Source organism: Epargyreus clarus, unplaced genomic scaffold (genome assembly GCF_041222505.1).
Source record: "Epargyreus clarus isolate Ecla_fem2 unplaced genomic scaffold, WU_Ecla_fem_2.2 ptg000025l, whole genome shotgun sequence".
Classification (NCBI taxonomy): Eukaryota; Metazoa; Arthropoda; class Insecta; order Lepidoptera; family Hesperiidae; genus Epargyreus; species Epargyreus clarus.
In genome coordinates this window covers 3,545,449-3,616,766 of record NW_027332232.1, presented here as the reverse complement: position 1 = coordinate 3,616,766, position 71,318 = coordinate 3,545,449, and the positions used below count along the sequence as shown (strand labels likewise).

The 71,318-nt window shown below is 45.3% G+C and overlaps 5 protein-coding genes and 1 pseudogene across 6 annotated transcripts in view; all 6 read left to right on the top strand.

The window, feature by feature from the left end:
- Window positions 1-23,347: 23,347 nt before the first annotated feature.
- LOC140752704 (uncharacterized) lies at window positions 23,348-25,042 on the top strand (annotated as a pseudogene).
- Window positions 25,043-49,280: 24,238 nt separating this feature from the next.
- On the top strand, window positions 49,281-51,645 carry LOC140752728 (uncharacterized). The gene is made up of 2 exons (XM_073087061.1): window positions 49,281-49,906; window positions 50,837-51,645. Exons 1-2 carry the CDS (start codon window positions 49,529-49,531, stop codon window positions 51,575-51,577), a joined length of 1,119 nt encoding a protein of 372 aa, XP_072943162.1. The 5' UTR covers window positions 49,281-49,528; the 3' UTR covers window positions 51,578-51,645.
- A 7,769-nt stretch (window positions 51,646-59,414) lies between these two features.
- LOC140752822 (uncharacterized) lies at window positions 59,415-61,919 on the top strand. 2 transcript variants are annotated; one of them, XM_073087177.1, is made up of 4 exons: window positions 59,448-59,871; window positions 60,037-60,137; window positions 61,044-61,665; window positions 61,805-61,919. In XM_073087177.1, the coding sequence occupies exons 1-3, from the start codon at window positions 59,463-59,465 to the stop codon at window positions 61,659-61,661; spliced, it is 1,128 nt and encodes a 375-aa protein (XP_072943278.1). In that variant the 5' UTR covers window positions 59,448-59,462; the 3' UTR covers window positions 61,662-61,665; window positions 61,805-61,919. The 2 variants fall into 2 exon arrangements, with proteins under 2 accessions (XP_072943277.1, XP_072943278.1); XM_073087176.1 differs by lacking the exon at window positions 61,805-61,919 and having other exon boundaries at window positions 59,415-59,871; window positions 61,044-61,782.
- Window positions 61,920-62,531: 612 nt separating this feature from the next.
- On the top strand, window positions 62,532-65,725 carry LOC140752824 (uncharacterized). Its single transcript, XM_073087179.1, has 2 exons — window positions 62,532-62,758; window positions 64,209-65,725. The coding sequence occupies exons 1-2, from the start codon at window positions 62,626-62,628 to the stop codon at window positions 65,078-65,080; spliced, it is 1,005 nt and encodes a 334-aa protein (XP_072943280.1). The 5' UTR covers window positions 62,532-62,625; the 3' UTR covers window positions 65,081-65,725.
- A 29-nt stretch (window positions 65,726-65,754) lies between these two features.
- Window positions 65,755-68,387, top strand: LOC140752823 (uncharacterized). The gene is made up of 2 exons (XM_073087178.1): window positions 65,755-66,172; window positions 67,669-68,387. Exons 1-2 carry the CDS (start codon window positions 65,770-65,772, stop codon window positions 68,361-68,363), a joined length of 1,098 nt encoding a protein of 365 aa, XP_072943279.1. The 5' UTR covers window positions 65,755-65,769; the 3' UTR covers window positions 68,364-68,387.
- Window positions 68,388-69,353: 966 nt separating this feature from the next.
- LOC140752827 (uncharacterized) overlaps window positions 69,354-71,318 on the top strand; it is a 2,416-nt gene continuing 451 nt past the window's right edge. Inside the window, exons 1-2 of the mRNA XM_073087183.1 lie at window positions 69,354-69,835; window positions 70,873-71,318. The exon at window positions 70,873-71,318 is cut by the window's right edge and continues 451 nt beyond it. Coding sequence (XP_072943284.1) covers window positions 69,661-69,835; window positions 70,873-71,318 — 621 coding nt within the window. The 5' untranslated portion in view covers window positions 69,354-69,660. The remainder of the gene's footprint in view (window positions 69,836-70,872) is intronic.

The following is a 71,318-nucleotide window of genomic DNA, read 5'->3' as shown; positions in this document are numbered from 1 at the left end:
TATTGGAGATAATCCTACAACTAATAAACCATTGTTCTTAAAATTTTGCCAACATTTCGGCATCAGAAAATATCAATTGCGAACTTTTCGGACGAATGTATGCTTCGCTTGGAAAAAAAATCGGGATGATATGGTTGGTAAAGTGAAACGAGAATTGCTGAAAAAAAAAATGCTACAGAAAATAAAACAAATAATATAACTCGATCTTTAAGCGGTTTGTCAGTGACGTTGGAGCAGAATGAGCCTGAAGTAAAGTTGGAAGTTCAAAAAAGGAAGAAATATGAATACCATCTGAGAGGGTCACTTAAAATACCGTCTGATGAAGTTCTATTTAAGGCTCATCTCTCATCCGATTTACTTCATCATCATCTTCGAGAAGTGTTGCCTAAAGAAGTTAATATTAAATGTATTTTGATCTTCGATGGATTAAAGCATGGTAAAGATAATAAATTTTATGATTATGGTTACTGTCGTCAATCTTCTTGCCACGTCAGAATAAAATTTAATGGCCAGGTGAATGGAGTATCAACCAACGTTGATGTTTATTCTACAGATGATACTCCAATTCACACTGAATCGTATGCTTATGAACTTCGCGGGGCACAAAGAACAATTTTACAAAAACGGTTACAAAATACTTGCCCTCGCGAAGTTCATAATGAGCTAGTGAATGAAATAGATGAACTATTAGCAAAAGATGAAGGCAATCATCAATTTTGTTTTTCTGAACAAAGTTTACAAAAAGCAAAATCTGAATTTCAGTCCAAAAACGACCGGCATACTGATGACATCCAAGACATTATGATTAGATTGTCAGAAAGCAATTTTAAACACCCGTATATTAAACAATTTAAGACAGAATTCACGATTTATCTGGGCATCGAAGATCAATTTCAGCTCCTGAAAGATTCAAATGACTTAATAATTCATTTTGACGCCACCGGATCTATAATTAAGAAACCTTTTGCTGATTCAAAAAGAATTTATTACTACGCTGGAATTGTCAATATCAATCACAAAATTTACCCAATTTTAGAAATGATTACGAATAGCCATACATCACAATCAATAGCCCAGTTTTTAACATTTTTTAAAAATTCTTACGCTGAAAATAAAATAAAATGGCCCATTTTTAATGGCATAGTCACTGATTGGTCTTGGGCGTCGATAAATGCTATTATGGAAGGTTGGAATAATTGTCGCGTTAGTGAATATCTCCAAAAATCCTATCAATATATGCATACACCGAATTCGAAATTTGAACTGCTTCCTCTTTACACTTGTTATCCACATTTAATGAAAATGGTTTCGCGACATTTAAAATTAAAACAAATTAGAAAACAAACCGCTTCCATAATTTTGGAAGCTTTTGCTGTGCTAGTGCACTGTAAAAGTATTACAAATTTAATGCAAATGATCGAATCATTTTTAATAATATTGATATTTCCAAGACAGTGTCAAAAATTTGAATCAGCCTTGAAACGTTTGACCGGAAAAAATTTATTTAAATATGAACTTTTTAATGAGAAAGATGATTTTACTGAAGTTCCAGATTCAACCAGCAGTGATTCAGCTTCAACTATATTCGAATCTAGTCCATTTTATCAAGATTCTGTAACAATATTAAAAAGGGTTCAAACAATGGCAGAAAAGTGCAGTGAATCAGCAATAATAAATGATTTACTAATTAATTCAGAAGTGGTTGATTATTTTATGCAGAAAATTTTTCCGTACATACCTTTTTGGTCAATAATAATGACTCCAGAAGAAAAACACCTAACAAACAGTTCCGTGGAAAATTTTTTCAAGCAACGTAAAACCATCATCGACGACAACACTAAAGTCGGCCGAGCAATCGACACGTTGTACTCAGCAATCACTGCTGATTACAAACGTTTGAATCTGGTACCACCCAAGGTCCAAACTAGAAAACGTTCTCAAAAAATAAATGAGCCAGATAATTTGAACTCCGTTGAAAGTTGGAACAGGCCTAAACAACAGAAGACATCAGCTGACTATCAAGAAGGAAAAAGATTGAAGAGATTTTATGAAACAAACGAGAAGATTAAAACTTTGCAAATTAATGATGAGAATGGGACAATAAATAATGAAGATTATTATTATTTTCCAGATGCTCCTCGGCAGTATTTGGTTGGGTTGGTAAAAAATGTGAATGATGACAATCGTTTTGAATATTTGTGGGGCGAAGACTACATTAGATTGTATGATTGTAAATGGCTGTTTAATTTTACCATCGATTATTGTGTAAATTTTTTAATTAATAATTCTCAATATTATAAAAAATTTGCATACACATTGTGTGAGCTAAGTTCAACAATACTTTTAGATCCTCATGCTGTTGTTGGATCCGACTTTATACCTGCACGAAGGAAGGAGTGGACAAATAAGTCGGCGATATTTTTTCCACTGAATTTAAAAAATATACATTGGGTTTTATTCTTCGTTAATTTGATAAACTATGAGGTGTACTATTTTGACCCGCTAGTATCCAGTGATGAGGAAAAATGTGATAAGCTGTTGAATAACTTTAGTTTTTACTTTAGTAAAATTTTTCCAAAAAGAAGGCAAACTTGGATCGTAAAGGAAGTAAAATACCCTCTTCAAGAAGATGACTTCAACTGTGGTATTTTTATTATACATTATATCAAACAAATTCTGCTGGGTAATTTAAATAATATTGATGGACTAAACCCTGATGAATTAAGGAAAGAACTTCAGAAAGAGTGCGTAACTAATTCTTTAAATGTATTTAATCTATGTACAGTTTGTGGACGGGGTGATGATAAAAAAAAAAACAAGGTGGTTTGAGTGCGGGATGTGTAAGAGATGGACACATTTTGTATGTTTAAAATATTTAAACAAAACTGTTAAAGAAATGAAAGACTATTTTTACAAATGCGACCTATGTCGCAATTGGAGCAAACTCTGAAAATATTTTTGTTGTTCTTTTATTGATTAAAATTTTTTCATTGTTCTTTTATTGATTTTGAATTGATAACTTTGTTATTTTATAGATTAAATAAAAATAATTAACGAGAAATGTAAAATGTTAATATGTAACGAGAGAAATAAAGAGAAATATCGTTAAAAATAGTAAAAATAAAATATATATTACTCAATTTTATAAAAATAATTTGATTTATAGTGTTTTTATAATTAACGTGTCATATTAATAAACTAATAAAAAATAAAGAAGAAATAAAAATGATCACATGTAGATAATTAAAAAAAGCAAAGTATGACATTTTAGTATTTGTTAATAAATTGATTTTTTAAGTTAATATGACAATGTAAATAAATGAAATAATTAATTTATTTAATTATTTAAACAAAAAATTCAAAAATTGAAAAAAAATAAAAATAGGCACCATTAGATGGTTCAAATTTGAAGAAATGCTTTTTTTTTATTTTTTAAAATAACTATTTCTTTAAGAGATATGATAAGGTAAATTTTTTTTTCGAAAATTGAAAAAAAAAAAGTAGGCACCAGCAGATAATATCGCAATCAAGAAAAGCATACTCCGAAATATTCCTAAGATAATTTAAATTATCAGAATCTCATGGTGAAAAAGTTTTTTGAATATAATTTTTGAATGGTAAGTCAAAAAAAAAATATACTTGAAGGCATATCTAGTTCATTTCCTTAAAATTTGGTTTCCTTTTTTTTTATTTTAAATCACGCTACATTTCGAATCTATATGACATGTTGAACATTTTTACTTTCGAATTTCGGCTAACTTCAGACTCACGATTTTTCAGGAAAACTGAAAACCCTAGATTTTTTAAACTATTTTTCTAGGCATAGGCTCTACACATTCCTATTTTATTATTTGTTTCAATTCAAAATGTTATTTTTTGCCAAATAAAGGGTTAAAATAAATAAATGCGGCCTAAAATTATACGCTTGTCAGAAGTATGGGAGATTCGGTAAATAAAAATACGTCTTTGCTCAGAGGCTGTCAGTACCGAACTCTTTTATTCAACAAATCTTACTATTCAGACCTTAATCTATACGCTCCCTACGAGTATATCAATACGAAAATTTGTTTAAAAAGTCGCCTGGCTCGCCGTTGGGCTAACACGGTCCTCCTGCCCATGCTTCGCTCTCGAAGCATTCCATATACCTGAAATTTAACTGAAATTAGCAAGTTATCTTTTAATTTATTTTTAATTTTTAGAAATTCAGTATCCGCTTATTTATTTTATGAGATGCTCGTGACGTCCAAGGTTTTTTAATTTTATTTTATATCTGTGGTTCACCGCAACTGGGTGTTTAAATGCATCAACTTTAAAGGAGATGTTTCATTTTCGGCCATCTTATGTACATTATATCTAAAAAACACGAATAATTTGTACAATTGAAGAAAAATACACATATATTTTGATAATCTAAAGTATTCCTGTTTAAAAATATTTAAAATAAACATTCCTCATTGAAATATTAAATATAGCGGAATACTGTCATTGACAAGTTTTCAAAACTGTCGATGTCGATCAGGGAACCTATGTGTACCCCACACATAGGTTACTATACTCTTTCGATGTCGGTAATTCTGTATTTCGCTGTTTTTGTCGTAAAGTTATTGTTACCTTAGTACTTTACAACCTAGCTTTTGTTTTGGGTATCCCGTCATTATTTCTGAATTTAATTAATTATTTATAATTATTATAACAAAACCACCTTTTAAATAGTATCTGGTTTTATAGATGTAAGTGACATGTCAAATTAAAAAAGAAGAAGTTGTCAATTTGATATGTGTAAAAGTGGATATATACATATTAAATAATAGTGGAATCCAATGTAAACGTTGAATAAATATGTACTGATGAGAAGATTCCATTTCAATCCTGAATATGTTTCTGCTCTGTGCTGCTTACGATTTTGGACTGATTCTACCTTACTTGTTTACCCAGCTTATGTTTTATGGACTCTTGTGATTTTCGTGCGATCACTATGGATTGTGTTGACAAGGATTTAATATCATCAGGTAAAATATACATCAGTTAGTTGTATTAATCGTGAAATAATCGTTAATAATTTTAAACTAAAGGAGCTAATCTTTTTACATTTCTCTTTTTTAGATAATTGCAATAGCAAGACAAGGACATTCTTGGGATGACAAAATAATCAGTTATTATTGCAACTTCCTTTTATTTATTTTATTTATTTATTATTGCAACTGCATCGCCGGGCAACGAACCGTACTCGTAGGTAGCTGCGCTCACATTATGGCCATTGTTTTATGTTGGGCTGAGCTCGTCACAGGATATTACAGAACCTACTACATGATTGGATGAAAATATTGAGAACGGAAGATATTGAAAATGAATAAAAAATGTATCTAAATGGAGAATAAATAAAATATTACCTAAATGTGTTCTTAAAGTTGTTTTATTTACACACTTAAATGTTTTAACTAAAATAAATTGGTATAGAAGTATATATTTTGTTATGTTTGTTTTAAGTCAAGATTTATGAAAGTAAATATAATTAATGTTTATCAAATATAGGTATTGTTTCTCAATACATACAATACAATATTTATATATCTATATACGCCCATTCGCGTAAATATATATTAAAAAGTATATGTATATAGTAAGTTAAAATAGAATGACAGATGACATTATTACGGTAATCACTACCGCCATGATGTTTTTCCACTGTTGTGTTGCAAGTTTAAGCGTAAATTATTGTTTTTTAACAATTACACAAACATGATTTGAAGAAAATGAACCCCTACGAATTGTTCTTTGCATGTTTTCTTAGTTTTTAGTATAGTGTACAAAAGGTGGCCGGGAGCCCATACATTTTGAAACATCTCCTTTACTCTTCTTTTGTAGTCCTTAGTTATATTTCCGTTTGTTGTTTTTGGTAACTTACCCCTACATTAAACTTCCCTTTTTTTAGTTTCTTCTATACTTTTACCTGTGCGGTCTAAGCACACCCATCTTTAGGCGGCGGGAGTAACTATGACTCTCTTAACGGTCCTAGTGGCCGGGCTTACCGGTCGGAGCACGATCAGTTGCTCACAGTTTCTGGTACCTGTATTATACACGAACAATGCGTACTCTGGCATAAAAGAGTGAGAAATTTTGCCAAACACTCGACCAAAAATTGTCAACACGTTTCCGTTGCGGTCGCGTTGGCGGACCTGAGTGGTCTGCTGCGGCGAACGCAATCAGGCTTGTCCCTAGGTCCCCTTGTGGTGTGCAGCGTCCTTACGATCTGGGACGTGACCTAGGTGAAACTCAAGGGGGGGGGGTTCTTGAGTAGCCCCGTAGGGTATCGTTTACGATACTAAGCCTATTTGCTATTTTCGGATGGGGCGTATGGAATGCGAATGGAAGCAGAGGGCGAACCTCTGCGGGGGGTTTGCAGCCCTCCGCAAAGAGGACGAGAATTGAACCGAATCGATTAAAGAAGATAAGGCGATCTCTCCGGACTTCTCCCGGACCCTCCGGAATTTTCTTCCGGACGTTCAGCCCGGGGTCTCTGAAGCCCTGGAACGTCATCTGGTTATGGATGTGACGGTTGTGGGCGATCCTTCGCCACTAAGACGGGGTTGGGAGTTCACGTTCGACGTGCCCACCCCGAAATGGCTAACGCAAAATCCACGTTTCCGCAGGTTAAGCGAAGGTGGCGCGACGAGGAGCTGAAGCTCTTGGCGGGCAATGAGGCCCACCTCACTCGGGAGGGATCCGGCAACATCAACATTGACCTAGCAAAAGCCTTGCCCAATTTGGGACGCACTTTCGAGCCAATTAAAGGTGTGAGGAGGAAGGAGATATATAAAGAAATGGTCGCGAAACTCCTTATGGGTTCACCTCCCTCACCAGAAAGCACTATTACAGAACAGGTTGATGAAGGTGTAGCTGAGGGACCTCCGGAAGGGGTGGTTGCCGAAGTCCGGCCAATGAGCGGCCCCAAAGATGCGCTGCTAGTAGGTGACCAGCGGCTAGATGTCCGATCTGCCTGTGTTTCCATCGTCGAAGACCTCCTTGCGAGGGCGACAGAGCAAATGACACGGCAAAAGACGGAAGTCAAGATGACATCCAAACGGAGGAGGAGAATTAAGTACGCCAGGGTGCAGGAGCTGTTCCGGAAGTATCCAGGTCGCGCAGCAGCTGAAGTCCTGGATGGACAGTGTCGGGGTGTTGACTCGACGAGTTGGAAGCCTTTTGGCGACCGATTCTAGAGAAGGTGTCGGTCGCCTCGGGGCCCACACCGGAAGCCCTGAGGGCCGTGAGGCGCAACGGGCAGCACGGGGGCATACTGGATCGTCTGGCGATGAAGAAGCTGTGGTCGCCTTTTACGGAAGAGGAGCTGAAGGAGGCCAAAGTCGACCTGAGATCGGCGCCAGGGCCGGACGGTATACAGCCGGAGGACTGGCGTACAGTTCCAGCAAAGACTCAGGCGGAAATTTTCAACTCCTGGATGAATAGAGGCGAGATTTCTCTGCCACTGCGGCAATGCCGAACGGTATTTGTGCCGAAAAGGGATGAGCCGGCTGGGCCGGGTGACTACCGTCCAATTTCCATCGCGTCGGTACCACTTCGGCATATGCATGCTCTCCTGGCGCGACGGCTGGAGGCTTGTTGCCCCCTGGATGCACGAAAGCGCGGATTCGTTCGCGCCGACGGCACACTCGAGAATTCGGCTGTGCTGGACGCTGTGCTGGGGGACTGCAGGAAGCAGTTGCGGGAGTGTCACATCGCAGTGCTCGACTTCGCGAAGGCGTGCGACACAGTGTCGCATGCGGCGCTGGTCAGCGTCCTGAGGGAGAAGGGCCTGCCTGGGGCCTTCTGCGATTATATCGCGCGTTTGTACGACAAGGCACAGACCACTTTAGCCGTGGGTATGGAGCAGCAGCGTGCCTGTAGTGGTAAGCAGAGGGGTCCGTCAAGGGGATCCGTTGTCCCCCTTGCTCTTCAACTTGGCGCTCGACGTCCTTCTGGCATCACTGCCGAAGGAAGTTCGTTATAGGCTGGAAGGGGAGCGGAGTCTGGAGGATGCTGACGACCTAGTCCTGCTTGCAGGCTCGAAGGTGGGGATGCAGGAGGCGATCGACGCTGTGGCGAGGACGGGGGAGATGATGGGACTCCAACTCAACTGGGAGAAGACCTCCGTGCTCTCAATGGTGCCGGATGGGAAACGAAAGAAGCCGCACTATGTCACGACAAGGAGCTTCAAGCTCGGCCGTCGTTGGCTTAGGCAGGTGGAAAGCGAGGAACACTGGCGCTATTTGGGACTTGTGGATCAGTCACAATTGAGCAAGACGTAAAACAGGCCCTCGAAAACATCAAGAAGGCCCCCCTTAAACCGCAACAGCGACTAGAGGTTGTCAGAACTTACCTCATTCCGAGGTTTTTGCACGGCCTGGTGCTGGGCAACATCTCGGATGATAGGCTCAAAATGCTCGATGTGCAGATCCGGCACTCCGTGCGACAGTGGCTGAGGCTTCCAGAGGATGTGCCAATCGGCTACTTCCATGCTTCGACCAGAGACGGTGGCTTGGCGATCCCGTCGTTGAGGACGGGATCGCGTGCTCCGGACCTAATTGTACGTAGGTTCGGGAAGCTGGACTCGTCACGCTGGCCAGTGGCTAGAGCCGCGTCCAAATCTGACAAGATACGTCAGAAGCTGAAGTGGGCCGTGAGGCAGCTCTGGAAATTCTCTGCCGATGCCCCGAGGACCGGTGAGAGGACGGTGGCGCAGTATTGGCGAGACACATTACACCAATCAGTCGACGGATTTGAGCTCAGAGAGTCGACGAAAGTCCCAGCATCTAATAAATGGATAACAAAACGAATGGGGGACCTAAACGGCCGCGACTACATCCAGTGCGTTCAGACCCACATTAACATTAACACTACCTTCAAGGGTGCGAAACACAAGGGGTCGTAGGACGGGACGTGAGTCGGAGTTGAACTGCCGTGCTGGCTGCATGGTTAGGGAGACGACGGCGCACACCATCGAACAATGCCATAGAACGCACGGCGGCCGTATATTACGTCATGACTGTGTCGCTAGTTATCTCAGCGAAGAATTGGGAAGGGCAGGATGGTCCGTTGAGCAGGAGCCTCGAATCGAAACCGCTGTCGGCCTCCGGAAGCCCGACATAATCGCCTCTCGGGGTGGCGAGGCGGTGGTCATTGTCGACGTGCAGGTGGTCTCGGATCAGCGGCTGCTTGACGATGCGCACCGGGCTAAACGTTCTAAATGCGGGGGGCACGGTGAGCTAGTCGAGAAGGTCGCCGATAGACTAGGACTCACCAAGGACCGCGTCGAGGTGACTTCCTGCACAGTCTCCTGGAGAGGAGTTTGGAGTCTCGGATCCTACCGGGAAATGAAGATACTCCTAGGGTTGAAGGAGCCCGTGTACGAGCGGATTAGCGTTCTTGTTTTAAAAGGTTCGCACATGAATTGGTCACGCTTTAACCGGATGACGACCATGTGGTCGGATGAAGTTCGGGGCTGAGCGTGCGGTGTCCTGTGGACTCGCTGGGCTCAAGTCTGGCCCTTGTGGTTCCGCTTCGAACGCTATACAGCTGCATTCGGTCCCCACACAACATCTGTGGAGCCACGCCTACACCAACGGGCCAAATGTAGCTAGCGACAATTCCTGATGGGGACAGTCGCCTCGTTATCCGTGATGATTACAACTGTTGTCACTAATAGCGAGTAGCGCTGCATAAATAGGTTGCTCGCGCCATTTTGTTTTTGTCTCTTTTTTTTATATTATTTATTCTCTTTATCTGTTATTGCATTATTTACTTTACCCGGCAATCACGGTTTCAGCGTTTTCGCCGGCCTCTCTGTTCCATAGTCTTATTTTGTCTTTAGGAACGATTTGAATTGTTTTCTTTTGTACATTTTTTACTTTGTATCTGTCGTTCGGTAAGCATTTTTCAATAGTAAATGGTCCTGTATAACGTGGATCTAGTTTACTTAGTCGGGTTCCTTGTTGTTGAACATAAACAATGTCACCTTCTTTTAATAACATTGTATTTCTTCGCAATTTATTGAATCTTAACTTTGATTTTATTGCATTATTTCTCAACCGCGCCTCTGCAGTAGTTCGTAATTGATGTATATCATTCCGAGGTTCTCAAGAGTTCTTCAAGATTTGTATCAATTGTTGGGAGTCTTCTATTTATATGACCTATAACAGGTACTTCGGACCGTATACCGGTAAGCAATTCTATAGGTGTACAGCCAGTCGTTTTTTGCACACTTGTATTAAGTGTTAGTTGTAATTTGCAAAGTGCGTTCGACCATCCTGATCCCTTATTCACTTCACAAGCTAAGAGGTTTAAAACTGTCGCAACGTAGCGTTCAGCCTGACCATTAGCTCTACTTGCACCTGTAGCAATGTAATGGATGTCAATATGCATCCTCTTCAATAGATCTTTAGTTTCTTTACTTGAAAAATTTGTTCCTTTGTCTGTAATAATTCTTTTCGTCGTTCCAAATAAATTTAATTGTGGCTCTAATGCTTTGACGAGCTGTAAGCTTGTAAGGTTTTCTATTGGTACTAACGTAAATTTTGTAAAAGCATCTACCAATAGTATATAATAAATATATATCTGTATTGGTCATTTGCTGTTCCAAAGGGTCCTGTACACTCCGCATGTATGTACAGTGTGAAATGGGATTGGTAATTTCTCAATAGGATGTAATAATCCTTGTTTGGGTCCACTCGGGCGTTTTGTTGATAAACAGATAATACAATGACCTATATATTTTCGTACAAATGATGCCATTTTAGGAAACCAATACTTTTGTTTCAAAGACTTTAATGTTTTATCTAGTCCAATGTGACATTGTTCATCGTGACACAATCTAACAAGGTTAAATCTAACTGCTGCTGGTATTTTTTATGCTGGTACATAATAGCGAGTTTGGTTACCTATTACTCTCATTAAAAATTTTTTTTTTATGATATATTATTTAAGGACTTGTGGATTTTCCTTTGTCCGAGTAATTAAATCCATTGCTTCGTTATCTTGCTTCTGTGTCGCTTCCAACCAAGTTATTTAGTCATTCACTTGGATGTCTTTGGTATATATGTAGTTGCGGCGGGTTTCGACTTAAGAAGTCGACATGCTTGATACCTTTTCGGTTTTCTCTTTCAAAGTTAAAATCTTGAATATAGGACCACCATCTCGCTACTCGTGGCAGTAAGTCTCGTTTAGTAGACGTAGCTTTTATAGCATTGCAATCTGTGATTAATTTGAATTTAATACCTAATAAATATACTCGAAAGCATTTTAATGCGTTTACTATAGCGAGAGTCTCCAATTCGTAACTATGGTACTTGGATTATTCTAATGAAGCTTTACTGCTGTAATATGATACTACTCGCAAGTCTTTATCGTGTCTTTGAAATAAAATTGCACCAAATGCAATGCTGCTTGCGTCAGTATGTAGTTCAGAGTCACATTCTGGGTCAAAAATTACCAATAATGGCTGATTTTACAATATTTTAATTATGTATTTTCTTGCTTCTTCACAATCACTTGTCCAAGTAAACAGACTGTCTTTTCTTAAAAGATTTCTTAGGACTCTTAGACTGGATGTCTTAGTTGCGAATTCTGGTATGTATTTACGAAAATACCCAGCTAGCCCCATCAACTATCTAACTTGTTTTATTGATTTTGGGACTGGGGAATTTTATAAAGCTTGTATTTTTGCCAAACCAGGTCGAATTCCTTCTTCAGACACGACTCTTCCTAAGTATTCGATTTCAGTTTGTAAAAAATTACATTTTTTTAGGTTTAAGGTAAATCTAGCAACATCTAGAGCATGTAATACCTGATTTAATTGTTCTAAACCTGTTTCTATAGAAGTTGAAGGTACAATCACATCATCAATATATACTAGAGCTATATTGTATCTTAAAGCTCCTAGCGCAGTATTTCTTTGTATACACGAACTCATATGACTTTTATTGTGTTAGTTTAGGTTTAGAATAGGTTAAATTAGTTTAATTATTAAATAAGTGGACAATTTATAGTTTCTTTTTATGTTAATAAATAGTTTTTAGGTTAGCACGTGGGCGCACGTGGTCGGTGACGCTGTCAGTGACAGCCGCCACTTGGCAGCTGTCATCCGTCACTGCGCTCGGGTGAGGGCACACGCCCGACGCGCGCTAGTGTTGCCGCACACGACAGGCAAGACTGTTCTGTCTATAGACACTTTAATTCTTAGACATTTTTGTTTGAGTGTATTTTTGACTTTGTTTTTTCTTTGACTTTTTGTTTATTTGGTGAATTAATATCGGCTAGTTTTTATTTTATTTCTCTTTTAATTTTATTTTCTATTTTTGTTTTCTAATTTCATTTCATCATTTCTTTATTTTCTAATTTTGAAAATGTCCAAAAATAATAAAAAATACTCTATAGAGTAGATTACATTAGGGGATGGAGTACCGTCAGCTCACTCCAGAGTTGGTGGAGGAATTCCGACGCCGCAGCGAAAATAGAGCAGAAGCGCGAATTCCTGCGGCAGATGGAGCGTGGCGCCGAGGCGTTCATGCCGCGCCAATCTTTGGCTCGGACCCCGCCGCACTCGTTCAGCCAGGTCCAGGTTCAGGAGTCCATGGAGATGCTGGATCAGCCGGCACCGTCGGGCTCAAGCAAGCGGCCCCTACCATCACCGGAAGACATCCTGGAACCGGCTCGCCGACGCCTGGTAAGGAGCGCCGCTAGGGACGAGGTACCGCCGCTAGGGGGACTATGGAACCATGGCCACAGCAGCAGCGTGCAGCCAGCGAGGGACCAGGAGAAGGACCCTATCTTTAGTGAATCTAGTGAGGAGCTACTGAACTCCGTGCACCTGGCTATCAAGGGTATCATGACAGTAGCATCGGCCTCAAACAAATTAAATATTGCCGACAACCGGAGTATCAGCGGGCATGGCCAGGATATCCTAGCCGTTATTGGTGTGCTAGAACTGCGGCTGGCCGACGCAGAGAAGGCGCTCGTGGAACCTGAGCTTGCGGCTACGAAAAAGATAGTGGTCATGCAGCAGTCGGCACTGAGCCGCCAGGTGCAAGCACCGACGCCGGCTGAGGTTGCGAAGCCGGACTACGCAAGGGCGCTGAAATTAAATAAGCGCGCGGCACCCATCCCCATCCCGCAAGGAGAGTCAGCAGTGGTGGCTTTCTACCCCACCGAGGCCGAAGCTGAGAAGCTGAAGACGGCAGACGAGACTAAGGCTGCGCTGAAGACGGCCATCAACCCCAAGGATCTGGGTATCCAGGTCCAACAGGTGCGGAAGATGTGGAACGCCGGCGTCGTCGTGCAGACCTCTACGGCCGAGGACGCCCGGAATTTGAAGGAGGCTGCTCCCAAGACCCTGCGGGTCACAGAGCCTGCAAGAAGGCAGCCCTACGTCGCGCTCCGTAACGTGGAGAACGACACCAAGCCTGAGGAGCTGGTCAGCAGCATTGTGGAGCAGGCAAGTCGCGGTGGTCACGCCGAGTGGACAGCGGAGCGAGTCGGAAAGGACATGCGGGTGGCCTTCAAGAAAGGAAGGCCAACAGGCAGGACTGCCACATACGTGCTGCAGTGCTCCCCTAGCCTCCGCCGCTTCCTTCTAAGCGAGGAAGTGGTATATATCGGATGGCAGGTGGCAGAGGCGTCCGACTATGTGGCGGTCACCTGTTGCAACAAATGCCAGCAGTTCGGCCACCCGGAGAAGTATTGTAAGGCCGCCCAACCTACGTGTAGCAAGTGCGGCGAGACAGGGCACCACGGCACGGAGTGCGACCCATCGCAGGTATGCTGCGCCACCTGCAAAAAGTTCGGGCGCAAAGAGGCAGGCGGCCATAAAACGATGGCGAAGGAGTGCCCTGCACGCCAATACGCGGAGGCCCGGAGTGTAGAGATAACCAAGTATGGATAAGCTCCGGGTAGGCCAAATCAACTTGGCAGGCTCCGCGGCGGCCACCAAGGAATTACCCGCGGTGGCCGCAGAACACAACCTAGACATTGTGCTGGTGCAGGAGCCGTACGACGCAGACCACATTATAAAACATCTACGCACGGGGAAAGCGGGATTTTTCATCCCCAACGCCCGACTCCCGTGCGCGGTCCTGCACCAGCACCGCACGGAACACCTGATGGTGTGCCACGTCCCGTCCCTGGACCTATATTTGGTGTCGGCGTACTTCCAATATAAGGACGACATCGACGTTCACCTGGGACCACGAGCTGCTACTGGACCAACTGCGAGGACATAAGGCCCTCATAGCAGTGGACACCAACGCCCACTCTCCCCTCTGGTTTTGCAGGCCGGAGCAAACGACCGGAAGTGGACCGGAAGCCAGCCACAGAAGGTCAAGAATGGAAGACTTCATCCTTTGTAAAAGGCCCGACATCCTTTGCACACCTAAGAACTGTACAAGGTGTTGTTTACAATACTTATCAAGCAGCATGCAAAGTTATAGGGCTCTTCGAAGACGATTCTCAAGATGAGCCAAGATTAAACATCGATCAGAAAACAGTATTCAATAACAATTTGCTGTCAAAAAAAGTGAGATCTACCGGAAAAATTGCGTTAACTGTTGCGTCATCCGGCATTGCCGCTATGCTTTTGGAAGGAGGCCGAACCGCACACCCTTCATTCAAGCTCCCGCTGAAAATCGCCATATCGAGGATAATAACAGCGTCTGTAGTGTTTCTAAACAGATCAATACAGGAAAATTGATGCGTGACTGCTCATTAATAGTCTTGGACGATGCTACCATGTCAAACAAGATGTCTGTGGAAGCACTGGATAGGACAATGCGCGATTTGCGCAATAAAAAATTATTTTAGCAAACTACAATGATAACGACACCCGTATAATAGCATACTGCTCAGAATCTGCGCGACTTTATCTAAAAAGTTAAAATCATTCCTTGGGGATGGAACGTTCTGGATCTGTACAAAGCCCTTCCATCAATTATACACAATTCATGGAGATTTGGGCACTACACAAAAACACATAAATATTATACCACTTGTTTATGTTCTTATGAACCATAAACACCAACAAGCGTATGAAATTATGTTTCATATGGTTCAATCTCACAGTTTCTGGTAGCTTGTGGTTCCGCTTCGAACGCTATACAGCTGCATTCGGTCCCCACACAACATATCTGTGGAGCCACGCCTACACCAACAGGCCAAATGTAGCTAGCGACGATACCTGATGGGGACAGTCGCCTCGATATCCGTGATGATTACAACTGTTGTCACTAATAGCGAGTAGCATGCTGCATAAATAGGTTGCTCGCGCCATTTGCGGTCCTAGCATACCCACCTACCTTTTAGGGCGGGAGTAACTATGACTCTCTAACGGTCCTAGTGGCCGGGCCTAACGGTCGGAGCACGATCAGTTGCTCACAGTTTCTGGTAGCTGGACAAGACACGAACAATTCGTTCTCTGGCATAAAAGAGTGAGAAATTGTTGCCAAACACTCGACCAAAAACTGTCAATGGAGCATTCGTTGACCTGTGCTCAACTCCTACCCTTGGCCTGCACGCGGCGTCGCTGCCAAAGCTAACAAGGTTTGCATCCGAAAGCGCTATATTAGTTCTCCAGGATGCTTCCTCGTGTGGAGATTGCGGCGAAAGCAATCAGGCTTGTCCCTAGGTCCCCTTGTGGTGTGCAGCGTCCTTACGATCTGGGACGTGACCTAGGTGAAACTCAGGGGGAGGTCCTTGAGTAGCCCCGTAGGGTAACGTATACGATACCAAGCCTATTTGCTATCTTCGGATGGGGCGTAATGAAAGCAGAGGGCGAACCTCAGCGGTGGGTTTGCTGCCCGCCGCACCGAGGTAGAATTGTTGCACCTAAAAGTCTTAAAGGAACAAGGCTATCGGTCTCGGTCTTCCACAGGAGCCGGGACGGGTGGCCAATTCTCTTCCGGGCGTTCAGCCCGGGGTCTCTGATGGCCCTGGGATGTCGTCCGGTTATGGATGTGACGGATGTGGGCGATCCTTCGCCACTAAGACGGGGTTGGGAGTTCACGTTCGACGTGCCCACCCTGTAATGGCTAACGCAAAATCCGCGCCTCCGCAGGTGAAGCGAAGGTGGCGCGACGAGGAGCTGGAGCTCTTGGCGAGCACTGAGGCCCGCCTCACTCGGGAGGGATCCGGCAACATCAACATTGACCTAGCAAGAGCCTTGCCCAATTTGGGACGCACTTTTGAGGCCATTAAAGGTGTGAGGAGGAAGGAGAAATACAAAGAGATGGTCGCTAAACTCCTTATGGGTTCACCTCCCACACCAGAAAGAAATAGAACGGAGCAGGTCGATGAAGATGTAGCTGAGGGACCTCCGGAAGAGGTGGTTGCCGAAGTCCGGCCAATGAGCGGCCCCGAAGATGCGCTGCTAGTAGCTGACCAACGGCTAGATGTTCGGTCTACCTGTGTTTCCGTAGTCGAAGACCTCCTTGTGAGGGCGACAGAGCGGATGACGCGGGGATCCGTGACGTCTAGAAGGCGGAAAGCCCTTGGTTTTACACGAAAGGACACGGAAGTCAAGATGACATCCAAACGGAGGAGGAGAATGGAGTACGCCAGGGTGCAGGAGCTGTTCCGGAAGTATCCGGGTCGCGCAGCAGCTGAAGTCCTGGATGGACAGTGTCGGGGTGTCCGGCACCGACTCGACGAGTTGGAAGCCTTTTGGCGACCGATTCTAGAGAAGGTGTCGGTCGCCTCGGGGCCCACACCGGAAGCCCTGAGGGCCGTAAGGCGCGACGGGCAGCACGGGGGTACACTGGATCGTCTGGCGATGACGAAGCTGTGGTCTCCCTTCTCGGAAGAGGAGGTGAAGGAGGCCAAGATCGACCTGAGATCGGCGCCAGGGCCGGACGGTATACGTCCGGAGGACTGGCGTACAGTTCCAGCAAAAACTCAGGCGGAAATATTCAACTCCTGGATGAGTAAAGGCGAGATTCCTTTGCCACTGCGGCAATGCCGAACGGTCTTTGTGCCGAAAAGGGATGAGCCGGCTGGGCCGGGTGACTACCGTCCGATTTCCATCGCGTCGGTACCACTTCGGCATATGCATGCTCTCCTGGCGCGAAGGCTGGAGGCTTGTTGCCCCCCGGATGCACGACAGCGCGGATTCGTTCGCGCCGACGGCACACTCGAGTATTCGGCTGTGCTGGACGCTGTGCTGGGGGACTGCAGGAAGAAATTGCGGAAGTGTCACATCACAGTGCTCGACTTCGCGAAGGCGTTCGACACAGTGTCGCATGCGGCGCTTTGCTGCGTCCTGAGGGAGAAGGGCCTGCCTGGGGCCTTATGCGATTATATCGCGCGTTTGTACGACACCGCACAGACCACCTTAGCCGTGGGTAACGACCGCAGCGAGCCTGTAGTGGTAGGCAGAGGGGTCCGTCAAGGGGATCCGTTGTCCCCCTTGCTCTTCAACTTGGCGCTCGACGTCGTTCTGGCATCACTGCCGAAGGAAGTTGGTTATAGGCTGGAAGGGGAGCGAGTCTCGGCTCTGGCCTATGCTGACGACCTAGTCCTGCTTGCAGGCTCGAAGGTGGGGATGCAGGAGGCGATCGACGCTGTGGCGAGGACGGGGGAGATGATGGGACTCCAACTCAACCGGGAGAAGACCTCCGTGCTCTCGATGGTGCCGGATGGAAAACGCAAGAAGCCGCACTACGTCACGACGAGGAGCTTCAAGCTCGGCCGTCGTTGGCTTAGGCAGGTGGAAAGCGAGGAACACTGGCGCTATTTGGGAGTAGAGATGTCATCTTCTGGATCAGTCACAATTGAGCATGACGTAAAACAGGCCCTCGAAAACATCAAGAAGGCCCCCCTTAAACCGCAACAGCGACTAGAGGTTGTCCTCAGGCTCAGAATGCTCGATGTGCAGATCCGGCACTCCGTGTGACAGTGGCTGAGGCTTCCGAAGGATGTGCCAATCGGCTACTTTCATGCTTCGACCAGAGACGGTGGCTTGGCGATCCCGTCGTTGAGGACATGCGTTCCGGACCTAATTGTACGTAGGTTCGGGAAGCTGGACTCGTCGCGATGGCCAGTGGCTAGAGCCGCGTCCAAATCTGACAAGATACGTCAGAAGTTGAAGTGGGCCGTGAGGCAGCTCCGGAAATTCTCTGCCGATGCCTCGAGGACCGGTGAGAGGACGGTGGCGCAGTATTGGCGAGACACTTTACACCAATCAGTCGACGGATTTGAGCTCAGAGAGTCGACGAAAGTCCCAGCATCCAATAAATGGATAACCAAGCCAATGGGGCACCTAAACGGCGGCGATTACATCCAGTGCGTTCTGACCCACATTAACGCACTACCCTCTAGGGTGCGAAACACAAGGGGTCGTAGGACGGGACGTGAGTCGGAGTTGAACTGCCGTGCTGGTTGCATGGTTAGGGAGACGACGGCGCACACCATCCAACAATGCCACAGAATATAACATAACTGTGTTAGGAGGAATTGGGTAGGGCAGGATGGTCCGTTGAGCAAGAGCCTCGGATCGAAACCGCTGTCGGCGTCCGGAAGCCCGACATAATCGCCTCTCGGGGCGGCGAGGCGGGGGTCATTGTTGACGTGCAGGTGGTCTCGGGTCAGCGGCCGCTTGACGATGCGCACCGGGCCAAACGTTCTAAATACGGGGGGCACGGTAAGCTAGTCGAGAAGGTCGCCGATAGACTAGGACTCACCAAGGACCGCATCGAGGTGACTTCCTGCACCGTCTTCTGGAGAGGCGTTTGGAGCCTCGGATCCTACCGGGAAATAAAGAGTGAAGGGGCTGAAGAAGCCCGTGTATGAGCGGATTAGCGTTCTCGTGTTAAAAGGCTCGCACATTAACTGGTCACGCTTTAACCGGATGACGACCATGTGGTCGGATGAAGTTCGGGGCTGAGCGTACGGAGTCCTGTGGACTCGCTGGGCTCAGGTCTGGCCCTTGTGGTTCCGCTTCGAACGCTATACAGCTGCATTCGGTCCCCACACAACATATGTGGAGCCACGCCTACACCAACAGGCCAAATGTAGCTAGCGACGATACCTGATGGGGACAGTCACCTCGTTATCCGTGATGATTAGACTTGTTGTCACTAATAGCGAGTAGCGCTGCATAAATAGGCTGCTCGCGCCTTGTGGCCGGGCCTAACGGTCGGAGCACGATCAGTTGCTCACAGTTTCTGGTAGCTGGACAAGACACGAACAATTCGTTCTCTGGCATAAAAGAGTGAGAAATTGTTGCCAAACACTCGACCAAAAACTATCAATGGAGCTTTCGTTGAGCTGGGCTCAACTCCTACCCTTGGCCTGCACGCGGCGCCGCTGCCAAAGCTAACAAGGGGGGGGGGGGGGGGTTGCATCTGAAAGCGCTATTTTAGTTCTCCAGGATGCTTCCTCTTGTGGAGATTGCACGTTTCCGTTGCGGTCGCGGTGGCGGATCTGAGTGGTCTGCTGCGGCGAACGCAATCAGGCTTGTCCCTAGGTCCCCTTGTGGTGTGCAGCGTCCTTACGATCTGGGACGTGACCTAGGTGAAACTCAGGGGGAGGTCCTTGAGTAGCCCCGTAGGGTATCGTTTACGATACCAAGCCTATTTGCTATCTTCGGATGGGGCGTAATGAAAGCAGAGGGCGAACCTCAGCGGTGGGTTTGCTGCCCGCCGCAACGAGGGATGAGAAATTGCACCGAATCGACTAAAGGAAATAAGGCGATCTCTCGGTCTTCCACAGGAGCCGGGACGGGTGGCCAATTCTCTTCCGGGCGTTCAGCCCGGGGTCTCTGATGGCCCTGGGATGTCGTCCGGTTATGGATGTGACGGATGTGGGCGATCCTTCGCCACTAAGACGGGGTTGGGAGTTCACGTCCGACGTGCCCACCCTGTAATGGCTAACGCAAAATCCGCGCCTCCGCAGGTGAAGCGAAGGTGGCGCGACGAGGAGCTGGAGCTCTTGGCGAGCACTGAGGCCCGCCTCACTCGGGAGGGATCCGGCAACATCAACATTGACCTAGCAAAAGCCTTGCCCAATCTGGGACGCACTTTCGAGGCTATCAAAGGTGTGAGGAGGAAGGAGAAATATAAAGAAATGGTCACAAAACTCCTTATGGGTTCACCTCCCACACCAGAAAGCAATAACACGGAGCAGGTCGATGAAGATGTAGCTGAGGGACCTCCGGAAGAGGTGGTTGCCGAAGTCCGGCCAATGAGCGGCCCCGAAGATGCGCTGCTAGTAGCTGACCAGCGGCTAGATGTTCGGTCTACCTGTGTTTCCGTAGTCGAAGACCTCCTTGCGAGGGCGAAAGAGCGGATGACGCGGGGATCCGTGACGTCTAGAAGGCGGAAAGCCCTTGGTTTTACACGAAAGGACACGGAAGTCAAGATGACATCCAAACGGAGGAGGAGAATGGAGTACGCCAGGGTGCAGGAGCTGTTTCGGAAGTATCCGGGTCGCGCAGCAGCTGAAGTCCTGGATGGACAGTGTCGGGGTGTCCGGCACCGACTCGACGAGTTGGAAGCCTTTTGGCGACCGATTCTAGAGAAGGTGTCGGACGCCTCGGGGCACACACCGGAAGCCCTGAGGGCCGTAAGGCGCGACTAGGTTAGTCTTTGCAGTTATAGCTTCCCTCATGACTGTATCTGCCCTTTGTATCAATGGAGTAATATTTTCTAACAATGTGTCAAAATGTTGTACATCCATTCTTAAAAGCATTCTGAATTCAGCTGGATCTTCTACCTCTAATTCATTAAAAACAGTGTTTGTAGCGCCAAAAGTAGATCTTCTCAACATCCATGGCCTTGTCCAAATGCGGCGTTGCTCCTTTTCCAAAAGTTCATTTAATACTTCTACTAATAGTGGAATGAGTAACTTTGTACATTTTGTAATTATCTTTTTACGATCCATACGTCCGAATTACAATAGAACTGAACTGACTGTGCATATTTCAAAACGTGTGTGAACAGCTACTCGGTTACTACACTGTCTTGGCCAAAATATATTTATTTAAATTTTCAGAATTATCAAACTGAACATGAGGCACAATCTCTAGATGTCGAACCGCTACTTCAATCACCACCATCATACCAGCAAATCAGTTCGCCGTCACAGTCAGTTCCTTCGCCATCACAGGCAGACCCATCATCGACACCAGTATATAATAGGCCAAAAAAAGGCAAAAAAAGACCAAGCCTAAACATAGATGAGGCTCAAAATAAAATATCTCAGACTTTAGACACTTTGAACCAAGTGTTAAAAGATAAAAGTACTCATACAAATGAAAAGAATGAAGACGAGTGTGATCTTTATGCGAAACTCTTAGCTAAAAGATTACGAAAATATCCCGAGTCAATGCGGGGAAGAATTATGTACCAAATAGATGGGTTACTTTTGCAAAATCCTTATCCAACCATCGACCATCAAGTTGATCGACCATCAAGTGTCTTCTCAAATCGTTCATCGGTAACATCATCGCAATCACAGTATTCAGATTACCAAATCACATCAAACCCACCGATTCAACAATCTCAACGTGTTTATATCCAACCAACGGTACAGTCTGACACACCAGTAGAGGTCAGTATCCCAGAAATGAGCCAGGAAATTAATGACATTTCAGCTTCTCCACGCCATGTGATGCTACAAACTTCATCAACACAATATGTCTTGCCACCAAGAGTACTGTCCAGATTCCCGGAAAGAAGTGTTACACCACAAAACCAAATTAATGTGATTGAAAGAGCCTACTGGGATGCTAGCCAGAATTGAATCCTATTATTTTTTTTGTTTACATTGTTTCATTTTATTAGTGATGTCCTGCGCAGAGTAGTTTTGATAATACTTATCATTTGTATAATTTGATATAATAAAACATAATTTTAAAATACTTGTATTACTCACCTTAATTTGGTCCTTGAGAACAGAGTTGATAGCTTGGCATACTTCAGGAATAATTTGCGAAATGGCTGGTGTAGAAACCTTGAATAAGTAGTGGAGACTTTTATAACTATCCCCCGTTGCTAAATATCGTAATGTTAATGCCAAACGTATCTTTGCTGGTATGGGCATTCGCAGTCTGGTTTGCTGTTTTTCAATCATAGGTCCAATTTTATGTAACAAGAATTCAAAATCAGAAGATGACATTCTGCAAAAGTTAGAAAACTCGCCACCATCTTCGGAAGTCAACTCCATAAAAAAAGTATTCATGCTGTTTCTGTAACAAAAATATAGGTAGGTAAGATCATCATTCATATCGTCGAAGTGTATGCACTTATAGGAAGTTATAGTAAGTACTTACGTCGTTCGATTCTGATGAATTTTTTTCATCCACCATCTTCTTTGGCGATAGCGTCTTTTTTTTAGATTTCTTTTTAAAACATTTAAATAATTCATTACACTAAGCAGACATACAGCTGTCGCCGCAACAACCTCAACGTCAGCCATGGTTGCGAGAAGCCCGGTAAAGAAGTGTGAGGGTTGAGTGTAAACGACACTCACTCGCGTCGACGCTGCCGCGGCAATATTTCCGGCAGCGCGAGTAGCAGGGGAAGCGGCTGAGTGTAAACGAGGTATTACAACACCGGTGGGCAGTGTATCCACTGAGGAGATTGCCCGGGTAAAGAGGGATTCCTCGAGGCCCGTAAACCCCGCGCCACGCGACGAAGTCACGCCGCAGCATAGGACGACCCATATCGTATTGTATGTCCTCGACTTGTCACTACTCGGTCGCCGGGCGTCGCACTGTGCGGACGTGTTTCGTGCGCTCCGAGTTATCACCCCGCTTGTTATTGCGTATATTATTGTGTTATGACTATTAATGTGCTGTGAAACATTGTGTGCGTAGTGTGGTGTACACGGAGTGGTGGCATCATCCCCCAAGGGTGAGGTTTTCAACCCCCGAGACCCTCCTGAGGTACTCTTTTATTATTTTTAAGAACTAGTATACAGGAACTCCTTATTTATTATAACTATTGCTGTGTTAGTTTAGGTTTAGAATAGGTTAATAAATAGTTGTTAGTTTAGCACGTGGGCGCACGTGGTCGGTGACGCTGTCAGTGACAGCCGCCACTTGGCAGCTGTCATCTGTCACTGCGCTCGGGTGACAGCAGACGCCGGACGCGCGCTAGTGTTGCCGCACACGACAGGCAAGACTGTTCTGTCTATAGACAATTTAGTTTTTAGACATTTTTGTTTCAGTGTATTTTTGACTTTGTTTTTCTTTGACTCTTTTGTTTATTTTGTGCATCAATATCAGTTTTTTATTTAATTTCTCTTTGACTTTTATTTTATTTTATTATTTTTGGACATTTTATTGCCATAGAGTAGTTTAGACTAGGGGATGGAGTACCGCCAGCTCACTCCAGAGCTGGTGGAGGAATTCCGACGCCGCAGCGAGGAGAAGATTGAGCAGGAGCGCGAATTCCTGCGGCAGCTGGAGCGTGGCGCAGAGGCGTTCATGCCGCGTCAATCCTTGGCTCGGACCCCGCCGCACTCATTCAGCCAGGTCCGGGCTCAGGAATCCATTGAGATGCTGGATCAGCCGGCACCGTCGGGCTCGAGCAAGCGGCCCTTACCGTCACCGGAGGACATCCCGGAACCGGCTCGCCGACGCCTGGTGAGGAGCGCCGCTAGGGAGGAGGTACCGCCGCTAGGGGGACTATGGGACCATGGCCCTAGCAGCAGCGTGCAGCCAGCGAGGGACCAGGAAAAGGACCCCATTTTCGGCGAGTCTAAGGAGGAGCTACTGAACTCCGTGCACCTGGCGGTCAAGGGAATCATGACCGTGGCATCGGGCTCGAACAAACTAAACATGGCTGACAAGCAAAGTATCAGCGGGCATGGCCAGGACATCCTAGCTGTCATTGGCGTACTGGAACTCAGGCTGGCCGACGCGGAGAAGGCGCTCGTGGAAGCTGAGCTTGCGGCCACTAAAAAGATAATGGCCATGCAGCAGTCGGCAGAAGGTGGGGATGCAGGAGGCGATCGACGCTGTGGCGAGGACGGGGGAGATGATGGGACTCCAACTCAACAGGGAAAAGACCTCTGTGCTCTCGATGGTGCCAAATGGGAAACGCAAGAAGCCGCACTAGTGGGCCGTGAGGCAGCTCCGGAAATTCTCTGCCGATGCCCCGAGGACCAGTGAGAGGACAGTGGCGCAGTATTGGCGAGACAATTTACACCAGTCAGTCGACGGATTTGAGCTCAGAGAGTCGTCGAAAGTCCCAGCATCCAATAAATGGATAACAAAGCCAATGGGGGACCTAAACGGCCGCGATTACATTCAGTGCGTTCAGACCCACATTAACGCACTACCCTCTAGGGTGCGAAACACAAGGGGTCGTAGGACGGGACGTGAGTCGGAGTTGAACTGCCGTGCTGGCTGCATGGTTAGGGAGACGACGGCGCATACCATCCAACAATGCCATAGAACGCACGGCGGCCGTATATTACGCCATGACTGTGTCGCTAAGTATCTCAGCGAAGAATTGGGTAGGGCAGGATGGTCCGTTGAGCAGGAGCCTCGGATCGAAACCACTGTCGGCGTCCGGAAGCCCGACATAATCGCCTCTCGGGGCGGCGAGGCGGGGGTCATTGTCGACGTGCAGGTGGTCTCGGGTCAGCGGCCGCTTGACGATGCGCACCGGGCCAAACGTTCTAAATACGGGGGGCACGGTGAGCTAGTCGAGAAGGTCGCCGATAGACTAGGACTCACCAAGGACCGCGTCGAGGTGACTTCCTGCACCGTCTCCTGGAGAGGCGTTTGGAGCCTCGGATCCTACCGGGAAATGAAGTCTCCTGGGGCTGAAGGAGCCCGTGTATGAGCGGATTAGCGTTCTCGCTTTAAAAGGCTCGCACATGAACTGGTCACGCTTTAACCGGATGACGACCATGTGGTCGGATGAAATTCGGGGCTGAGCGAACGGAGTCCTGTGGACTCGCTGGGCTCAGGTCTGGCCCTTGTGGTTCCGCTTCGAACGCTATACAGCTGCATTCGGTCCCCACACAACATATGTGGAGCCACGCCTACACCAACAGGCCAAATGTAGCTAGCGACGTTACCTGATGGGGACAGTCGCCTCGTTATCCGTAATGATTATAACTGTTGTTACTAATAGCGGGGAGCGCTGCATAAATAGCCATAATAGATTCCCACTGTACCTATCTACTCGGTCGCCGGTCGTCGCACTGTGCGGACGTGTTTCGTGCGCTCCGAGTGATTACCCCGCGTGTCTTTACGAATATTACTATCTTGTGACTATTATTGTGCTATAAAACATTGTGTGTGTAGTGTGGTGTACACGGAGTGGTGGCATCATCCCCCAAGGGTGAGGTTTTCAACCCCCGAGACCCTGAGGTACTCTTTTATTGTTATTTTTAGAACTTTGTATACACGAACTCGCTATTTATGACTTTTATTGTGTTAGTTTAGATTTAGAACAGGTTACATTAGTTGATTTATTAAATAAGTGGTCAATTTACAGTTTATTTTAGGTAAATAAATAGTAATTAGGTTAGCACGTGGGCGCACGTGGTCGGTGACGCTGTCAGTGACAGCCGCCACTTGGCAGCTGTCATCTGTCACTGCGCTCGTGCTCGCTCGCTGCGCGCTCGGCACACGCCCGACGCGCGCTAGTGTTGCCGCACACGACAGGCAAGACTGTTCTGTCTATAGACAATTTAGTTTTTAGACATTTTTGCTTCAGTGTATTTTTTGACTTTGTTTGTTTATTTGCTTTCTTCTATTTTATTCCGTAGAATAAAATTTTATGAACTTATTATTTTATTCTCTTTTTTGGATCTTATTTTGGTGTAGTATTAGTAGTGTAGTGTAGTTTAGTTATAGGTACTTTATATAGGCCACATAGACAGTGAAGCGTCGACAATGGAGCGTCGCCAGCTCAGTGCTGAGCTGGTCGATGAGTGGCGGAGGAGAAGTCTGGATAAAATAGAGAAGGAAAGGGAGTTCCTGCAGCAGCTCGAGTCGCAGGCGTTTACGCCGCGGCTGTCGCTGATGCGGACCCCGCCGCAGTCGGTGAGCGTGCCGGAAGGCATCGGCCTGGTGGAGTTGGGGGACTCAGCCCAGGGAACCGGGAAGAGACCCTTCACCTCCTCTGAGGACATCCCGGAGCCGACTCGAAAAAGGCTTGTCAGGGGCACGGGGCGAGAAGAGGCGCCGCCGCTGAGTGGGTTATGGGACGTCGACCGTAGGTCTGAGGCGTCGACGTCGCGCGGACCGCAGGAACAACAACAAGCAGGGGAGCAAGCGGGGAACGACAGCTTGGCCTCGAAAACCAAGGTCCAGCTGGTGGAGATGGTGCACGCTGCTGTCAAGGGCATCATGTCCGTAGCATCGGCTACAAATAAATTGAATATGGCCGATAAACAGGCCATTAGCAGCCACGGCCAGGACATACTAGGAGTTATCGGCGTGCTGGAGCTCAGGCTGGCGGATACTGAAAAGGCCCTCGTAGAGGCGGACCTTGCAGCGACCCAAAAAGAGCTGTTGCATCAGCGGGCACTACGTAACGGCCAGCAGCAGCAGACCACGGCGCCAGCAGTGCAAGCGAAGCCTGACCATGCGCGCGCGCTGAAGCTCAGCAAGGGCGCAGCACCAGTCCTGATCCCGAGCAGTGGCACGGCCGTAGTGGCATTCTACCCCGCGGAAGCGGAGGTAGAAAAATTAAGGACTGCCGAAGAAACCAAAGCTGAGCTTAAGACTGCCGTGGATCCGAAGCAGCTGGGCATCGAAGTGCAGCAGGTTAGGAAGGTCGGGAGCTGTCGGTCTGAATGTCAACGTGAAGAAATTCAAGCAAGCGCGGGTAAACGGCGGGAGTAACTATGACTCTCTTAACGGTCCTTGTGGCCGGGCCTAACGGTCGGAGCACGATCAGTTGCTCACAGTTTCTGGTAGCTGGACAAGACACGAACAATTCGTTCTCTGACATAAAAGAGTGAGAAATTGTTGCCAAACACTCGACCAAAAACTGTCAATGGAGCCTTCGTTGAGCTGGGCTCAACTCCTACCCTTGGCCTGCACGCGGCGCCGCTGCCAAAGCTAACAAGGGGGGGGGGGGGTTGCTTCTGAAAGCGCTATTTTAGTTCTCCAGGATGCTTCCTCTTGTGGAGATTGCACGTTTCCGTTGCGGTCGCGGTGGCGGATCTGAGTGGTCTGCTGCGGCGAACGCAATCAGGCTTGTCCCTAGGTCCCCTTGTGGTGTGCAGCGTCCTTACGATCTGGGACGTGACCTAGGTGAAACTCAGGGGGAGGTCCTTGAGTAGCCCTGTAGGGTATCGTTTACGATACCAAGCCTATTTGCTATCTTCGGATGGGGCGTAATGAAAGCAGAGGGCGAACCTCAGCGGTGGGTTTGCTGCCCGCCGCAAGGAGGTATGAGAAATTGCACCCAAAAGTCTTAAAGTAATAAGGCAATCTCTCGGTCTTCCACAGGAGCCGGGACGGGTTGCCAATTCTCTTCCGGGCGTTCAGCCCGGGGTCTCTGATGGCCCTGGGATGTCGTCCGGTTATGGATGTGACGGATGTGGGCGATCCTTCGCCACTAAGACGGGGTTGGGAGTTCACGTTCGACGTGCCCACCCTGTAATGGCTAACGCAAAATCCGCGCCTCCGCAGGTGAAGCGAAGGTGGCGCGACGAGGAGCTGGAGCTCTTGGCGAGCACTGAGGCCCGCCTCACTCGGGAGGGATCCGGCAACATCAACATTGACCTAACAAAAGCCTTGCCCAATTTGGGACGCACTTTGGAGGCTATTAAAGGTGTGAGGAGGAAGGAGAAATACAAAGAGATGGTCGCTAAACTCCTTATGGGTTCACCTCCCACACCAGAGAGAAATAGAACGGAGCAGGTCGATGAAGATGTAGCTGTGGGACCTCCGGAAGAGGTGGTTGCCGAAGTCCGGCCAATGAGCGGCCCCGAAGATGCGCTGCTAGTAGCTGACCAGCGGCTAGATGTTCGGTCTACCTGTGTTTCCGTAGTCGAAGACCTCCTTGCGAGGGCGACAGAGCGGATGACGCGGGGATCCGTGACGTCTAGAAGGCGGAAAGCCCTTGGTTTTACACGAAAGGACACGGAAGTCAAGATGACATCCAAACGGAGGAGGAGAATGGAGTACGCCAGGGTGCAGGAGCTGTTCCGGAAGTATCCGGGTCGCGCAGCAGCTGAAGTCCTGGATGGACAGTGTCGGGGTGTCCGGCACCGACTCGACGAGTTGGAAGCCTTTTGGCGACCGATTCTAGAGAAGGTGTCGGACGCCTCGGGGCCCACACCGGAAGCCCTGAGGGCCGTAAGGCGCGACGGGCAGCACGGGGGTACACTGGATCGTCTGGCGATGACGAAGCTGTGGTCTCCCTTCTCGGAAGAGGAGGTGAAGGAGGCCAAGATCGACCTGAGATCGGCGCCAGGGCCGGACGGTATACGTCCGGAGGACTGGCGTACAGTTCCAGCAAAAACTCAGGCGGAAATATTCAACTCCTGGATGAGTAAAGGCGAGATTCCTTTGCCACTGCGGCAATGCCGAACGGTCTTTGTGCCGAAAAGGGATGAGCCGGCTGGGCCGGGTGACTACCGTCCGATTTCCATCGCGTCGGTACCACTTCGGCATATGCATGCTCTCCTGGCGCGAAGGCTGGAGGCTTGTTGCCCCCCGGATGCACGACAGCGCGGATTCGTTCGCGCCGACGGCACACTCGAGAATTCGGCTGTGCTGGACGCTGTGCTGGGGGACTGCAGGAAGAAATTGCGGGAGTGTCACATCGCAGTGCTCGACTTCGCGAAGGCGTTCGACACAGTGTCGCATGCGGCGCTTGTCAGCGTCCTGAGGGAGAAGGGCCTGCCTGGGGCCTTCTGCGATTATATCGCGCGTTTGTACGACACGGCACAGACCACCTTAGCCGTGGGTAACGACCGCAGCGAGCCTCTAGTGGTAGGCAGAGGGGTCCGTCAAGGGGATCCGTTGTCCCCCTTGCTCTTCAACTTGGCGCTCGACGTCGTTCTGGCATCACTGCCGAAGGAAGTTGGATATAGGCTGGAAGGGGAGCGAGTCTCGGCTCTGGCCTATGCTGACGACCTAGTGACCTCGAAGGTGGGGATGCAGGAGGCGATCGACGCCGTGGCGAGGACGGGGGAGATGATGGGACTCCAGCTCAACCGGGAGAAGACCTCCGTGCTCTCGATGGTGCCGGATGGGAAACGCAAGAAGCCGCACTACGTCACGACGAGGAGCTTCAAGCTCGGCCGTCGTTGGCTTAGGCAGGTGGAAAGCGAGGAACACTGGCGCTATCTGGGAGTAGAGATGACATCTGCTGGCTCCGTCACTATCGAGCAGGACGTAAAAAAGGCCCTCGAAAACATCAAGAAGGCCCCCCTAAAGCCGCAACAGCGATTAGAGGTTCTCCGAACTTACCTCATTCCGAGGTTCTTGCACGGCCTGGTGCTGGGCAACATCTCGGATGATAGGCTCAGGATGCTCGATGTGCAAATCCGGCACTCCGTGCGACAGTGGCTGAGGCTTCCGAAGGATGTGTCGATCGGCTACTTTCATGCTTCGACCAGGGACGGTGGATTGGCGATCCCGTCGTTGAGGACATGCGTTCCGGACCTAATTGTACGTAGGTTCGGGAAGCTGGACTCGTCGCGATGGTCAGTGGCCAGAGCCGCGTCCAAATCTGATAAGATACGTCAGAAGTTGAAGTGGGCCGGGAGGCAGCTCCGGAAATTCTCTGCCGATGCCCCGAGGACCGGTGAGAGGACGGTGGCGCAGTATTGGCGAGACAATTTACATCAATCAGTCGACGGATTTGAGCTCAGAGAGTCGACGAAAGTCCCAGCATCCAATAAATGGATAACAAAGCCAATGGGGGACCTAAACGGCCGCGATTTCATCCAGTGCGTTCAGACCCACATTAACGCATTACCTTCTAGGGTGCGAAACACAAGGGGTCGTAGGACGGGGCGTGAGTCGGAGTTGAACTGCCGTGCTGGCTGCATGGTTAGGGAGACGACGGCGCACACCATCCAACAATGCCATAGAACGCACGGCGGCCGTATATTACGCCATGACTGTGTCGCTAAGTATCTCAGCGAAGAATTGGGTAGGGCAGGATGGTCCGTTGAGCAGGAGCCTCGGATCGAAACCGCTGTCGGCGTCCGGAAGCCCGACATAATCGCCTCTCGGGGCGGGGGGGCGGGGGTCATTGTCGACGTGCAGGTGGTCTCGGGTCAGCGGCCGCTGGACGATGCGCACCGGGCCAAACGTTCTAAATACGGGGGGCACGGTGAGCTAGTCGAGAAGGTCGCTGATAGACTAGGACTCACCAAGGACCGCGTCGAAGTGACTTCCTGCACCGTCTCCTGGAGAGGCGTTTGGAGCCTCGGATCCTACCGGGAAATGAAGAGTCTCCTGGGGTTGAAGGAGCCCGTGTATGAACGGATTAGCGTTCTGGTTTTAAAAGGCTCGCACATGAACTGGTCACGCTTTAACCGGATGACGACCATGTGGTCGGATGAAGTTCGGGGCTGAGCGAACGGAGTCCTGTGGACTCGCTGGGCTCAGGTCTGGCCCTTGTGGTTCCGCTTCGAACGCAATACAGCTGCATTCGGTCCCCACACAATATCTGTGGAGCCACGGATACACCAACAGGCCAAATGTAGCTAGCGACGATACCTGATGGGGACAGTCGCCTCGTTATCTGTAATGATTAGAATTGTTGTTACTAATAGCGGGGAGCGCTGCATAAATAGCCAAATGCCTAGTCATCTAATTAGTGACGCGCATGAATGGATTAACGAGATTCCCACTGTCCCTATCTACTACTCGGTCGCCGGTCGTCGCACTGTGCGGACGTGTTTTGTGCGCTCCGAGTTTTTTATCCCGCTTGTTATCGCGTGTTGTTGTGCTGTGACTATTAAACTGTTGTGAAACATTGTGTGTGTAGTGTGGTGTACACGGAGTGGTGGCATCATCCCCCAAGGGTGAGGTTTTACACCCCCGAGACCCTGAGGTACATTTTTATTGTTATTTTTAGAACGTTGTATACACGAACTCTCTAGTTATGACTTTTATTGTGTTAGTTTAGACTTAGAATAGGTTAAATTTAGTTTAATTATTAAATAAGTGGACAATTGATAGTTTATTTTAGGTTAACAAATAGTTATTAGGTTAGCACGTGGGCGCACGTGGTCGGTGACGCTGTCAGTGACAGCCGCCACTTGGCAGTTGTCATCTGTCACTGCGCTCGGGTGACAGCACACGCCCGACGCGCGCTAGTGTTGCCGCACACGACAGACAAGACTGTTTTGTCTATAGACAATTTAGTTTTTAGACATTTTTGTCTAAGTGTATTTTTGACTTTGTTTTTCTTTGACTCTTTTGTTTATTTTGTGCATCATTATCAGTATTCATTTAATTTCTCTTTGACTTTTATTTTATTTTATTATTTTTGGACATTTTATTTTATTGCCAAAGAGTAGTTTAGACTAGGGGATGGAGTACCGCCAGCTCACTCCAGAGCTGGTGGAGGAATTCCGACGCCGCAGCGAGGAGAAGATTGAGCAGGAGCGCGAATTCCTGCGGCAGCTGGAGCGTGGCGCAGAGGCGTTCATGCCGCGTCAATCCCTGGCTCGGACCCCGCCGCACTCATTCAGCCAGGTCCGGGCTCAGGAATCGATTGAGATGCTGGACCAGCCGGCACCGTCGGGCTCGAGCAAGCGGCCCTTACCGTCACCGGAGGACATCCCGGAACCGGCTCGCCGACGCTTGGTAAGGAGCGCCGCTAGGGAGGAAGTACCGCCGCTAGGGGGCCTATGGGACGGAAACGGACGGGAAACGTCGTGTCCGGGGTCAGATACGCGGAGGGCTTCCCCGGAAACACCGAGGAAGCTATGCACAGCCTGGTGTACGCCCTCTGTCCGGACGACCGGCCAGAGACGGATACCGGCTACCACCGGCAAGTGCGGATTCTCGCGGCGTGTCTGCCCTCCGGCCGCGACGCGGCCCCGCCGACGGTGCGGGCCGTGCAGGACATAGTCAGGGACTTGCCCAACACTGCTCCGGGAATCGACGGCCTGACCGCGAAAATCATAAAAGAAACGTGGAAGGCTGCGAGCTCGGAAGTGACCGAACTGATGCGTAAGTGCGTGACTGAGGGGACTTTCCCCCAGGTATGGAAAGACGGAAGGCTGCTGGTGCTGCCAAAGGGAAACGACAAACCGCTGCATGACCCCAAGGCTTACCGGCCAATAACGCTGCTACCGATCCTTGGCAAGATTTTAGAACGCGTTCTCCTGAAGACGGCACCAGAGATTACCACTGGACTCTCCGACTGCCAGCACGGCTTCACTCGGGGTCGGTCCACAGTGACCGCCCTACAGCGTATCCTGCAGGTGGCCAGGACATCAACCAACAAGTACGTCGAGCTGATCATGCTGGACATATCGGGCGCCTTCGACAACGCATGGTGGCCCATGATACTGCTGAAATCCAAGAGAGGGGGTTGTCCGCCGAACATCTATCGGATGTTGGCGGACTACTTTACCGACCGTCGGATAGGCCTGTTTGTGGGAAACCAGGTGATGTGGAAGGCCTCAACGATGGGATGCCCACAGGGCTCGGTGCTGGGTCCCGCGCTCTGGAACGTGCTTGTTGACGACTTGCTGAGTCTGCCAATTCCTTCGGGCTCCAGCTTTGTGGCGTACGCCGACGACGTCTCGATCCTGATCGAGGCGGACTCCAGGGCTAGCATCGAGGCGAAGGCCTCCGCTGCTCTGGATCTCGTCAGGGACTGGGGGGCCAGGAATCGCCTAGCGTTCTCGCCCACCAAGTCCGCCCACATCACCATCCGGGGCAAGTTTAAACGTCCGCCTACCATCCGCATGGACGGCGCCTCGGTCAGGAGCGTGGACTCGGCCACACTGCTGGGTGTGGTGTTGGACTCGTCTTTATCATTCGCCAAGCACGCGGTATCGATTGGGGAAAGGGCGACGTCTTGCTTCGGTAAGATGTCACGAGTATCGGCGTCCTCGTGGGGAATTCGATACCCTAGTTTGAAGCTAATGTACAGAGGCACATACGTGGCCACCGTGACATACGCGGCGGCCATATGGCATGAGCGCGTGACCCAGTATGTGGTCAGGGGTGCGTTGTTGAGAACCCAGCGCTCGGCGTTAGTCCTGCTCACCAAGGCGTACCGCTCTACCAGCACAGCGGCGCTGCCGGTCCTGGCGGGCGTGCTGCCGGCCGACCTCGAGGTGAGCCGCGCGGGCCGACTGGATGAGGTGCGTAAGTCCGCGGCCGAAGAGGACACTCGGGAACAGCGAGAGGCAATCACGGCGGATGTCGTTGCCCAGTGGCAGCGGCGGTGGGAAAGTGAGGAGAAAGGAAGGACCACTTATCGATTCTTCCCGGACGTGGCGGCCCGTCTCAGCGCAAGCTGGGTCGAGCCGGACTATGAAACCTCGCAGATCCTGAGTGGGCATGGATGTTTTCGGAAGAGACTGTACGATATGAGGCTGAGTCAGGTGAGCGAATGTTACTGCGGGCTGGCTGATGAAGATCTGCATCATGTGCTCTGGGAGTGCCCCCTGTATGACGAGTATAGAGAACGAATGCTGAATGGACTGACTCGCGGCGAGGCGGGACCAGTTTACTACGGCGACTAACTTCCGTAGACTGCGCAGTTTCGCCCGAAGCTGGCACAAAGACAGGCAGGGGCGGGAACGCGAAGACAGGGCACGCGCGGCCGGCGTCCGAGGCTGTGGAGTGGCGTCCATCCCAAGACGGGTGAGCGGCGCTGGGACCAGCTCAGAATGAGCGGCTCGATACGAGCTTTGTAGGGAGATAAGACACGCCGTGTATTCATACATCGGCGTGTTCTCCCGTTGTTTCGGCCCGTATAACCGGAAGGTTGAGAGGGCCATGGGAAGGTGGTGGGTGAGTGTCCCTATCTACTCGGTCGCCGGTCGTCGCACTGTGCGGACGTGTTTCGTGCGCTCCGAGATTTTTATCCCGCTTATTATCGCGTGTTGTTGTGCTGTGACTATTAAACTGCTGTGAAACATTGTGTGTGTAGTGTGGTGTACACGGAGTGGTGGCATCATCCCCCAAGGGTGAGGTTTTCTACCCCCGAGACCCTGAGGTACTCTTTTATTGTTATTTTTAGAACGTTGTATACACGAACTCGCTAGTTATGACTTTTATTGTGTTAGTTTAAATTTAGAATAGGTTACATTAGTTTAATTATTAAATAAGTGGACAATTTATAGTTTAGTTTAGGTTAATTAAATAGTAATTAGGTTAGCACGTGGGCGCACGTGGTCGGTGACGCTGTCAGTGACAGCCGCCACTTGGCAGTTGTCATCTGTCACTGCGCTCGGGGACAGCACACGCCCGACGCGCGCTAGTGTTGCCGCACACGACAGACAAGACTGTCTTGTCTACAGACACTTAAGTTTTTAGACATTTTTGTTTTAGTGTATTTTTTGACTTTGTTTGTTAATTTACCTTTATTCTATTTTATTTGGTAGAATAAAAATTTTTATGAACTTATAATTTTATTCTCTTTTTGGATCTTATTTTGGTGTAGTATTAGTAGTGTAGTGTAGTGTAGTATAGTTATAAGTACTTTATACAGACCATACAGACAGTAAAGGGACAATGGAGCGTCGCCAGCTCAGTGCTGAGCTGGTCGATGAGTGGCGGAGGCGAAGTTTAGATAAGATTGAGAAAGAAAGGGAGTTCCTGCAGCAACTTGAGTCGCAGGCGTTCACGCCGCGGCTGTCGCTGATGCGGACCCCGCCGCAATCGGTAAGCGTGCCGGAAGGCATCGGCCTGGTGGAGTTGGGGGACTCAGCCCAGGGAGCTGGGAAGAGACCGCTTACCTCCCCTGAGGACATCCCGGAGCCAACACGGAGAAGGCTTGTCAGGGGCACGGGGCGAGAAGAGGCGCCGCCGCTGAGTGGGTTATGGGACGTCGACCGTAGGTCTGAGCCGTCTACGTCGCGCGGACCGCAAGATGATCAACAAGCAGGGGAGCAAGCGGGGAACGACGGCTTGGCCTCGAAAACAAAGGTCCAGCTGTTGGAGATGGTGCACGCTGCTGTCAAGGGCATCATGTCCGTGGCATCGGCCACAAATAAGTTGAATATGGCCGATAAACAGGCCATTAGCAGCCACGGCCAGGACATTCTAGGAGTTGTCGGCGTGCTGGAGCTGAGGCTGGCGGACACTGAAAAGGCCCTCGTAGAGGCGGACCTTGCAGCGACGCAAAAGGAGCTGTTGCACCAGCGGGCACTAGGCAACGGCAAGCAGCAGCAGACCCCGGCGCCAGCAGTGCAAGCGAAGCCCGACTATGCGCGCGCGCTGAAGCTCAGCAAGGGCGCAGCACCAGTCCCGATCCCGAGCAGTGGCACGGCCGTAGTGGCTTTCTACCCCGCGGAAGCGGAGGTAGAAAAATTAAAGACTGCGGAAGAAACCAAAGCTGAGCTTAAGACTGCCGTGGACCCGAAACAGCTGGGCATCGAAGTGCAGCAGGTTAGGAAGGTTGGGAATGCTGGCGTCGTGGTCAGAACCTCCACGGCAGAGGACGCCCGCAAACTAAAGGAGGCCGCGCCAAAGACGCTCCGCGTTACGGAGCCAGCCCGTAGGCAGCCGTACGTCGCGCTCCGGAATCGAGAGAACGACACAAAGAGCGAGGATATCGGTCAGTCCATCGCCGAGCAGGCCAACCGCAGAGGGCACCAGGAGTGGACGGCTGAGCGGGTGAAGAATGAAATGAAGGTGGCCTTCAAGAAGGGAAGACCGACGGGCAGAACCGCTACGTACGTTCTCCAGTGCTCCCCTGGCCTCCGCCACTTCCTCCTAAGCGAGGAGGTGGTATACATCGGATGGCAGGTGGCAGACGTCTGTGACTACGTGGCGGTCACCTGCTGCAATAAGTGCCAGCAGTTCGGCCACCCTGAAAAATACTGCAAGGCCGCTCAGCCGACGTGCAGCAGATGCGGCGAGACTGGCCATCGCGGGCAGGAGTGCAGCGGGACGACGACCTGCTGCGCCACCTGCAAGAAGTTCGGGCGCAAAGAGGCAGGCGGCCACAAGACAATGGCGAAGGAGTGCCCTGCACGTCAGTACGCGGAGGCCCGGAGCGTTGAGATAACCAAGTATGGATAAGCTCCGGGTAGGCCAAATAAACCTGGCAGGCTCCGCGGCGGCCACCAAGGAATTACCCGCGGTGGCCGCAGAACACAAATTGGACATTGTGCTGGTGCAGGAGCCTTACGACACGCACTATATAATAAAACACCTACGCACGGGGAAAGCGGGATTTTTCATCCCCAATGCCCGACTCTATTTGGTGTCGGCGTACTTTCAATACAGAGACGACATCGACGTACACCTGGGACCCCTGGAGCTGCTACTGGACCAACTGCGAGGACAGAAGGTCCTCATTGGAGTGGACACGAACGCCCACTCCCCCCTCTGGTTTTGTAGGTCGGAACAAACGATCGGACGCGGACCAGAAGCCAGCCACAGAAGGTCCAGAATGGAAGATTTCATCGCTGCGCGTGGTCTAATTGTACACAATTCGCCGAACCAGCCGTCGACCTTCTGTGGTGACAGTGGCGGGGAGTCTAATATCGATGTGACGGCCTCGACCGTGGGATCAACACCAGCAACTGGACTGTACACGAGGAGGCCAGTAGCAGCGACCACAGACTCATAACCTACACTATAGGCGCCGACACCACACCTCCACCGGCGGAGTCTGCGGGAGCGCTGAGGCGGTTCCGGGTGCGCGGTGTGGACTGGGACCGTTTCCGCTCGGGCATCCACGAACGTGTGGGACGGCTTAACTGGAGCAAACCTGCCTCCGAGGTATGTAAGGACTTTACGGATATTATAGATAAGACAGCGTGTGAGTGCCTAGGCCCGAGACGAGAGCGCGACAGGGAGACGGGCTATGAATGGTGGACGAGTGAACTGGACCGCCTGCGGAAAATACAGTACAATCGACGACGGAAATGGCAGCAGACCCGGAAACGGGGGGGGGGGGGGGGGGCTGTGGAAGAGAAGGCCCGGAAGGACTTCCATGAGGCGTGCAGTATATATAGACGACGGATGACTGAAACTGAACAACAGTTTATGAGGGATGTGGCTGAGACCGGAAACGAGGATCCGTGTGGCCTTGCCTACCGGGTCGACGAAAGGAAACGAAAGGGCGACGTCTTGCTTCGGTAAGATGTCACGAGTATCGGCGTCCTCGTGGGGAATTCGATATCCAAGTTTGAAGTTGATGTACAGAGGAACATACGAGGGTGCGTTTTTTAGTCCGCGGAATGGCGGGGTTGGTGGGAGGATAGCGGGCTCGTTAAGGGCGGTACGTGTTAAGTGACTCATAAGTAGTATAAATATAAAGTTTTATCACAATTGCATCATTACTTTTAAAACTATCGACAATTAAACAACTCAATCCGGAAGAAAATTTGAGGTATGGAGAAAATCGAGCATCGCGTCGTTATAAAGTTCCTTACCAAGCAAGGAAAGTCTGTGCAAATCATAATGGAAAAGATGTCATTGGTTTACGCGAACTCTTGCCCTGAAAAAACGATGGTTTACAAGTGGAACAACCTTTTTAAGCTAGGCAGGGATTCACTTGAAGACGACCCACGACCAAGACGGTCTGTTGAGGTGACCACTTCGGAAACGATGGCGAAAGTCGAAAAATTAGTACTGGAAGATGCTCGGCTAAAGAAGGAACAGCTTGCAGAAATGGTTGGAGTATCGGACACAACCATTTTTAAATTTCTGCATGACCATCTTGGCATGATTAAGGTCAGCGCGCGGTGGGTGCCGAGAATGCTCACGTCGCCTCAAAAACAACAGCGCGTTGAATGTTCCCGTGCGTTTTTGGACCTCTGTGGAGAAGACAAGGATATTGTGCTGAATCGAATTGTTACTGGAGATGAAACTTGGGTTCACCATTATGAAAATGAGTCTAAACAAGACTCCATGCAGTGGCATAAAAAGGGTACAGCACCTCATAAAAAGTTTGAGGTGTCATAATCGGCCTGAAAACTCATGGCGACAGTCTTTTGAGATTCAGAAGGAATTTTGTTAAAAGATTATAAAGATAAAGGTGTCTCTATAACCGGAGAATATTACGCAACAATCCTGGAGTGGTTAAAAGAAGCCATCAAAGAAAAAAGGCGGGGAAAATTAACCAGAGGAGTCCTGCTGTTGCACGACAATGCGCCCGTACACAAGAGCCGTATTGCACTGGCCGCCCTGCATAAGGTGAGCTTTGATATTTTAAATCACCCACCCTATAGGCCAGACCTGGCTCCCGGCGATTATTATCTCTTTCCAAAAATGAAAAACGAGCTTCGTGGAAATAAATTTTCTACAGACGAAGAAGTTAAGGACGCAATTTTTCCGACAAGGACAAAACATTTTTTTATGAGGGTTTAAATAAGTTAATACATAGATCTTAAAATGTATTCGTCTTGCAGGAGAATATGTAGAAAAAGAAAAATTATTTTGACATTTTATTTTCCCTCCTTGTCCCTCATTCCGCGAACTTAAAAACGCCCCCTCGTACGTGGCCACCGTGACATACGCGGCGGCCATATGGCATGAGCGCGTGACCCAATATGCAGTCAGGGGTGCGTTGCTGAGTACCCAGCGCTCGGCGTTAGTCCTGCTCACCAAGGCGTACCGCTCTACCAGCACAGCGGCGCTGCCGGTCCTGGCGGGCGTGCTGCCGGCCGACCTCGACGTGAGCCGCGCGGGCCGACTGGATGAGGTGCGCAAGTCCGCGGCCGAAGAGGACACTCGGGAACAGCGAGAGGCAATCACGGCGGATGTCGTTGCCCAGTGGCAGCGGCGGTGGGAAAGCGAGGAAAAAGGCAGGATCACTTATCGATTCTTCCCGGACGTGGCGGCCCGTCTCAGCGCAAGCTGGGTCGAGCCGGACTATGAAACCTCGCAGATCCTGAGTGGGCATGGATGGAGACTGTATGACATGAGGCTGAGTGAGGTGAGCGAATGTTACTGCGGGCTGGCTGATAAAGATCTGCATCATGTGCTCTGGGAGTGCCCCCTGTATGACGAGTATAGAGAACGAATGCTGAATGGACTGACTCGCGGCGAGGCGGGACCAGTTTACTACGGCGACCTCGTCGCCTCCGAGGCTAACTTCCGTAGACTGCGCAGTTTCGCCCGAAGCTGGCACAGAGACAGGCAGGGGCGGGAACGCGAAGACAGGGCACGCGCGGCCGGCGTCCGAGGCTGTGGAGTGGCGTCCATCCCAAGACGGGTGAGCGGCGCTGGGACCAGCTCAGAATGAGCGGCTCGATACGAGCTTTGTAGGGAGATAAGACACGCCGTGTATTCATACATCGGCGTGTTCTCCCGTTGTTTCGGCCCGTATAACCGGAAGGTTGAGAGGGTCATGGGAAGGTGGTGGGTGAGTGTCCTCGACTTGTACTTTATGTACGACTTTTACAACGAATAAATAACTTTAAATCGTTACAAGAAAATGTCATGATTTTGTAATTTATTGAATTATTTAATGGTATTTTTCTAAATAAAACCTCCTTTTTAATAGTACTTGGCTGAATAGCTGTAATAGTCATGAGAAAAATAATGTAGATTAAGAATATAAAAATATGACTGATGGCTGTTAATGAAGATAAAATGTGGTTGTGAAAATATATGGTGTAAAAGTTGAAATATATGGTGTTATAAAAGGGAAACAAGGTATTATCAATTCAGGAACATTATTTAAAAAATAAACACCTCAACGCGACACACGCGCTAGCGCCATCTGCGCGTTGTGAATAACTATTTTTCCGTTACCGATTTACAGACTCGTTTTATTTAGTGTCGCGTGTTTGTGAAACCCTTTATGGCGAGGGAGCTATTCCCGCTATAAATTGGCAGCCCAACATGAACCCGGATACATCGCATCCACAATATTATTGTGTTATTTTGTGTCGCGTCGTAGTTTCGTTCAAGGTACCCGATCGTACGATATGGTAAAAGCCCCAATTAAGGACTAATTGTGAGTAGAGTAAATACGCCTGTTATCGTACATATTTTTTGGTGATTTCGTTAGTAAATTCGAAATACTATTGGAACTGAATAGTTTTATTGTTGGATTAAATAGTTTTCTGGTGGATTGAATAGTTTTGTTGGTAAACTAATTGTCGTGTAAAACGGTTCGGACTCGTAATCATGCCGTTAACGAGGAGTGAATGTGCTCGTGTTCAGAGTTCTTCGGCTTCTGCTCTCGCTGTGGGTGACTCTTCACGTGATAAGTTGCCGTCACACGAGATGGAGTCCGCGCTGCCCGGTGCGAATTCCGCGCCTGGTGTAGACCGCGCGCCGGCTGCGTCCACTGATACGAATGCGTCGCCTTCTGCGCATGCGGTCACCACGGCGAAGTGCACGCCGTCTGCGACGTCCTCTTTAATTATCATGTCAAACGAGCAGTTTACGTTGTTATTCCAAACTCTTTAACGTCGACCGGTATCTCCGCCACTTCCGTCAACAGGTAACTTTGCCAAGTGCGCGGCGAGATTTGATGGCGTCTAATCATATTTCTACGAGGTTAACTACAACTGAGTACATATTGTGGTATTGTTTGTTGGGATTATTACGAGTGAGTTAAGATGGCTACCGTTGAGAAACTAATATCATTACAAGAAAATTTATACGACAATTTAGAGAAAGGTTTAAGAAATTACAAGAGGACAGTTAAAGATAAAATAAGTGGAGGCTATGAAGGCGACATTTACAGTAGGTGCAATATATGCTATTGAAGAAGCAAAACAAGAGTTGTAAGTGGTTTGAAATAAGGTATGGTCGAATTACTGCTTCGAAGACAATACCTGACATACCATACCTAACACAGCTGCAATGAGAAGAAGTAGGAATTTGGAGCTCTCTGTGCAAAAAAGAGTTATTGGGAAATTAAACAAAAAGATTAGTACATGTTGTAGTCCACATATGTGACATATCAGATATCAGATCGTGGGTCAAAAAATTTTGAGTTTACGGGTTCGACACTGAATCAAAACCTGCGGGGCGTCCAAGGTCAATAAGAACGGAAGAAACTGTAAGCGAAGTCTCGACGTCCGTACGGCGCGATCCCCAGTTATCAACCCGAAAGAGATCATCTGAGCTAACTATATCAAGAACATCATTAAGGCGTATTTTGGCGAAAGATCTTAAATTTCAACCGTATAAACTTCAATTAGTCCAGGAATTGAAAACAAATGGCCACCATCTTCTCCGTGATTTTGCCGAAAGAATCTTACAGCGTTTTCGAAGTTTGAACAATATTCTCTTCTCGGATGAAGCTCATTTTCATTTAAGTGGATATATGAATAAGCAAAATTGTCGGTATTGAGCCTCAGAAAATCCCAAATTAAAACATCAAAGACCATTGCATTCGTTTAAAGTTATACCTAGTTTGGGCAGCCATGTCGGCTGAAGGAATCACCGGACCCCATTTCTTCGAAAATGAGCGAGGCCAAACCGTAACAGTAAATTCTGTTCGCTATACAGACATGTTACGTAACTTTTTCTTCCCACAACTACATAGTTTTGAAGCCTACAACAGCAGGACCTGGTTTCAACAAGACAGCGCGACATCTCATACATCCAATGAGTCCTTAGCAAGTAATAAAACAAATGTTTACTTTAAAACTGATATCGCGACGAGGGGACATTCCGTGGCCTCCTCGGAGCCTAGATCTCACGGCACTGGATTTTTTCTGCGGGGGTACCTCAAGAGCCGCGTTTATGACAATAAACCGAAGACAAGTGCCCAGCTCAAGAACAACATTTGAAAGGAAATGTCCGCTATCCCACGAGCGATGTGTCAGCGAGTTTTTACGAATTTGAGGTCCACCAGGACAAAATCGAGAAGGAACTCGAGTTCCTGCAGCAGCTGGAGTCGCAGGCGTTTACGCCTGTCGCTGATGCGGACACCGCAGTCGGTAAGCATGCCGAAAAGCATCGGCCTGGTGGAGTTGGGGGACTCAGCCCAGGGAACTGGGAAGAGACCACTCACCTCCCCTGAGGACATCCCGGAGCCGAACCGAAGAAGGCTCTTCAGAGGCATGGGGAAAGAGGAGGCGCCGCCGCTTAGTGGGCTGTGGGACGTCGACCGCAGGTCTGAGCCGTCGACGTCGCGCGGACAACAGCAGGAGCAAGCGGGGAACGACGGCTTGGCCTCAAAAACTTAGGCCCAACATACGGAGATGGTGCTCGCTGCCGTCAGGGGCATCATGTCCGTAGCATCGGCCACCAACAAACTGAATATGACCTGAGTGGTCTGCTGCGGCGAACGCAGTCAGGCTTGTCCCTACATCCCCTTGTGGTGTGCAGCGTCTTTACGATCTGGGATGTGACCTAGGTGAAACTCAAGGGGAGGTCCTTGAGTAGCCCCGTAGGGTATCGTTTAAGATACTAAGCCTATTTGCTATCTTCGGATGGGGCGTAATAAAAGCAGAGGGTGAACCTCTGCTAGGGGTTTGCAGCACGCCGCAAAGAGAACGAGAAGTCCACCGAATCGATTAAAGAAGATAAGGCGATCTCTCGGTCTTCCACAGAAGCCGGGACAGGTGGCCAGTTCTCTTCCGGATGTTCAGCCCGGGGTCTCTGATGGGCCTGGAACGTCGTCCGGTTATGGATGTGACGGTTGTGGGCGATTCTTCGCCACTAAGACGGGGTTGGGAGTTCAAGTTCGACGTGCCCACCCCGAAATAGCTAACGCAAAATCCGCGCCTCCGCAGGTAAAGCGAAGGTGGCGCGACGAGGAGCTGGAGCTCTCGGGAGGGATCCGGCAGCATCAACATTGACCTAGCAAAAGCCTTGCCCAATTTGGGACGCACTTTCGAGGCAATTAAAGGTGTGAGGAGGAAGAAGATATATAAAGAAATGGTCGCCAAACTCCTTTTGGGTTCACCTCCCACACCAGAAAGCAATAGAACGGAGCAGGTTGACGAAGATGTAGCTGAGGGACCTCCGGAGGGGGTGGTCGCCGAGGTCCGGCCAATAAGCGGCCCCGACGATGCGCTGCTAGTAGCTGACCAGCGGCTAGATGTCCGGTCTGCCTGTGTTTCCGTAGTCGACTACCTCCTTGCGAGGGCGACAGAGCGGATGACGCAGGGATCCGTGACGTCTAGAAGGCGTAAAGCCCTTGGACTTACACGAGAAAACACGGACACAAACAAGTCGCGGATCGGCACACTAGCGCCAAAATTCCTTGGTTTAGCACTATGAAGTGTAGCCACTGCATAAGCAAACTTCATGCCATCTGAGTACATGTTATTATATACCTTGACCTCATGCTCAGATTCCTTAAAATCCTTCCGTGATCTCTTTGTTACATATATGATCAACTATTGAAATGTCATTATGCCATAGAGAGGAATTTTTAAAACAATATAATTACTTGAACAAAGGAGTAAAGTATTCATCAATATTTTTGTTTCAGAAAAAAGGAAACATGTCGCTACTACTGAAGACGAAGATGACGGTCATGCTGAGCTGTCAAGGACTCAAGGTAAAACTAACGTTTGTCAGCACGCTTAGCGCAGCGATTATTCTTCTTTGTTGGGCAACGCGGGTTCAATTCCCGCACGGAACAAATATTTTTATGGGGCGCTTATCGTTCAGTAAAAAACGATCCGCAAAAACTTTTGCAAACAATTCTTTTCAAAATCATCATGCATGTTGATGTTGCATGATTTGTAAATCATTCATTCGGAAAATCTTTGCAGCAGTGTGAGCACTTAATTTTATTTGTTATAGTGCCTCCACCGCGTTGGGTCCTTGACCTCGAAAACCGTCGGGGCGCCGATGAACGAGAGCGGCTCGAGTTAGAGAAGCGGCGGGTCGCGTTGGAGGAGCGGCGGCTGGCTCTAGAGGAGCGCCGTTAAGAACAAAAGCAGAAGTTCGAGGAGCGGCGGCTGGCTCTAGAGGAGCGACGTTTCGAGGACGAGCAGAGGTGGCGACACGACATACTCGACACCCTCAAGGGCATTGCCGAAACACTATTTTAATTTTATGTACATACCGATTTTGTTAATTATACTGTTATGTGACGCCTTATGCATTAACCTACATTGTCCTCACATCTCTAATTACATCCTACTGTAAAATCAAACATAAAAAAAAGGAGAAAAGGAAAAATATATCCATGGAGTTTCTTCCATGTTCTCCATAGGATTTTGTTTTGGAACATGCACCTAGCTTATGACATTTTAAATGTGCCAGTTAATTTCCAGCACAGCACGGAACACCTGATGGTGTGCCACGTCCCGTCCCTGGACTTTTATTTGGTGTCGGCGTACTTTCAATATAAGGACGAGATCGACGTACACCTGGGCCCCCTGGAGCTGCTACTGGACCAACTGCGAGGACAGGAGTGGACACCAACGCCCACTCTCCCATCTGGTTTTGCATGCGAGCAAACGACCGGACGCGGACCGGAAGCCAGCCACAGAAGGTCCAGAATGGGGGACTTCGTCGCTACGCGTGGATTAATTATCCACAACCACAGTCCGGTGTACGCCCTCTGTCCGGACGACCGGCCAGAGACGGATAACGGCTACCACCAGCTAGTGCGGATTCTCGCGGCGTGTCTGCCCTCCGGCCGCGACGTGGCCCCGCAGACGGTGCGGGCCGTGCAGGACATAGTCAGGGATTTGCCTAACACTGCTCCGGGAATCGACGGTCTGACCGCGAAGATCGTAAAAGAAACGTGGAAGGCTGCAAGCTCGGAAGTGACTGAATTGATGCGTAAGTGCGTGATTGAGGGGACTTTCCCCCAGGTATGGAAAGATGGAAGGCTGCTGTAGCTGCCGAAGGGAAACGACAAACCGTTGCATGACCCCAAGGCTTACCGGACAATAACGCTGCTACCGATCCTTGGCAAGATTTTAGAACGCGTTCTCCTGAAGACGGCACCATCATACGCCAAGCACGCGGTATCGATCGGGGAAAGGGAGACGTCTTGCTTCGGTAAAATGTCACGAGTATTGGCGTCCTCGTGGGGAATTCGATACCCAAGTTTGAAGCTGATGTACAGGGGCACATACGAGGGTGCGTTTTTAAGTCCGCGGAATGGCAGGGTTGGAGGGGGGATAGGGGGCTCGTTAAGGGCGGTACGTGTTAAGTGACTCATAAATAGTATAAATATAAAGTTTTATCACAATTGCATCATTAGTTTTAAAACTATCGACAATTAAACAACTCAATCCGGAAGAAAATTGGAAGTATGGAGAAAATCGAGCATCGCGCCGTTATAAAGTTCCTTACCAAGCAAGGAAAGTCTGTGCAAATCATAATGGAAGAGATGTCATCGGTTTACGGGGACTCTTGCCCTGGAAAAACGATGGTTTACAAGTGGAACAACCTTTTTAAGCAAGGCAGGGATTCACTTGAAGACGACCCACGACCAGGACGGTCTGTTGAGGTGACCATTCCGGAAACGATAGCGGAAGTCGAAAAATTAGTACTGGAAGATGCTCGGCTAAAGAAGAAACAGCTTGCAGATATGGTTGGAGTATCGGATACAACCATTTTTAAAATTCTGCATGACCATCTTGGCATGACTAAGGTCAGCGCGCGGTGGGTGCCGAGAATGCTCACGCCGCCTCAGAAACAACAGCGCGTTGAATGTTATCGTGCGTTTTTGAACCTCTGTGGAGAAGATAAGGATATTGTACTGAATCGAATTGTTACTGGAGATGAAACTTGGGTTCACCATTATTAACCTGAGTCTAAACAAGACTCCATGCAGTGGCATAAAAAGGGTACAGCACCTCCTAAAAAGTTTAAGGTGTCACAATCGGCCGGCAAACTCATGGCGACAGTCTTTTGGGATGCAGAAGGAATTTTGTTAATAGATTACAAAGATAAAGGTGTCTCTATAACCGGAGAATATTACGCAACAATCTTGGAGCGGTTAAAAGAAGCCATCAAAGAAAAAAGACGAGGAAAATTATCCAGAGGTGTCCTGCTGTTGCACGACAATGCGCCCGTACACAAGAGCCGTATTGCACTGGCTGCCCTGCATAAGGTGGGCTTTGATATTTTAAATCACCCACCCTATAGTCCAGACCTGGCTCCCAGCGATTATTATATCTTTCCAAAAATGAAAAAAGAGCTTCGTGGAAAGAAATTTTCTACAGACGAAGAAGTAAAGGACGCAATTTCCTCGTATTTTTCCGACAAGGACAAAACATTTTTTTATGAGGGTTTAAATAAGTTAATACAAAGATCTGAAAAATGCATTCGTCTTGCAGGAGAATATGTAGAAAAAGAAAAATAATTTTGACATTTTATTTTCGCTCCTTGTCCCTCATTCCGCGAACTTAAAAACGTACCCTCGTACGTGGCCACCGTGACATACGCGGCGGCCACGTATGTGCCCCTGGACCCAGTATGCAGTCTGGGGTGCGTTGCTAAGAACCTAGCGCTCGGCGTTAGTCCTGCTCACCAATGCGTACCGCTCTACCAGCACAGCGGCGCTGCCGGTCCTGGCGGGCGTGCTGCCGGCCGACCTCGACGTGAGCCGCGCGGGCTGACTGGATGAGGTGCGTAAGTCCGCGGCCGAACAGGACACTCGGGACCAGCGAGAGGCAATCACGGCGGATATCGTTGCCCAGTGGCAGCGGCGGTGAGAAAGCGAGGAGAAAGGCAGGATCACGTATCGATTCTTCCCGGACGTGGCGGCCCGTCTCAGCGCAAGCTAGGTCGAGCCGGACTATGAAACCTCGCAGATCCTGAGTGGGCATGGATGTTTCCGGAAGTAATTTGTACGACATGAGGCTGAGTGAGGTGAGCGAGTGTTACTGCGGGCTGGCTGATGAAGATCTGCATCATGTGCTCTGGGAGTGCCCCCTGTATGACGAGTATAGAGAACGAATGCTGAATGGACTGACTCGTGGCGAGGCGGGACCAGTTTACTACCTCGGCGACCTCGTCGCCTCCGAGGCTAACTTCCATAGACTGCTCCGTTTCGCCCGAAGCTGGCACAGAGACAGGCAGGGGCGGGAACGTGAAGACAGGGCACGCGCGGCCGGCGTCCGAGGCTGTGGAGTGGCGTCCATCCCAAGACGGGTGAGCGGCGCTGGGAGCAGCTCAGAATGAGCGGCTTGATACGAGCTTTGTAGGGAGATAAGACACGCCGTGTATTCATACATCGGCGTGAGTGAGAGCCGCCACACGTTTGACGTGCGCTAGTGTTGCCGCACAACACAGACAAGACTGTTTTGTTTCAGACATTTTGTTTTTAGTGTTCTTTTGACTTGTTTATTTGTTTTATTTTATTCTGTAGAATAAAATTTTATGAATTATTTTAATTTCGCTCATTTACTTGTTGGACCTTATTTTAATAGTGTAGTATTAGTAGTGTAGTTGTAGTATTAGTAATAGGCACATTTAACTTTATAGACAGTTAAGGGACGATGGAGCGTCGCCAGCTCAGTGCTGAGCTGGTGGATGAGTGGAGAAGGCGAAGTCTCGACAAAATCGAAAAGGAACGGGAGTTCCTGCAGCAGCTGGAGTCGTAGGCGTTTACGCCGCGGCTGACGCTAATGCGGACTCCGCCACAGTCGGTGAGCGTGCCGGAAGGCATCGGCCTGGTGGAGTTGGGGACTCGGCCCAGGGAACTGGGAAAATGCCGCTGACCTCCCCTGAGGACATCCCGGAGTTGACCAGAAGAAGGCTCGTCAGAGGCACAGGGAGAGCTTTGAGACGTCGACCGCAAGTCTGAGCCGTCGACGTCGCGCGGACAACAGCGGGAGCAAGAGCAAGCAGGGGAGCAAGCGGGGAACGACGGCTTGGCCTCAAAAACTAAGGTCCAGCTCAAGGAGATGGAGCACAGTGCCGTCAGGGGCATCATGTCCGTAGCATCGGCCACTAACAAATTAAATATGGCTGATAAACAGGCCATTAGCAGCCACGGCCAGGACATCCTGGGAGTCATCGGTGTGCTGGAGCTGAGGCTGGCGGACACAGAGAAGGCCCTCGTAGAGGCGGCCCTGACAGCAACTCAAAAAGAGCTGTTGCACCAGCGGGCATTACGCAACGGCCAGAAGCGAAGCCCGACTATGCGCGCGCGCTGAAGCTCAGCGCCAGTCCCGACCCCGAGCAGTGGCACGGCCGTAGTGGCATTCTATATGTATGCGCGGTGTGGACTGGGACCGCTTCCGCTCGGGCATCCACGAACGTGTGGGACGGCTTAACAGGAGCAAACCTGCCTCCGAGGTACGTAAGGACTTCACAGATGTTATAGATAAGACAGCGTGCGAGTGCCTAAGCCCGAGGCGAGAGCGCGACAGGGAGACGGGCTATGAATGGTGGACTTGTGAACTGGACCGCCTGCGGAAGATACAGTACAATAGACGACGGAAATAGCAGCAGACCCGGAATCTCTGTAGAAGAGATGGCCCGGAAGGATTTCCATGAGGCGCGCAGTATATATAGACGACGGATGACCGAAACTGAACAACAGTTTATGAGGGATGTGGCTGACACCGGAAACGAGGATCCGTGGGGCCTCGCCTATCGAGTCGCTTCCGGTGGCAGACGCCCACCGGGAAGTCATACAACACAATACTTCACAGTACGACCACCTTTACCCCGTCCGAACTGTTATTTGGCCATAAACCCATAATTCCCAGGTCACTATATGAAATAAATAGTAATAGCACTTACAATGAATACATTCGAGCACTACAATATCGAATGAAGAAAAGGCTCTTGATAATAAAATTTAATAATCATCAAAGATATATTACGATAAATCAACCCGTAGTACAACATGAAACTGTTGACATGGTGTACCTTAAGTGTCACCACAGACTAGGATAACCCTTTTCACCTATCTGGAAAGGCCTTATAAGATAGTAAAAGTCAATAATAAACACAATGTTACTCTATCATTAAATCCAAGACATAAAAATATCATACAACTGAAATAAAATCGGCAAAATTATAATATTTTTTAATTATTGTTTATTTTCAGAACGTTTGGGAAATACAACATGATTACATCACAAATAACTCCCATTGCGGGACACAGTCCAGGACTTTATTATGATCACCTTGACAACATATATTTTTATAACGATTTTTAGAGAGTTATTACTCACATCGACATAGTATCAAAGGAGCCATATCTTAACAATATAGAAAAACTAATAAAAAAAATCATAAGATACATGTATTCAGTTCCAACTTAAAGGTACAGTTACACATGCTAGTTAGTAGCACGAAAGCATGCTACTTTTGAGCAATTGCTACTTAGTGGTACGTGTGTCGAAACATTGCTAATAATGAGCATGCTAATTACGAGTATGCTCAAAAATCGACGGCCGTGCGATTTTTGGGCATGCTACCTGCGGCGCGGGTGGAAGGGGGCGTGCTTTTAGCGCGTGTGAACAGGTTTGCTTATTGAGCATGCTAGTAGCGATCAGTCGTTCACAGTAGATGCGCGTGCACAATTTCGCGCCAAAAATGTCTCGCTGGGGCGATGAAAAAACCTTGAAATTTGTAATTTTATATCGGAACAACGAGTGCCTATGGAATCCGCATATACCACAGTACAAAAATAATATTGCAAGAAATAATGCATATCAAGATTTAATAACCAACATGGACGATCCTACTTTGACAGTGAAAATTATAAAATCAAAAATCAAGAACTTGAGGTCCGTTTACCACAGCGAATTAAAAAAAATTGAGAATTCCAAGCGATCCGGTTCTGGTGCCGCTACTGTGTACAACCCATCCATGTCCTGGTTTCACGAAATGCATTCTTTCCTTGGAGACACTGGCGATTACAGGGACCCTATTTCTATGGAATTGGTGAGTTTTGGTTAACAATACTTAAATAAAAATGCACGTAACTGTTAGTAACACACAATTATTTAATATCATAGAATAAGTAGTACAGCATTTTCTATGTATTAATTTAAATCATATGGCCTTGCCACGGTACCGCCTCTGTAGTTTCAAAGAGCTGCGCATAGGTGTCTCTTATCGCTCCTGCCTGTCGAGAAGCGTGGTTAGCGTAGCGTGTAGGTGGTAAGCCTTCCAAAGCAGTCCGTAGTTGTGCCCTCCATGATCCTGGTACCACAACACGTTGTTGTGTATCTTCAAAGTCGACGCATCTTTGCGTGATGTACATATCAGATGTTTTCCGAAGCCAATTGTGTAAAGAGCAGGCAGCTAATGTAATTCTATCGACATTTTTGGGGGCCATATCTATGGCATCCATAAAAACTCGAAATCGTGTCACTAAAATACCAAACGCATTTTCAACGATTCGTCTGGCTCTCGATAAACGGTAGTTAAATATCTTTTCTTTACGCGTTGGAGTTGTTCGATAGGGCTTCATAAGGTATAACTTTAGAGGAAAAGCAGCGTCTGCCACAATAACTGATTGGTCCGGAAAATTGAGAGTATTATTTTCCAAAGCTTGTGCTAAATTAGATTTTTGATAAACACCTCCATCAGAAGCTCTACCATTAGTCCCAACATTTACGTATGAAAAACAATAGTCATCATCAACTAATGCCAGAAGTATGATGCTATGAGCGCCCTTGTAGTTATAGTAGTCAGAAGTATCATCAGGGGCGAATATATTTATATGTTTGCCATCCAACGCTCCAACACAACCTGGAAAGTTCCATTTAGTTCTAAATCCATGTTCAATGCGTTTCCAATCTTCAGAACCAGGAATCTGTAAAAAAAAACAAATAAGTATTTTATAAACTTAATAGATTTTTTTTACAGAGAGACGAGCCATCGCAAGATTCACAACCAAGTGACGCTGTTTCATATTCAAACTCGTTGACGCCGCAATCGATGAATGTGTTATCACCCTCTCCTAGTCCAACTACAGAAGATCGATCACAATCGCGTTCATCTAATAACTCATCAACACGACGTAGAAAAAGAAGCTTACAAGAAGAACCCATTACATATGCTCTCGATCGTTTACAAAATATTAGTTCTGCGATAAATGCACCGCCTAATTACGACGAATTCCATTATTTTGCTCAAAATGTTGCAGCTCAATTGCGAACTCTACCATTGTACGACGCATTAGATGTACAACATGAGATCCAAACAATTCTGACTGCAGCAAGACGTCGACGCCAGTACCCAAATTTGTCTCCCTTTACACAAACAATGACTTTCATACCTCCCAGTACAAACACAAATACAGTCACTTACACACCTCCTACTACAAACACACAGACAATGACTTTCATACCTCCCAGTACAAACACAAATACAGTCACTTACACACCTCCTACTACAAACACACAGACAATGACTTTCATACCTCCCAGTACAAACACAAATACAGTCACTTACACACCTCCTACTACAAACACACAGACAATGGCTTTCATACCTCCCAGTACAAACACAAATACAGTCACTTACACACTTCCTTACGCGTTATCCCAATCAGATTCTACTGTCCCTGAAGAAGATTTGTTGAACAAAGCATGGAAAATGTGTTAAAGTTAAATTTAGTTTAGTAAGTTTTTAATCTAGATTTTAAACAATAAATACTTGATCTAAACTAATAATCACTGGTTTACTTTACTTACCCGCATATAATCCTTCAGAGCATTGTATATTGCATCACACACTTCAGGTATAAATAGAGATATAGTAGACCTTGCAACTCTGTGAAGTGCTTCTAATGTGTATAACGAATCTCCAGTTGCTAGATACCTCAATGTCACTTCCAGTTTCACTTTTGGTGGAATAGCATTTCGCATGTGTGTATCTTGTTTCTTTATAGCGCTTTCAACTTTAGATAGTAACTCGTCAAACTGATGCGGTAACATGCGCAAATGATTTTTGTAACCATCAATATCTTCTTCTCGCATTTCTACTAGCAATCGAGTACTTGCTCCAAGTTGTTCCCTTCTACTTAGCCAATCACGGACCCAAATCTTCCTATTCCTTTTACATTGGTTTTTTCTCTTTCTACCTGAGAGAAGTCTTCGGATGCATTGCAACGATAGCAAAAGAATAACTTTATTAAGCTCCGTACGGATGGTTGTTTCATCGTCCATGTTTGAACTGAGCATGCTAAAATCGCATTTGTGTTTGGAGTGTTTGCTTTGAGCATGCTTATTAAGTAGCATACTTAAAACTAGCATGCTTATTGCTAGCAAATGTAAACAGTTCATAAGCATACTCATATTAAGCATACTTATAGCACGTTTTTTAGCATGCTATTCTAGAGCATGTGTAACTGTAGCTTAATGATATATTCCATTGTAAAGATGTTTTCAGCCCTATCGAAGTACTGTTGAAGTCAAACTTTATAAACTAGAAAAATATTTATAATATTTAGTGCCTGCAGACTACAAATCGAAAAGATCTTCAAAAATATTATTTATCTGGATAAGAGATACATACACCAATTATAGAAGATTACAAAATATTGGCAATCCATTAATGTTACTGGTGTCCGACATGAAATATCCAAAGGGAAAGGATAATTGTGCATGCTGGAAGTGAGAAAGAATTTATATCTAACGTCCTTGTAATAGTTACTGGTAAAAACAAACATGATTATCATTCTGAGATTTTACCAAATGGGTAGCTGAGTAGTTAATTCCCATTATAACTGAACCGTCTATCATTATTATGGATAATAGCACCATACCACTCCATTTAACAAACAACAAGGTATAATTTTAATATTCAATACTTCTTTCTATTACCTTATTTATGATCTATTACCTTATTCCGAAGCGATGGTAGTTTATTGACTTTCAAAAAGTATTCTATATTAATCAATTTTGAATAAATGAGATTTGAATTTGAATGGTAATACACATTAATTATCCAATTTAAACTGGAATCAGACCTTAATTATGTCTTTTTTTCACAGGCGCCATCATCTTCATCGAGAGTTGATGAAATCAAAATATGGCTAGTAGAAAATATCATTCCATTTGACGGGTCGTTGCGTAAACTCCTTATTAATACTGGTAAAATACAACACAATGAACATAATAAACTTTTAGGCGAAAATGGAAACACAGTGGTACGACTCCCTATAATTGTGATCTAAATCTGAGTAAAAGAGCATTGTAAAAGCGAATTACACATAATAATGTTTGTGCCCAGGATGTTAAACTCTCGGCAGAAGAAGTATTTCAATCTGTTACTCCACAAGAATGGAATAATTGTATTGACCACGTCATTAAAATTGAAGATGAGTATTACGCCCGTAGAGAAACATATGACGACATGGATAAACTTGTCATCGCAATAGGGAAAATTTATATTGACCACGTCATTAAAATTGAAGATGAGGACTACGTCCGTGAAGTAACCTTACATGATGACAGGGAGAAACTTGTCATCGCAGTAGGTGATGATAGTTATAATGATGAATCTGAAAAGTTCGAATTAGATCAACCAAGAGTTTCAGAGTTAGACTCCGACTGATATATTTTTAAAATTTTAATATTCCTTATACGCGTACCTTTGTGTTTTTTTTTTTTGCACCATGAGTATGTTTTTCAGGGACCATAAGGTAAACCTCTGCTTAAATTACTTGTTGATAATCTAAGTTGATATCATTATATTTTCATTTTCACAAGGTTTTCTTTTATTTCATTTTCCATCCTAAGAAATTACTACTTACTAAGTCAACTCTAGCGACTCGAGCCCTACTCGAATCACTAGAGTCGATTTATTACACTTGTATAGTCTGCGCCAAACTACTAGTCCGCTCTGAAGTTGTTCCAAACATGTGTAGTCACCCAATTTTCTATGGCGACACGATTCATTTCTATATTCAGCGGACTAGCAGTTTTAAACGGACTATACTCGATTGAAAAAAAAAATTACTAGAATCTCGAGTATCGAGTTGATTCCATGGCCACCAGATGTCGCTTCACTACTTTATTGTAAAATTTTGTCTACGCCGCGCCGGTATACAACAAAAGAACTGTATAAACATGTCCGCTACACAGTCCGAACACAACAACGACAGCGATTGAACTATTGCTGGTGGCACCAGCCCCACCAAGAGTCCCAGCACAGCAGGGTCAGACCCCTCGTGGTCGACGTAGACGGTCATCCCGAGGGGTCATTGGTTCTCCACGACGTCAGAGGACCCAAACTCAGAGGGATTGGATTGCACAAAACTTTTTCCAAACTGATAAAGTATGGCAGAAGTTTCTTACCTACAAACACGCAGATGAAGTTCATTCAGAAAAGGACAGATAAAAAATACGGGAAATAGTGTTGACAAGAGCAAAATGGCACGAAGTTGCCTCAAGTGCTATCGATGTTTTACATAAAATAAGTAATTCAAAACTCTGCAAAGACTGAAGCTTATTATTTGTGTATATAAATTGGTTGATATTAAAACGAAATGTTCCAAGAAAAGAGGCTGCAATGGTGGAAGGTGGCGGCGCTCAGCTTTTCTTCTCAGAAGAGAACAAAGGGCTTCGAACTAGTGTGGCGGACGTTATAGTGATGTGATAATGTGTGCGTATGTGTGTAGCGCATAGAATAAGAACACTCTCGGACTCGCTGTCTTACTGTCAATACACGTACTAAATTGTAAAGTTACAAGTAATAAATACCACATATTTCTACATACGAGTATCGACTTTGCATCTTCGTCGCAAGACCCCAAAAATGTAACACAACCATTACAAATATAACTCGTGCGATGTTGCTGCTTCGCGATCGGCGCGCGCATCCCAACGGCCGATGTAACGGCCGTTCGCGCGCCGCCGCCCGCGCTTTTCTAGTAGTCTAGTCCTCGATGGCGATCGACACGGTACTGTTCATGTGCATCGGGTCTCACTCCGCGATCTATGTCCACGACGCCGAATGCTACACCGCTGCCCCACGGCAGCTTACTACACCGGTGGGCAGTGTACCCATTGAGGAGATTACCCGAGTAAAGGATTTCTCAAGACCGCTTATTTATTATTTGGCATTATTACCTTTTGCATACCTTGCTAGGTGGAATATAACAGTATTTATATTTTAACTGTACAACCATGTAAAACCTATATTCAAGCAAATAAAGATATTTAATTTGATTCAATTGTATAAATAAAAACATCGTAGTTTATTTGGGATGATTACATGCACCTTTAGGATTACGTTAGGTTCGGGAAATTGCGTAACATCTTCTCATCCAACATACCTCAGAGCCTGAAGTCGAAGTTGTTCGAGCAGTAGCAGTGAAGAACGGAGAAAGTTTCCTACCCAGAAACACGCAGATGAGGTTAATTTTAAAAGGAATAGATTAAGAATCATGGAATGAAAACTATAAAAAGTTATAAACTATTTTACGCAACATTGGAGTCTCCTTCAATTACCATGAATTTTGCTATATGGAAATAGTGACAATAGCGTTTTGAGCCGGACTTGAAGGCCACAACGCCTGATTGGTCAGGTGCTCGCGGGGAGCGGAAACTCTAAACATGTCCGCCGCACAGTCCGTAAACAAAAGCGACAGCGATTGAACGAATGGTCTTTGGATCTCCACGGCACCAGAGGAAACAAACTCAAATGACAAGGCTTCCTCAAGTGACAGGTTGCACAAAACTTTCTCTATACTGATGAACAATGGAGAAAGTTTCTTACCCAGAAACACGCAGATGAATATAATTCAGAAAGGGATGGATTATGAATTAAGAAACTGGTGTTGCAAACAGCAAAAATGTCAAGAAATTGCCTTAAGTGCTGTGGATGTTACATAAAATAAGTAATTCAAACCTGCGAAGACTGAAGCTTATTATTAATGTAAATCCATTATGGCTCATGACATTTTTGTTATATATGCAATTATTATTCAGTCAACTAGTATATTATATTGACTATAGTTCAACAAATTCATTTGATCTATAAATACAAAGAATGGCATTTAAATCTGTTAAAGTATTACAGGTGGATTTGTAAATTAAAAATGATTTTATAAGAACGAAACAATATAATTTTGCTGTAAATATTAGATACTTAATTACTTGACATTATTAACTCTTGCAAACCTTGCTAGGTGGAATATAGCGATTATATTTTAACTGTTAAATCATTAAAACCTATATTCAATCAAATAAAGATGTTTGATTTGATTCAATTGTATAAATATAAAATTCGCAGTTCATTTGAGATGAATACACGTCGCACCTTTAGAATTACAATGACGTATTGTCTGTTATGTCATCTATGGTCAAATATGTACCTCTTCTCCTATCCGTTGACGTTAATGAGTGTTGTTTTAATTTCGTACAAATCCTCAAAAATCTGCTCAAAATTGTTTAATCATAACAGGTCATACGCCCAGAAAGCCGAAAGCGTGAAAAATATAAAGTTACATAAAAGTCTTATAATTGTCGAACGTTAAAAGTAAATTAATACCTATTAAGTACTCGTATGAAAGATTGCCCCGGCACTTTTTGTAAATTATATTTTATAGGTATTTTTGCAAGTATGTCTATAACATACTACCCTCGGTATCACCTATAAATTAGTCATATAACGCAACGATGACGACCCGCAAGGCATTCACTAACCAGAAGGAGTCCCAGCTCCAGGTTGCGTTGCAGGAATTAAAGATTGCGGGAACTGTTGGAAATTCTTGATAAAAATAAATTGTTAAGTGAATTGATAATTCACTTACAGTACAGTACTGTATGTCAAGAGCGGGATAAACTTGTATGTATTGTAGAAGGGTTCAATAAATGTTACTATACTTAGGTAGCAAACCAAAAACAATTGCATGAAGCCCAACAACAAATTATGAGGCTTGATCCTATACCGAGGAACAAAAAATCTTTTCAAATTATCATTCGATTTGAACCAAAGACGCAGTCACTTGGCGAAATAGTGCCTATATTAGCTGCAAAAGATAGTCTCACAATTCGCTAAATTACTAGAAGTAATTTCATACTCGAGTCTCTTCAACGACGAGGATATAAGTTACCTAATAAAACTCATAATGAAATTTTATAATAAAAGAAAACTGAAACAATAAGTTATTTACGCCACTTCCAACAAACCAATGGCAACCAATCGATTCGATTCAGAATTGATGAATGGATCAGTTTGAGAAATAGGACGTATTTTAACATCTGCCTTCACCATACAGAGGGCATGTTTTATAATTTGTAGCTTATTTTTATCCCAGGAAAATGCGGAGCAACAGAGACTAGACAAATTGTGGAAAAATGTTTAGAGACAAGGTCACGTCACGCGAGGAAACAGATAGGGAGAGTTTAGTCAACCAACGTAGGGCGAACGATAGGCGCGTCGAGACCTGAATGAGAGTCAACCACGGGGGGAGAGGCACGAGGAGACACGGTACGGGAAGTAATAGTGGAACCGGGCCAACCGATACACAGTAGCGAGCCGGTAGCCTGTAGTGAACGATCAGGCTCGTATGGTATTGAGAGGCGTGTTACTTGTATGATGTCTTTAATATAACTCTCTTAATACTAAGCTTAACCTAACTTATATAACTATGAGTCCTACACACACTACACCTCCACGGGTTATTGAAAAAAAATTAAAATTACGATTAATTTTTTTTTTACACTACAAAATTAAAAAAAAAACAGTAGGATGGTGCAATATGCGTTAAGACTACTAACATATCTTGTTCTTACTATCAAAATAAACAATATAATTAAAAAAATCTTAACTTAAAATTATTTTATACTGCTAATTTATGTAAATCTAACATTAATAATTAGTAACTTAATTTTAGAAGTCAAATCCGGAAAAAAATTCAAGTCATATTCATTTTTACACATTTACTTATGTTACACTGTCATTTTATGCGTATTATCATTTATTCTTAGGCACAAATAATCAAATCCGAGTTAATATGTAGCTACTTATATCATTTCCAGTTATATAATTCAATTCCATAATTATCGCAGTCTTTCGCCTTTCCTACATTTATATTTTTCAATACTATCTCCTTATATCTTTATTACATTTTAACATCGTATTCATTTCTTTTCACATTTTCTTTTATTCCTATCGTACGTACTAGGGTTATTTTCCCTTAATGATTACAATATTTTATTCCCTCTAAGACTAAGAAATAGTAATTCTTATTTCAGTGTCCCAACCATCATTTCTTTCACGTATACGACTCGCGTAACTACATGATCAAGAACATAGCATAAGGAGGGTTAAGTTCGTTCTTCCTACAGTATTCAACTCTTTCAAATCATTTCATTATTCTTTCATAAATCTCTACCTCTGGATTTCTTTCACACAGACGGCTCGCGTACAGTATGATCAAGATTTCCCAACACAATATTATTTCTTTCACTCATAGAATTCTACTACTCTTCCTCTCATAAAACCAACTTAAATAAAACTTATACAACACACAATATTTCAAACGCATGTTAATACTTTCTTAATCCTCGGGGGATCAATCCCAATCGTTACCAAAAGTACTAACTTACGAATGGAATCCTTCCTAATTTCTCGTACTTACATTCTTGTCATAATTATTCAGTATCAATCAATATACTTTCAAATATAATAATCATTTACATACTGTCATAGTTTTCTAAACATGTACCTTTAACTTTTATAGACATAACTCATAAAAACATTAATAACATAAATTCAAATTAACAGAAGAAAGCTAAATTCATAACAACCTGATTATTAAAATAAACAAAGGAACATATTAAACAAGTGTGCATGTAAAACAAAACTGCATCGGCATTGCATCACTCTTGCAATCCGAAACTAACACATTCCATTCCCATAAAGGATGGGTAATAAGACTCGTAACGAACTATTTGCAAGTAAGCGTAATTAGAACGCGGATTGTCTGAAACTACTGTTACTATCTGGGTTTACTTATTACTTTACAACATTAAATCAATTTCTTAAACAAAATGTATGAAATGTGGTTTGTAAAACATTCAAAATAAAAAAAAATACTATGCAAATAATAACATAGTATCTAACTTGAAATTATTAATAGTCTAACTGTAGGTACAATAAATATTATTTATATGATTAAAAAACAATAATTTTGCAAAAATTAATTAAACTTTGACTAATATTTAACACATACACAAACAGAAAATTTGGTTCATATACTCATATTTAATTTATATATTTGTGACGTATCGGGAGAGGTGCCGGTCGACCGAAGAAAACCTTCCAATGTTCTTATCTTTCAAATGCGTATATTTCCATAGAAGCTCAGAATTCGACTGTACATAGTCCGCAAATCGGACCTATATTTATACCCCGAATTAAGGTACGGAACGCGCGACAGGTCTCACTAGTAATATGCCTCTGTAGGCCAATAGCCGGGTCCACACCGGACGATCCATCGCGCTCCGATCGCGCGCGGCAGCAGCGCGATCCAAAGATGCAGGCGGTGTGGACGTGCCGCGCGCGATCCATGCGCACGTATTGGAGCGCGCGCTCCCTACCTCGCGCGATCCGTGTGCGGTCGGTTTTACAATGCCAGCCTCAAAGGTGCCTCAGTTGCGTGATGCGCGCGGTGTGGACGGTTGTGTTGGTTCGCGCGATCCACCTCGCCATGGACATCTCAGAAAGTCGCCGTTTGATATCGCTTTATAAAGAATTTAAATGTTTATGGGATCCCAAAGATTCTAATTACACCAATAGAGGTGTTAGAGATGATGCTTGGCGTCAGATTTCTCGTGAAATGGGAAATAAGTCGATCGAGAACCTAAAGAAAAAAATGCGATCTCTGGCGGGAGGCTACAGAAGGGAGAAACACAGAGAGAAGCAAAGCCGTATAACTGGATCCGGTAAGAAAACAAAGCTACTTTTTATCTGTAGGTATTAAAATTATATATTTTATTATAAGTAATTACATCATAATATTTACTGTGGATTTCACGTGATTTCGCTTTTTACATTTAAGCTGTTAGAAATACACGTGGTTATTTTAATGAGTAACTTGTTTATTTCAGGTGCTCAAGATACATATAAATCAAAGTGGTTTGCGTATGATGACTTCGACTTTATGGCGGATAAAAATGAACCCGGAACCACACGCGATACATTGGAACATGTGAGCTATTAGTTTACTGATATTCATTTTGCCAAACTATTGTATGGTTTGTAACAAAGTGTCTTGCTAAGTGGGACCGTATTGTAGTGGCATTTTCTGTTGCTCTTCTTGGTACGACGGCCATCGGTTGTAGCGATTGTGATGGCGGTTCATTTCGCCAGCTTCCAGGTATTACATCTCCATTCTCCTGTACTGTATCAAACGTTCCTGGCGATATAAAGTTAGGATTACTGCGTAAGTAGTTATATAGATGAACCGTTGCCAGCACGACTTTAGTCGCAGTTTCTGGTTCCAAAAGCATAGGTTTACGCAGGACTCTGTAGACAGAACTAAGTACTCCAAACGCGTTTTCAACTACTCTACGTGCTCTTGACAGTCGGTAGTTGAAAATTCTTTCACAAGAACCCCTTTCCCGTGTACCATCGTATGGTTTCATAGTATAATCATTAAGCTGAAAAGCTTTATCACCTAGTATATAATAGGGTACCTCAATTTTATAGGGAACTTGCAATATCTCCGGTGGAGGAATATTTAGCTCTTTTTTTTCAAGTTTTTTATATAAATTTGTGCTTTTGAACACGCCTCCATCTGATATTCTGCCTTTAGTCCCAACATTCACATACAGAAACCTATAATTTGCATCTACTAATGCAAAAAGAACAATACTAGGAAATAATTTGTAATTATCAAAGTCGTTGCCACTATTAAAAGGCGATTGTATAGCGACGTGTTTGCCGTCCATCGCTCCTATCACGTGTGGGAAATTCCACTTATTCTCGAATTGCTGAGAAACTGTACGCCATTCTTCTTTAGTTGACGGCACCTGAAAATAAAGGAGATCTTAATTATAATATAAAGCTGAAAATAAGAATAAGCAGTAAATAGTAATAATAATTGTTGTTACAGGTAGAATCTGATACGACTGAAGGGGAACTTGAAGTTAATACTACAGTGAGCGAAAACGAGAACAGTAACATTACTAGTGACACACAACCGGAGAGAGCCAACCACCACACAGATCAGAGTAGAGAGCAGAATGATCAGAATGCACAATCCAGTGTCCAAACAACAAACAAAAGAACAAAAAAAAGAAAGAAAACTACTTCTAATAATGCAGATGACATATCAGATGAAACTCTTTCAGAGGCTTTCCAACTTCTGCAACAATGTGCTCAGCCACCACAACCGGAAACTGATTCTTACATTGCTTTCGGGCAGTATATATCTACTGAATTGCGGAAATATGATGCAGTAACATTAGTTAATGTCAAAAATGCTATATGCCAAGTTATTTTTCAAGCTGACACAGGAAGATATGGGGATAGCAATTATGGATATTACACTAATTCATATCCTGGCACACCAATAGCATCCACTTCATCACAGTCCCAGTCTCTACAACCTCAAAATTATCCAGCTCCAATTCCACAGACATCACCGTCTGCTCATCTAGCCTCCAATTCATCGCAGTCCCAGTTTCTGAAACCTCAGGATTATTCACTTCCACAGTCACCACCGAATTAAATAAGTACCTACCTATATCATGTTTTCAAAAAATAATTAATAATTGTAAACATGTTACTTCTCTAAATTATGATTGTAATACACTACTTTTTTATTGAGTAATAAAGTATGGTTTTACTTACCTTTACATAATCATTTAACAGGTCAATGATGGCTTCACAAACTTCAGGAATAATTATCGATATAGACTGTTTGGAAATGCGGAACAGATACTGCAAACTGACGTACGAATCTCCAGTTGCTAAAAATCTCAATGTTAGTAATAATCTTTCCTTCACAGTAATGGCATCTCCATAATTTGTATCATTCTTTCTTAGCTTGTTATTTAATAATGAACACAATATCTCAAATTGATTAGCATTCATTCTTGCAAAATTGTGTTCAACTTTATCTGACACTAACTCTGCGTACAGCTGAGTCCCAGATTCCAAGCGATTTTTGTAAATTTGTTTCACCCAAAACCGTCGTTTTCTTTTTTGTGATTTTTTGCGCAAGCATTTAAGCAAAATAAAAGTTACTGCTGCAACGGCAAGACGCCGCCGTTGTACGTGTGACTCCATATCGTACAAGAGTTAGGCCGGGACTCCACCAAAGCGGAGACGAGACGAGCGGAGAGGAGATGTTTTTTAAACAACCAATAGAATTGAGTTATTGACACGTCTCCTCTCCGCTCAGCTTCAGTGGAGATCGCTGTGCGGAGATGTGTAATATTTGTATGTCGCGATGGAAGCGGAGATGTGAGCTGTGCGCGGACGACGCGCAGTGGAGACGAGAGATGTGAGCGGCGTGCAGTGAGCGATGTCACCCTCCCCCCTCTCGCCCGCTAGCAACCCGCAGAACCCCGCGCGCGCGCCGGCCGGCCATCTTGCTAGTACCGTGCGCGCGAGCACACGCTTTTATCGTGAATAATTTGTGCAGTTTGTATTTTTCAACGTAAACAATTAGTTAATTTAAATAAAACGTAATGGATGAACAATTTATTGAATCAGTAAAAAAATATCCATGTCTATGGAACACATCAATAGATACCTATAAACTTACTGACGTCAAAGATGCAGCTTGGGAGAACGTTTTGAAAGAAACTCAATTATCTGACGGTAAGTGCAATTTATTATATTAAGTATTTCGTTCAAGTAATGTTGTAATACGAGTGTCTTGCCATGGAACGGCGCCCTCGTTGTTGAAATAACTACAGAATTTTTCTCGAAGTTGATAGGCATCCATATTGTCATTCGATAATAGATTTTCCACGTTTGTGTCGTTAAACATAGTCGTGGCCAAACCCGTTTCATTATTATCTAGATAGCCAGGCATCTTGTCAATTAAAAAGTTGTGTAGAACACACGTTGCTTTTATCACTTTTTCCACTGTTTCTATTTTACATTCAAATTCTTTACGGTATACGTACCATTTCCGTGATAATACACCAAATGTAGCTTCCACAATACGACGAGCTCTTGAAAGTCTATAATTGTATGTTCGTTTTTCGTTATTTAAATTATCGCGTGGATATGGTCTCATTAAGTTAGTCATCAAAGGGAAAGCTTCGTCTCCAATAAAAACAAACGGTACAGGTTCTCCATTTTGGTACAAGGGTTGTGGCTGTGGTAGATTTAGTCTGTTTTCTCTCAAACGAATTCCGAATATACTATCAGCAAAAATACCACCATCGCTGAACCTTCCCATTGAACCTATATCTACCATAATTATTCTTCGGGTAGCGTCGGCTACGCACATCATTACAGTTGAAAACCTGTGTTTATAACAGTAATATGAGGACCCAGATTTTGGGGGTGCAAACATGTACACATGCTTGCCATCAATGGCCCCGACGCAGTTTTTGAATTGCCAGATTTCTTCAAATTGCTTTGAAATTTTTTTCCAATCATTTTCATTAAGTTCTGGCATAACCAAAGGTTGTAATACTGTCCACAAGGCATCGCAGACATCTTCTATAATTCTTGGAACAGTCGATTTTCCAATCCTAAAATTTTCAGCTATTTGTGAAAATTTTGAACCAGTCGCCAAATACCTGTAATAATTATAATATAGATTTATATTTATGTGTCGTGGTTTCAGTTAGAATAGAAGGGTAATTTCAAAATAATATCTTAATCAGTGTCGTGTTGTTTCCGGAACTATAAAAGATTAGGCATTACTGAAATTATGTATTTACAGAATTTTCACTCGTTCAAAAGTTATAGCCATTTTTAAATAATAGAAAAGAAACAATTAAAAGTCTAAGATTCACACGAGCACAACACATTGAAATCAAACAAATAAAATGGATTTATCACTCGTTATTTATTAACATTTCAAATTTCGACGCCGCCGTCTGCCGCGACCACGTACGAGAGATACAATCCGTTTTGTTTGTTTGATTTCAGATATTTTTTTTTATAAATTGGTTTCCCTTGAAACTCTGGTATTTTTTAAATATTTATAATGGTTATAAATTCTGCATGAGTGATAATGCGGTAAGTATATTTTGACTATGGCAATGTCAACATTTAATATTTATAATGATTTCAATTATTTTTATTTCAGTAAAAACGGCTAAATCTAAGTGGAAAAAGTTGAGAGACAGCCACCGGGACGCATTAAAAAGGAAGAATGCCACTAGAAGTGGACAGAGTGGTAAACAAATTCGTGAATGGAAATATGAGAAGGTAATGGAATTTTTGATACCATATATGACGAATAGAAACAGGACTACAAATTATACCTCACAAACAAATATAAATGAACAGGAAACAAATTCATTGGAAAGTAATGTAACCGATGAGTTTTTTGAAACATCAAGCAATCATACAAGAAGCACTCCAGAAGATCGTCCATCTGTACAACATTCGCCGTCACCGACATCAAGCGTCTCAGCCTCGACATGCAGAAATGCAACAAGAAAATCGGATGAAATAAGTAATTTACTTATACAGCACCATGCAAACCGTGAAAGAATACGCCAAGAAAAACTAGAAATACAATCATTGATAGAGAAAAATAATACCCTTGACGAAATGGACACTTTTTTTCTGTCGATATCAAAAAGTGTAAAAAAGCTTTCTCAATATATGCAGCTTCAGGCTAAACGTAAAATTTTCAATGTTCTTTTAGAATTGGAAGAACTTGAGCTACAAAACACATGGTATAACACAAATGAAAATAATTGGTATTCCCCCGGTTACACTTCAGCACCGGGTCCAAGTTCGACACCGGGTCCTAGCTCAACACAGGCACCGGTTCTTACATCAACACAGGCCGGTGGTCCTAACTCAACACAGGCACCGGTTCCTAGCTCAACACAAATACCGGGTCCAAGTTCGACACAGGCACCTGTTTCAAGCTTGGAAGATACGCACATGACCGATGAACAGATAGAAGCATTCAGAAACGAAGAAGACACATATGATAATTTGTAACTATATGGAAAAGAAAGCAATATGTCTCATGTGATTTACTGTTATAATTTTTTTGTACGTTATGTTTCTAATATAACCTTACGTTTTTTTTGCTACTGCCAGAACGGCAGTTGATTTTTTTGTTTTCTTTATGAATAAATAAGATAATATAAAAATATATTTGGTTTTTACATAATATGCATCACTCCAGTCTCCCGGAGGGGTAGAAAGAGACAACGGATCTCGATTTCTCGTAATCCTTACATACCTCAGTTTACATAATATTTTTCATGTATTCTCGTACTTCTTGATTCTCGTTTTGAGTACTTCTCACTTAGCCCTTTTACACAAAAAAAACAAACACTCAAAAAAGACTGATCACATTCAAACGCAGATAACACACATAAACACAAACACACATTAACAAAAAAATAATTAGGTAGGTACTTACTTCAAACATACTGCTAGCCGCTCTTGGGTACAGATAGATCTCCTGTAGTTAGTATCTTGCTTAAATATATGCGGTTTAATTAAGTTATGTAGTTCGTAGAATATATTCCTCGGTAGTCTGTAGGACTTGGTAAAACTTTCATCATCTAACTCATTAAACAGAGTAAAAAATTCTCCATGACTGGTATGGTAATACAAGTGACTTCTTTTCCAAAACCGATGTTTTCTTTTGTTTAGGTAGTATAAGAGCTAGTTCAGACATGGCGGAATCCGTGCGGATGCAAATCGCGCGGTTAGACCGCGCGGATCTTATTTACATTAGCGCCTATAAATTCGTTCATACCTGTCCGCGCGGATTGACAAACCGCGCGGCTACCGCCACTCAACCGCTAGAAAATGAATTCGCGCGGTTGCCGCTCGGATCTATTTACTTGACGTACCTAGAGCGCGTTCAGTTGCTCTGCGGAAGCCGCGCGTATCGGACGGTGACAATGGATCGCTTCGACACCGAGCTATTCATCGATGAGGTGGAAAAGAGACCTGCTTTGTGGGACATCCAATGTGCAGAATATTCCAATAAAATTATTAGAAACGGAGCTTGGCAGGAGCTGGTGGATATTTTTGGAGAAAATGAGGATTCTTTGGAAAAAAAGGTTCTTTTTGGTCAGTATGTATTTAATTTTACATTTATCAGGGTAGTTTACATATTTTGTAATTGACAGTCCACCCCAAATAACTAAACTATATAAAAATGTTGTTATTGTGATTGGAGGTAAGTATCGGGCGCGGGAAAAATATCACGTTAGCATAGTAACGGAGTAGCTAGTGACTATGTGCAACCGACGCGACGCCATCTTGAGTTTAGTTATTTGGCGCGAACTGTAACAAATTTTAATTTTGGAACGAAGTTCCTTATCGCGCGTTGTGAAAGGGGGCTAGACGGAAAAAAATCTCACGATTCTCACGCACGCAAACACCACGCCTCGCTACTCGCCTCTAGTACTCGCCTCCAGTGAGGTCAACTTCGTTCTATCCGGGTGTCCCTTGACACCTCTCAAGTTTTTATATTTTTGTGTCTTGCCATTCTACACGACCCTCATTTACAAAGTAATTAGCATATTTGTCTCTAATATTTAATGATGACGGTGTACCCCTTCCTGCATGTAATGTATTAAGATTACTCATTGGCCCAGTATATAAAGTATCTTCAAACTGTATACCATCTCTAGTTCTAACAAAATTGTGTAGCACACAACAGGCCTTTATTATGTCTTCGGCAAAGTCTATATTAACGTTTATAGGCCTATGAAAAATGCGCCACTTGTTTGCCAGAATTCCAAAAGTGCATTCAATATAACGTCGAGCTCTTGATAACCTGTAATTAAATATATTTTTTTCGTATGATAGCCCTCTACCTGCATAGGGTCGCATTACAGTTTCGGATAAACCAAACGCTTCATCGCCAACTATGACGTATGGCAATGGCGTAGGATCTGTGTTAGATATTGGTTTAGGTTTTGGTATGTGTAATGACTTTTCTATTAATCTTTTATAAAATACCGAATTTTTAAAAATTGCAGAATCACTACTTTTTCCATATGATCCAATATCTATGAAAGAAAAACAATAGTTACTATCACAAAGTGCCAACAGCACTATGGAAAAAAAAGTTTTGTAATTATAATACAAAGATCCAGAATCATTGGGTTTTGTAATCCTTATATGCTTGCCATCTATGGCGCCAATGCAATTGGGGAAATTTGCATATTTTTCAAAATCTGTAGCTATTTTCTTCCATATATCTTCGCTGGGTTCAGGCATGACATTTTTTGCGACTTTTTCCCACAGAGCTTCACATACTTCACGGACAATTCCTGTAATTGTAGATTTGCCAAGACGAAAGTTGTAATGCAGTTCTCCAAAGGAACAACCAGTACCCAGATATCTGAAACAATATAATCTTGATCTGTATCGTTTTGTTAAAAAAGTTGCAAACTTTTCATTTATTAATTATAAGTCGCGGGCACCAGCTAGTTTAAAATAATGAGTGTCAATTATTTTATTTTAAATTTTTCAAATTTTTGAGTGTCTTCAATTATTTGACCGCTCCTGTATTTATAAGTCTACAATTTTGTTAAAAATACTGATTTCTGTTCCAGGTGTAACTTTACAAAAAAAGTGGAAGAATATACGGGATGCTTATAATAAGGAATTCAAGAAAGGCAAATCAATTCCTTCTGGTTCTGGTGCATGTAAAGGTTCAAAATACATGTATTTTGACCGGCTTTCTTTTCTTCAGAAGACAGTAGAAAACAAAGAAACGACATCAAACATACATGAAGCCAAAAATGAAGGAATTCAAAACATTGACCAAAACCAAGATAATTTTGTTAATGCACGTGAAATACAACCAGTACCCAATAAAAGGAAGAAGACTAAAATTACTTCAGAAGAGCGATTGGCTGACATATTAGAAAATAGCATTGAATCAAGGGATAAAATACAGAGACAATTACAAGAAAGTATGTCAAAGCAAGATGATGATGATAAGCTTTTTTGTATGTCATTGTATAAAGAGTTAAAAAAAGTTCCAGAAAATAAGCGTTTGGCTACTAAAATTGAATTACTCCAGGTAATACAGAAAGGGCAGAAATTACCAGCGCCTATTCATATCACGAGCCAGCAGAACACGCCTAATGAAGTATTTTGGCAAAACCAACAATATTCAAACCCACAAGGATATTTTACAGGATATTCTACAATCGTACCAGGAGAGTCTCCATCGCCTTTATCATGCAATAGCACTGACGACTCACAGTCTTCTATAGTACAAAACATATATTCTGATGTATAAAATAAATATCTTACCTTAATGTAATCACGAGTTTTTCTTCTGGGGCCACGCTTGACCTCATATGGGTATCATTAGATGCAATTTGTTCACTGATCATTTCTAATAATTCATCAAATGAATTTATCGACATTCTCAAATAATTAAAGAATTTTGGTTCAAAACTTCTTAATTTTGGATATAGGGTGTTTTTAATATCGTGCGTGTTTCACCACGCACGCGGGATTGCCCCGCACGCGGAAATTTTCACGCAGCGTGAGACACGCTAGTCCTCGATCTAGTTTTCTGCGGGCTGCTGTGCTATGTGGTTGGGTACAATGGACAAAAAACTCAAAAAACTATCGATCATATACTTAATTTATAAAAGACGAAATAAGATGACAAGGTCGCAATATGGCCTGTTATTTGAACAGAGGATTCTTGCTGGAACGTTTGTTACACATTATAACATGTACACTGCTCCCATAGAAGCGCTCGCGTATGCGGGTTCCCCGCGCGGGATCTTGCCCCGCGTCCCGCGTGCGTATTCAACGCGTTACAATAAATACTTGTATGAAAAGGACATTTACGGGGATTCCGCATGCGGGGCCTTCCGCGTGCGTGTTGAAATCCGCACGATATTAAAAACACCCATAAAGTCAGAAACTGACCATGGGTGAGCCGATCACGTAATATTGGATGCACCCAATACTGCCGTTTCTTCTTTCTTTCTTTTTTACGGAGCAACAAGTACACACATATTGCTTCTTCGACTTCCATGATTGGACTAGAACGCTGTCACTCTATGCGGATTACGGCACTCCGCATTTACATCCGCGTCTGTCTGAACACTTGCGTTTAGGCTGGTTTTAGTCTGACGCTCACCGTCTGCGCTCATAGCTCAGCGCGTAGTTTGTCAACGCTGAGGCTCAGCGTGGCTCGTTTTAGTATCGTACTGACCGCCTTAGGCTACGGGCACAGTAGGCAAACAGTTTGCCGCCGACTGAGTTAGCGGCGTATCGATTTAGTACGTCCTTCCATATATTTTAAATGGAGTGTTCACAGTTTGCTAGTTTAGCGCTCACTCTTCGCAGTTTGCAGCGTTACGCGCGCCGACTGTGTCAATCAGCGGCTTACACAGAGCAAAACCGGTTCCAGTCAGCGGCAAAATGGTTTTAGTTCGCCGGCGTAGTGAATACAGTTTGCCGAAAACAGTTCATGCGGACAGTTGGACATAAACAATCGACGCGTGTGGTCGTGTTGTTATTCATCGATTACATACCTACCTAACCTAACTACCCATACCACAAAAAATCTAAGTATGTCCTTTGGAACGGAAAGGTTTATTACCGAGGTACAAAATCGACCATGCATATGGAACATATTGAGTGAAGAATACAGTAATAGAGTATTAAAGCAGAGTGCTTGGAATGAAATCGCTGAAATTCTATACGCTGATTGGCAAAACTTAGAAGAAAGCAATAAAAGAAAAAGAAGTAAGTTCCATTGTATTTATTATTTTTGCAACATTCCATTTTATAAGCCGCACGCACATAGGTAGCGGATGTCTTGCAAACTCCGTCACACCATTTCGTCCTGTACGTTATAGCTTACAAGTATTTCTCTTGCCAGGGTAATTTTCCTTCGTTAAGAAAATAGTTTTTAAAGTTGTCTCTTGTTGTTTTACCAGAATTTGATACAGTAATTATTCGGCTACTTGCACTTGTAAGAGTCGTTGAGGTACGACGCGAAAGACGTGCATATCGTGATTGTTCTCTTGCTATGACAAAATTATGTAAAATACAAGCAGCTTTTACGATAGCGATAGTTGTATTCACATTAGTAGCAATCGGTGTATGCAGAACTCTCCATTTGTTTGCTAGAATTCCGAATGCACATTCTACACACCTTCTAGCCCGACTATGACGATAATTGTAAATTCGCTCTTCTTTATTTAAACTTTTATTTGGAAAAGGCCTTAAGATATGTTTTTGCAATCCGAATGCTTCATCCCCAAGAAACACGAAAGGTTGGGGTAATCCATTTGAGTTAGGCAATTTAATAGAGTTAGGAATATTTAAGGACCCGCGAGCCAATTTTTTGCCAAAAATACTTTCTCTAAATATATTACTGTCAGCGTTTCGTCCACAAGCACCAACATCAATAGCTATAAAAGAACAGTTTGCATCTGCTACGGCTAACAGAACAATTGAGAAAAACTTCTTATAATTAAAATAGTTAGACCCACTTTTTGGTGGTTTTCGGATACGGATATGCTTGCCATCGATTGATCCTATACAATTTGGATAGTTTGTTTTTTCATAATATCCTCTTGCGATTTTTAGCCATAATTCTTCAGAAGGCTCTGGCATGTTCTGTGGCTGTAAGACATCCCATATAACACAAGCAGTTTCTATTATTATTTTCCGTACCGTCGATTTGCCAACAATAAACTCCTGGGCAATTTTTCCATAACTTAGTCCAGTTGACAGGAATCTGAAAGAATATGAGCTATTGGTTATTTTTGTTTCAGTACAAGACCTACAAAAAAAATGGAAAGGATTACGCGACTATCACTCCAGAGAAAAAAATAAGGATTCCTCACTTAAAAGTGGAAGTGGGGCACCAAAAAAACGCAAGACTCCTTATTTGAATATGTTGCAGTTTTTAAATGTTTCTAGAGCTAACAACCAGACGTCCAGCAATATTATAGCTGAGACATCTAGCGACTCAGAGATTAATGAAAATGATTATATGAGTAGTTCTACTAACTCAGAAGGCAATCGCAGCACACCAAAACCAAAAAAGCTGACTATGTTTCAGGAGGCACTACTTAAATCGATGGATAAAAAAAAAGAAAACGATCCGGATATGAACTTTTTACTAACTATTTTACCGGAAATGAAGACAATGACCCCTACACAAAATTTTGAATTTCGATTTGAAGTGATGAAATTAATCAAAAATATAAAGTATGAC

What these genes read in the sequence shown, in the direction of transcription:
- LOC140752728 (XM_073087061.1), top strand. Translation starts at nt 49,529, where the DNA reads ATGCGCGTGCACAATTTCGCGCCAAAAATGTCTCGCTGGGGCGATGAA. An exon ending in ACCCTATTTCTATGGAATTG is followed by an intron (nt 49,907 to 50,836) that starts GTGAGTTTTGGT and finishes TTTTTTTTACAG; the next exon opens with AGAGACGAGCCATCGCAAGA.
- LOC140752822 (XM_073087177.1), top strand. Translation starts at nt 59,463, where the DNA reads ATGCAGGCGGTGTGGACGTGCCGCGCGCGATCCATGCGCACGTATTGG. An exon ending in AAGCCGTATAACTGGATCCG is followed by an intron (nt 59,872 to 60,036) that starts GTAAGAAAACAA and finishes TGTTTATTTCAG; the next exon opens with GTGCTCAAGATACATATAAA. An exon ending in CACGCGATACATTGGAACAT is followed by an intron (nt 60,138 to 61,043) that starts GTGAGCTATTAG and finishes TTGTTGTTACAG; the next exon opens with GTAGAATCTGATACGACTGA.
- LOC140752824 (XM_073087179.1), top strand. Translation starts at nt 62,626, where the DNA reads ATGGATGAACAATTTATTGAATCAGTAAAAAAATATCCATGTCTATGG. An exon ending in AGAAACTCAATTATCTGACG is followed by an intron (nt 62,759 to 64,208) that starts GTAAGTGCAATT and finishes TTTTTATTTCAG; the next exon opens with TAAAAACGGCTAAATCTAAG.
- LOC140752823 (XM_073087178.1), top strand. Translation starts at nt 65,770, where the DNA reads ATGGCGGAATCCGTGCGGATGCAAATCGCGCGGTTAGACCGCGCGGAT. An exon ending in GGAAAAAAAGGTTCTTTTTG is followed by an intron (nt 66,173 to 67,668) that starts GTCAGTATGTAT and finishes TTTCTGTTCCAG; the next exon opens with GTGTAACTTTACAAAAAAAG.